Raw genomic sequence first — 70,616 nt, forward strand, 5'->3', positions numbered from 1 at the left:
TAAAGAGGGCACGTACTGAATGGAGCACTGGGTGTTATACACAAACAATGAATCATGGAACACTACATCAAAACTAATGATGTAATGTATGGTGATTAACATAACAATAAAAAATTTTTTTGAAAAGGTATCATACCTAAATGCAATGAATTGTAACACTTTAAATGGTAAATTGTATGGTATGTGAATTATATCTCAATAAAGCTGTTTAAAAAAAGTGATGAGCACTGGGTGTTATATGCAACTGATGAATCATTGATCACTACATCAGAAACTAATGATGTACTAAATGTTGGCTAATTGCATTTAAATTAAAAAAAAAAAAAAAAAACGGGGCGCCTGGGTGGCTCAGTCGTTAAGCGTCTGCCTTCGGCTTAGGTCATGATCCCAGGGTCTTGGGATCAAGCCCCGCATCGGGCTCCCTGCTCTGCGAGAAGCCTGCTTCTCCCTCTCCCACCCACCCCTGCTTGTGTTCCCTCTCTCGCTGTGTCTCTCTCTGTCAAATAAATAAATAAAATCTTTAAAAAACAAAAAACAAAAAAAAACCTTGAGTGCTTTGCAGTGAAGAAAATCAACCAAGTGAAGGAGGAGTTCATGTGGATTTCATGTAATTTCTGAAATGATATGATAAAAGGGACACTTCACCTCTGGTGTATTTTTTCCAAAAATCCATAACCCCAATCTAATCATGGGGAAGATATCAGACAAACTCAGATTGGTTGACATCTCATAGGCTGCCCAACTCGTCATCCTCAAGACTGTCAAGGTCATGAAAAACAAGGAAAGACTGAGAAACTATCACAAACTAAAGCAGAATGGAGAGACATGACAATTAAATACCATGTGGTACCCTACATCGGAGCTTGGAACAGAGAAAGGACAATATTGGAAAAACTGGTCAAACTAAATAAAGTCTTGAGTCTCGTTTTTGTTTTTTTTTTTTAAGATTTTATTTATTTGACAGAGAGAGACACAGCGAGAGAGGGAACACAAGCAGGGGGAGTGGGAGAGGGAGAAGCAGGCTTCCAGCGGAGCAGGGAGCCTGATGTGGGGCTCGATCCCAGGACCCTGGGATCATGACCTGAGCTGAAGGCAGACGCTTAACAACTGAGCCACCCAGGCGCCCCTTGAGTCTCGTTTTTAAAAAATAAATAAATGGGGTGTTTTCATCCCCAATTCCATAACACCATGCTAACGATAAGAAAAACATCAAATAAGGGACAAACCTAAAATAAGGGACATCTAACCAAATATCTGACCAATGATGCTCTTTAAAACTGTCAAGGTCATGGAAGACATGACAAGACAAAGAAATTGTCATATATCGGAGGAGACCAAGCAAACAAGATCATAAACGCAATGTGGTATCCTGCTTTGGATCCTGGAACAGAAAAAGGACATGTGTGGGTAAACTGGTGAACTCTAAATAAAGTCAGTAGTACTGTGTCAACGCTAGTTTTAACAAATGCATCTGGGTTACATAACATGTTAACATTAAAGGAACAGAACATAAATTCTCTGTATTATTTTTGTAACTTTTCTATAAATCTAAAAGTATCCCAAAACAAAGAGTTTAATGAAAACAAACAAAAATTATAACTGGAGTAGTTTTTGTTTCCCTGACTTAACCCTGATTGCTAAAGAATGTAATCATCACTGAATATAAAATAGGGAAAGTAGACCAACAGTTTCTAATCTATGTAAATGATTTCATCAGTTTTAATCTGTTGCTATTAGCATACAATGTAATTTCCAAGGCATAATAAAAGATTGGCAAATCATAAAATTCTGTGCACTGCTTGCTATTTGTTCAAAGACAATTTTTTCAGCATTTTAACATTTCATTTAAATGTTTTATTGAGATAATATTAACATCCAGCACTACATAAGTTTAAGGTATACAGCCTAATTTCTTGACTTATATATATTGTGAAATAATGACCATAGTAAGTTTAGTCATTTCATATAGATACCAAGAGAAGAAGAAGAAAGAAAGAAAGAAAGAAAGAAAGAAAGAAAGAAAGAAAGAAAGAAAGAAAGGAAGAAAGAAAGAAAGAAAGAAGGCGAGAGAGAGGGAGGGAGGGAGGGAGGAAGGAAGGAAGGAAGAAAGGAAGGAAGGAAGGGAGGGAGGGAGGGAGGATGGAAGGAAAAAAGGAAGGAAGGAAGGTAGGAAGGAAGGGAGGAAGGGAGGGAGGGAGGGAAAGGAAGGAAAGGAATGGAAAAAAAAGAAAAAGAGAAAAAAAATTTTCCTTGTGATGTGAACTCTTAGGATCCACTCTTAACAACTTTCAAATACACCATGCAACAGTGTTAACTGCGGTCCTCACGGTGTATATTACATCCCTAGTACTTATTTATCTTATAACTGGAAATTTGTACCTTTTAACCCCTTTCCTCCAGTTCCCCCTCCCCACATGCCCCACCTTTAGTAACTACAAATCTGATCTCCTTTTCTGAGTTTGGTTTTTGGGTTTTTTGTTTAGTTGGTTGGTTTTTGGTTTTGGTTTTGGTTTCCGTTTTTGTTCTGTCATGTTGAATTTTGACATTGTGCTTAACTGGAGAAGGATTTAAATTTTTGCTCCTAGTGCTTGGGGTTAGAACACTATTGTGTCAAGATGAATTAACATTTGGCCACTCTACACCATCCCGGGTGGGTTTAACTCTTTAATAAAGGCAACATATCTACTCCTTTAGACAGATTTTCTGTGAGGCAAGAAAACTAGGGAACAGATACTGAGCATTTCCTGACTACACCCAACATTTTCCCACTGATTATTCTACAGAATAGGGTGAAGCCAGAGTTGGTGGGAAGACTGAAAGAATAATCCTCCCATCCAAACCACATAATTGAAGAATGTTTGCACACACAGAAGACGCACCCCTGTAGTTTACATCAATTATGCATATATCCAAATGGGGTTCCTATATTCCAGTTTCCCAAACTTTGATCTTTTGCATGCTACCTTCATCCCATATCTACATATCCCTGCATTCATTATTTCATCGATTTTTCTAAAGGATTCATTTATTTTATTTATTTTTAAAGATTTTTTTCAATTTTATTTTATTATCTTATGTTAATCACCATATATTACATCATTAGTTTTTGATGTCGTGTTCCATGATTCATTGTTTGTGTATAACACCCAGTACTCCAGTACGTGCCCACTTTAATACCCATCACCAGGCTAACCCATCCTCCCACCCCTCTCCTCTCTAGAACCCTCAGTTTGTTTCTCAGAGTCAATACTCTCTCATGGTTCATCTCACCCTCCAATTTCCCCCCCTTCATTTTTCCCTTCCTGCTATCTTCTTTTTTTTTTCTTTAACATATAATGTATTATGTGTTTCAGAGGTACAGGTCTGTGATTCAACAGTCTTACACAATTCACAGTGCTCACCATAGCACATACCCTCCCCAATGTCTATCACCCAGCCACCCCATTTCTCCCACCCCCCACCAATCCAACAACCCTCAGTTTGTTTCCTGAGATTAAGAATTCCTCATATCAGTGAGATCATGTGATACATGTCTTTCTCTGATTGACATATTTCACTCAGCATAATACCCTTCAGTTCCATCCACATCGTTGCAAATGGCAAGATTTCATTCCTTTTGATGGCTGCATAATATTCCATTGTATATATATACCACCTCTTCTTTATCCATTCATCTGTAGATGAAAATCTTGGCTCCTTCCATAGTTTGGCTATTGTGGACATTGCTGCTATAAACATTGGGGTGCATGTACCCCTTTGGATCCCTACATTTGTATCTTTTGGGTAAATACCCAGTAGTGCAATTGCTTGGTTGTATGGTAGCTCTATTTTCAACTTTTTGAGGAACCTCCATACTGTTTTCCAGAGTGACTGCACCAGCTTGCATTCCCACCAAAAGTGTAGGAGGGTTCCCCTTTCTCTGCCTCCCCGCCAACATCTGTCATTTCCTGACTTGTTCATTTTAGCCATTCTGTCTGGTGTGAGGTGGTATCTCATTGAGGTTTTGATTTGTATTTCCCTGATGCTGAGTGATGTTGAGCACTTTTTCATGTATCTGTTGGCCATTTGGATGTCTTTTTTGCAGAAATGTCTGTTCATGTCTTCTGCCCATTTCTTGATTGGATCATTTGTTCTTTGGGTGTTGAGTTTGATAAGTTCTTTATAAATTTTGGATACTAGCCCTTTATCTGATATGTCATTTGCAAGTATCTTCTCCCATTCTGTCGGTTGTCTTTTGATTTTTAAAGATTTTATTTATTTATTTGAGAGAGAGAGCACGAGAGTGGGGAGAACCAGAGGGAGAAGCAGACTCCCTGCTGAGCAGGGAGCCTGATGCCAGACTCCATCCTGGGACTCCAGGATCATGACCTGAGCCAGACAGTCGCTTAACCAACTGAGCCACCCAGGCGCCCTCATTTTTTTATTTAAAGGCAACAGCTATCCACACAATACAATATTATTTGTCATTAAAAGGGACAAAGGACTGATTTGGGCTACAGCACGAATGACCTTTGAAATGTTATGCTAAGTGGGAAAAGCCCTTATTGTATGATTCAATTATATGAAATGTCCAGAATAGGCAAATCATAGAGACAGAAAACAGATTAGTGGTTCCCAGGGGCTGGAGAGGAAGAAATGGGAATGACAGCTTAATGGGTATGTGTTTTCATTTTGGGCTGATGAACAAGTTCTGGAATTTGAATACACCAAAGACCGCTGAATCCTAACTTTCAAAGGGTGAGTTTATGGTGTGTGAAATATATATGAGTACAGTTGTTACTTAGGAAACTATTATGATAAGTGGAAAGTCAGTATCCCTGGCCATAAATAAGAGATAAGCATTAAAATATTATTCAGCCATAAGAAAGGAAATCCTGCCATTGTGACAACACAGATGGACCTTGAGGGCATTAGGCTAAGTGAGATAAGTCAAGCAAAGAAAGACAAATAGTATATGATATCACTTATATGTAGAATCTAAAAAAGCTGAACTCAGAGAGAGTAGAACGGTGGTTACCAGTGGGAGTGGGGAATTGGGGAGATCTTTTAAAGAATACAAACCTGCAACTAGTAGATAAATAAGTTTTGGAGATTTAATGCACCACATAGTGATTATAGTCAACAATACTATACTATATACTTGAAAGTTGCTAATGATGTATTATATATTGGCTAATTGAATTTAAATTAAAAAAAAATTTAAATTTTAAAAAAAGTTGCTACAAGGCTAGATCTTAAATGTTCTCACCACAAAAAAAGAAATTATAATTACACAATGTGGTAAAAGTGTTAGCTAATACTACGGTGGTAATCATATTGCAATACATAAATGTATCAAATCAACACTTTGGATATCTTACAAAATGTTCTATGTCAATTACATCTCAATAAAAAATACATACATACAATAAAATTTTAAATGTTCAAGCATGAACCACCAGAAGTCATCTCAATGTACCACCAATATAAGTTCCATAAAATCTTTCGATACCATGACCAGTATCCTGGTCTATGCCTCTTTGTACACATGAACAAACATTTCTCTAGGGGCAGAATTGCTAAGTTAAAGGTATGAGCACTTTTATCTTCCATATGTTTACTCATTCACTGCATGAAAATAATTTATCAAGCCCCTATCAGATGTCAAAGACTGTTCTAGGTACTGGAAATAGCGTGGTTGACCAAGCCCCTGATGTTATGGAACTTACATTCTGGTGGGGAGACTGTCGATAAACAGATGACATTACAATATGATTTTGGGTAGTGCTGTGTGCAATGGAGGGGGAAAAGGCATTGTAAGGGGTTAAAGAATGATGCAGGAAAGATGCTTTTTTATTGTGGTAAAATACACATAACATAAAATGTACCACTTTAACCATTTTAAAGTGTACCATTCACTAGCATCAAGTACATTCACAATGTTGTGCAACCATCACCTATATCTAGTTCCAGAACATTTTCATTTCCCCAAAAGGAAACCCCATGCCCAGATGGGTGTGGTCAGGGGGGTGATATGTGAGCAGAGATCTATCTAAAGGAAGAGCATGTGAGAATCATGTGAATCATGTGAAGAATCATGTGATGGAATATTATTTGGCAGTTTAAAAAAAGAATAAAGAACCTTGAAAACATTATGTTCTTAAAGGGGAGACCGCCCTGTGGTTTGGGACCCACAGAGAAGCAAGGACCCACAGGCAGAAATGTTGAGGAAAGAGATTTTAGCTTAACCTCAAGAAGAATCTTATCACACTACAAACTACCCAATTGAAATCATTCAGCTCTGAGTTTCAAGATCTTCCTCCTCACCGACTCTGAAGCTATTTAAGCAGAGCTCACCCACAGCAATCCACAAAAGAGGCTGTATAAATCACAGGCAAGCACATAAGGAATTCTTCTGCATTAGCTGTCAAAGCAATGCAAACTCCACCAGCCCTGCAGGGACCTGTTAAAACTCTAACAAATTGGCACAAAGTTTTATGAACTAGTAGTATAACTCCTGGTGGTAGAATGATGGGATAAACTGCTACAACCTTTGGAAAGCACTAGATTTGTCAAAAGCTATAAAAATATTCTCTAATTTTGATCCAGTAATTCCACTTTGGGAAAGTTATCATAAAGAAATAATTCAAAAAAAAAAGAAGACAATTTTAAGTCGTTATTTCAGCCTTATCTATAATTTTAAAAAGCAATAAAAAGGTTGAGTAAATCATCATTTAAGCACTCCATGGAATATTAAGCAGCCATTAACGTGGTAATCATAAAGAGTATGTAACAGTGAGAGAAGAAGAAGAGTGAGCACAGAATGTAGGGTAAGAGTAAGCTCAGAGGAAAATAATCTGCTCCACGCATTTCCAACCAAGCTCAAAAAAATATGCATATGGGCCAAGAGTAGAAGGAAACCAATTGTGCAAAATTCTCCAAATACAGCATGATTTTTTGCACAAGCTGTTTCCTCTGCCTGGAATGTTCTTACACACACAGACACAGACACACAGATGCACACATTCATATACACACATATAGATTCATATATACACATATGCCCACACAATACACACACACATACACTTCACACACATACACACAAGTACACATACATACATAAGTATATACATGCATAAGCATACATATACAAACACTTAAGTATATATGTTCATATGCATACACAGACATGCCCACCCAACACACATACACATACATACATACACATACAAGTACACGTCCACATACACACTTATGCACTCAGGTGCACAGTACTAGGGGCTGAATTGTATCCTTCCAAAATTTGTATGTTGAAGTCTTAACCCCCAGTACCTCAGAATGTTACTGTATTTGGAGATAAAGTATTAAAAGAGCTAATTAAGGTAAACTGAAGTCATATGAATGGACCAATATGTGAATAATCCAATATGGCTAGTGTCCTTATAATAAGCGATTAAGACCAGGACAGTTACAGAGGGAAAACCATGTGAGGACACAGGGAGAATATGGCCAGCCACAAATGCAGGAGAGAGGCCTCAAGAAAAACCAGCTCTGCTGACTCCCTGATCTCACATTTACAGCCTCCAGAACTGTGAGAAAATAAAATTGTTGTTTAAGCCATCCAGTCTGCAGTGCTTTGTAATGGCAGCCCTAGGAAGCTAATACACACTCACATACACCCACAAATACAAATACACACATATGTGCACATTCACATACACACGTGTACTCATATATACACATATGCCTACACAACACACATACACATGTGTGTACATATTCACATGCACACATATGTGCTCATATATGGGCATACACATATGCCCACGCAATACACATACACAAACAGTCCCTTCTTCTTCAAGACCTGATTCACATCACCACGTTTGTGAAGCATTCCCTGACCCTTTCAAGTATATGAGTTGCTTCTTCCTCCAGTATCTAACACTTCAGAGACCTCCATTCATTCATTCTTTCATCCCACAAATATCAGTTAAGCACTGACATTCTTCCAGGAGCTGAGAATAAAGCAGTAACCAGATGCAATCTCTTCTCCCTGGCACTTGCACTCAATTATAATGCTTATCTCATTGTATTGGAGTTCTTTGTTTGTATGCCTGTCCTCTTCCTCAGGCTATGAGCTCACAAAATATCTACCAAATGATATCTGTATCAGAAGAGTAGGGGACTTGATGGATTTCTGTTGACCTCATTAGTTGGATGAATACATTTGCCAAAATGTGTGTATGTGAATGTGTACTTATGTGTTTGTGTATGTATACTCAGGTTGGTGGAGATCTAGATTCTGTGGTTTGTTAACTTGGATTCTTCCAAAAGCAGACACTAAGACAAGATCTTGGGTGCTTATCTCTGTCAGGATATGGCAGCGGGGGGAGCAAAGTGGAGACATTTAATCCATCTTTCCTACTGTAACTTTGGTTAACATAGAGAACAACAGAGTAGGTTGTCAAAAGAGGTCATCATTAGAAATGATCTAGCAGAGTTTGGTGCACTGACCAAGGAAGATGGAAGATTCTGGACTGAAACAGCATTCAGGGCTAGGCAGTTCTGAGTGGGATGCACTGAGAGTGTGCTGAAAACACACTCAGGACAAAGGATCGAGACTTGGGAGGTAGGAGGATGCACAGAAACAGTCCTGAGAGACAAACAGCAATAATTATCAATTCTTTTTCACAGATAAAGAAATTGAGACTCAAGAGATGACACCACTTGCTTACATTTTTGCAACAAGTAAGGAATAGGAGTGATATTCTAACTGTGGCCCGCTTGCAAAGCCAGAGCTCTTCCTGTTCAGCCCACTGTTGTCAATGGAAAAACCTAGAAGTGCCTGATTACAGCAAGAAATCCTTAAAGGTCTGTGTCCATAGTGCTGAAATGGCCCAATCCCCCACACACATCGCGCCGAGGGCATCAGCCTCTAGAAGCCCAGAGGTACAAAGGTACAAAGTCAGAGGTACATGGCAATTGGCCAGCTTTGCACAGTAAGGTGCCTGCCACCTGCAGGAGAGCCAGGAGACAGCCTCGCTCAGTGCTCTTCTTTACAACCATGACTTCTACCTATGAGCACCATATTGACCAACAGCAACACCCAAAATTAAGGAGAAGCACAGTCTGAAACTTTCTACTTTGCCTCAAGTGAACCAATTCCTCATTGACTATATACCTGGCTATAATCAATCAAACTGATGAGAATAGCCATTCTCTTTCCCTTTCCACCCAGCTAGACATTACTCCTTCTTGGCTAGATCTGACTAAGGGCTATGACTTTGAGAATGCAACACTGTCAGTTGAGATCTGGGGCAACATGTCCTGTGCTGGAAACACAAGCAAGCCTGCTGAGCTCTAGAAACCACCAAGGAACTACGTGCAATGACCACAGGCACTTTTATTGAGTGCCAACTGTATGCAATAGCTGCCCTATGCACTTTACATACATTGTGCCATACAAACCTCACAACCTGCCTACGAGGTGAGTAATAGTATTATCCTCATATCTTAAGTGAGGAAAGGAAGACTCAGTTGTATTCAGTTACATCTCAGGGATCTCACATCCACCAAGTGGCAGAGCTAAGGCTTGTCTGAGTTTGACCACTGTACTTTTCTGCCTCCCAGCATTCCCAGAGACCAGCAGGCATATACAGGAGAAGGCAGCATGGAAATAGACCAAACAGACTGAGCTCTACCATCCTCCAACTGAGTGACTGAACCAAGCTCTCACAGAGAATGTTTATTGAGCACTTACGATGTAGATTCTCGGGCCTTTGGAATATTTTATCTATGATGCTCACTCAAACACTGGGTATCAATTTTAGGGATCCTTTCCAAGAAAAAGAAACTCAATTCAAAATATCTTACCCAAGTTGTACTGCAGAGCAGTGAGAAGAGGTAAACTACTGTTATACACAGCAACTGTAATGACTCTCACAAATACAATGTTAAGTAAAAGACAACAGGAAAAAAATTATACATGACTGTGTTTAATGTTCAAGAAAAGGCACACTAATCTAAGGTGTTAGAAATCCAGAAAGTGGTTATCTTTGAAGAGAAGAGATGAATAAGAATGTGGAGTCATAGGGGCACCTGGGTGGCTCAGTTGGTTAAGCGACTGTCTTTGGCTCAGGTCATGATCCTGGAGTCCCAGGATCGAGTCCCACATCGGGTTCCCTGCTCAGCGGGGAGTCTGCTTCTCCCTCTGACTCTCTCCCCTCTATCTCTCATTCTCTCTCTCGCAAATAAATAAAGAAAATCTAAAAAAAAAAATGTGGAGTCATAAAGGGGCTTTGGGGTACTGGATAGATGATTGATATAGATAGATGATAGATGGATGGATAGATGATGATGATGATAGATAGATAGATAGATAGATAGATGACAGATAAAATATATACAGTTTTATATCTAGCTTCTTACAAATATGTGTACATAAAATATATATAGTAGTACATATATAGTTTCTTAAAAGCTTAAACATACACTGACACAACCCAGCACTCATATTCTCAGAGATATGAAAACGTATATCCACACAAAAACCTGCACATGAATGTTCATAACAGCTTTATTTGTAATAGCCAAATTGGAAACAACCTTTTGTGAATGACTGGAAAATACATTACAGTTCATCTATACCATGGATACTACTTAGTCATAAAAAGGAAGGAACTATTGATACGTGCAACCACTTAGTTTAATCTCAAGAATATTATGCTAAGTGTAAAAAGCCAAGCTCTATCAAAAGCCTACACACTGTGTGATTCCATTAATATATCCTGTTGGACATGACAAAGTGTGAAATAATATGTGTACAAAGTATTCTTTTTAGCAAAGACTGGAAACATTCATCAAAAGAAAATTGATGAAAAAAAAAGAAAATTGCACCCCTGGGTATTTACCCCAAAGACACAGATGTAGTGAAAAGAAGGGCCATATGCACCCCAATGTTCAGAGCAGCAATGTCCACAGTGGCCAAACTGTGGAAAAAGCCGAGCTGCCCTTCAACAGATGAATGGATAAAGAAGATGTGGTCCATATATACAATGGCATATTACTCAGCCGTCAGAAAGGATGAATACCCAACTTTTACATCAACGTGGATGGGACTGGAGGAGATTGTGCTAAGTGAAATAAGTCAAGCAGAGAAAGTCAATTATCATATGGTTTCACTTATTTGTGGAACATAAGGAATAGCATGGAGGACATTAGGAGAAGGAAGGGAAAAATGAAGGGAGGGAAATCAGAGGGGGAGACGAACCATGAGAGACTATGGACTCTGAGAAAAAAACAGGGTTTTAGGGGGGAGGGGGGTGGGGGGGTGGGTTAACCCGGTGATGGGTATTAAGGAGGGCACATATTGCGTGGAGCACTGGGTGTTATATGAAAACAATGAATCGTGGATCACTACATCAAAAACTAATGATGTATTGTGTGATGACTAACATAACATAATAAAATTAAAAAAAAAAGAAAATTGATATAGATTGTGGCACCATCTACTCATGTGAAATAAAGAGCTGTAAAAAAAAATTAAGGCTATGAAAATACCACCAAAATAAATTAAGTAAAGGGCAGACTCTGGAAAACAGTATGGAGGTTCCTCAAAAAGTTGAAAATAGAGCTACCATATGATCCAGCAATTGCACTACTGGGTATTTACCCCAAAGATACAAATGTAGGGATCCAAAGGGGTACGTGCACCCCAATGTTTATAGCAGCAATGTCCACAATAGCCAAACTGTGGAAAGAGCCAAGATGTCCATCAACAGATGAATGGATAAAGAAGATGTGGTATATATATACAATGGAATATCATGCAGCCATCAAAAGGAATGAAATCTTGCCATTTGCAACAACGTGGATGAAACTGGAGGGTGTTATACTGAGTGAAATAAGTCAATCAGAGAAAGACATATATCATATGACCTCACTGATATGAGGAATTCTTAATCTCAGGAAACAAACCAAGGGTTGCTGGAGTGGTGGGGGGTGGGAGGGATGGGGTGGCTGGGTGATAGACATTGGGGAGGGTATGTGCACTGTGAATTGTGCAAGACTGTTGAATCACAGATCTGTACCTCTGAAACAAATAATACAATATATGTTAAAAAAGAAGATAGCAGTAGGGAAAGAATGAAGGGGGGGAATCGAAGGGGGAGACAAACCATGAGAGACGATGGACTCTGAAAAACAAACTGAGGGTTCTAGAGAGGAGAGGGGTGGGAGGATGGGTTAGCCTGGTGATGGGTATTAAAGAGGGCACGTTCTGCATGGAGCACTGGGTGTTATACGCAAACAATGAATCATGGAACACTACATCAAAAACTAATGTAATGTATGGTGATTAACATAACATAATAATAATTTAAAAAGTAAAGGGCAGGAGATAAGATGAGTACTGGGTGTTCTATGCACTGATGAATCACTAAATTCTACCTCTGAAATTAATTTAAAAAACACTAGAAAATAAATTAAGTAAGAAATGCAAGATGTAGAACAGTATTATAGTATGCTACTTTTATGTACAAAAAGAGGGGAAAATGTGTGTGTGTGTGTGTAAAGAGACTCTGGAAGGTTATATAAAAAATCATTAATAGGGACAATCCATTGAGGGGGCTTGTTCAGAACTGGAGGGATGGAGACCTAGACTGTACACATTTTAAAAGAAATTTTTTTAAAGACAACAGAAAGCCAATGGAAGAGAAGGTAAAAAGAAAAGGATTCCAGGAAATAAGGGAACAGAAATTAGGGTCATGATGTGAGCAACCCAACAAAGGCTCACCAACATTGTTGGTGGCAAGAGTAGAACAGAGATTCCCTGATCCCCACACAAAGTGCACTTGGTAGGGTTAATGAAGACTGAGCCCTTCATGTGGCTGACAGGAGGGCATTTTTTTTATTATTATGTTATGTTAATCACCATACATTACATCATTAGTTTTTGATGTAGTGTTCCATGATTCATTGTTTGTGCATAACACCCAGTGCTCCATGAAGAACATGCCCTCTTTAATACCCATCACCAGGCTAACCCATCCTCCCACTCCCCTCCCCTCTAGAACCCTCAGTTTGTTTTTCAGAGCCCATCGTCTCTCATGGTTCGTCTCCCTCTCTGAATTCCCCCCCTTCATTCTTCCCCCAGGAGGGCATTTTTAACAAGGATGTGGTTTGAAGTCAAGCACAGCATCTGACCTATGGCAGGTGACAAGAATTGTTTGATAAATTCATTCATTTGCCCTTATTGACTTTTCTGACTTTCTAGGAGCTTTCCTTGGCAAACCAGACTGCATAAATTCTCTTCCTTGTTGAATTCCCATCATGACAGAATGAATGAAATGACATTGATTCAGGCATCTGAGTGCCCTGTGGAGGGTTTGGACCGCCAGACCTCCCTGCCTAGGAACTGCTATGAGGCTCAGTCTGGGCTAGGAGAGGATTTGGCTGGGGGCGGGGTGGGGGGAGTGTTCAGTGAGAGTGAATCCCTGGTGACTTTTCCATCTCCTCACCCCTCCGTCATCTGAGAGTGCACATACCCCAGGGAATAAGCCACATGTGGCAAGAATAGAAACAAAACAATTAGCATTTTCTTTCTTAACAAGGAGCCATGGGGATAGAGTCCCCAAAAGCCCCCAAACTGTAAATATCCTACTGCGTCCCTGGCCCCCTGCTCACCTGCCCCAGGCGGGGCCAACACATCATTGCCCCCACCCAGACATCAGACTTGTCCCAGCCACCACAACTTGAGTGGTCTCCCTCTGCCCTTCCTGAGGGCTTAGCACTGACCTCAGGACCTTCTGGAAGTCAGTGGAGAAGGAGGTTTGCCAAGACCATCCTCTTGGTGATACCATCCTCATAAGTGAGTGAGGGATGGGGAAGGAGAGTGAGCTGGACGGGACTGGGAAAGAGGAAATCCTTCCGTTTCTGGATACCCAGACAGAGAAGTGTCTGAGACCAATTCTACACCCTCTGAGTGGATAGAGGGCATAGAGGGCACACCCTCTGTAGCAGGTCATGAGAAGAAAGAACAGTTAGAGTCTGCAGTTGAGGGACACCCACACAAATGAGAGATTGATAAACAGTTCTCTCCACTGTGGGTGGTGGTTCTCCAGATGTGGTCCCCTGACTAGCAGCATCAGCATCCCTGGGAACTTCCTAGAAGTGCTGATTCTCAAGCCCACCCCAGACACTCCAGGGCATGGCTCCAGCCCTCTGGGAGACATTGATACAGCTCACGGTTGAGAACCACTACTCTAGTGCACCCAAGGACTTCATATCAATACCAAGGACAGCTGCACATGTGTTGCCAAGAAGGGACTCTCAATAATGTATGCAGCCCAGAGGAACCTAAGCATCACCTTCAAAGCCTCAAACAGAACTCTGAAAAATCACAATAAGTAGTAAAATATTTGGCTAGCGATCTCTTGAGGTTACCAAAGAGGAGATTATGCTGCTTCCCTTCCTGAAAGCCCCCTTTCAACACCTCTTCCACCTCCAGGGGTCCTGCTCCTCATGGCAGATATTTGCATCCCTCCCCTTGTTCTCACAACACCTCAGAGTCACATATAACCTCTCCTATACACACCTATCTACCTACTGTGTTCTCCCATATACATCCTGATCCCCCTTCAGCTAACCTTAAATCTTTCTGGAGACCAGCGTTCCTTGGAAGGCAGAGTGATAATAATTTTAGATGCTTGTGATTGAATGGTTTTCCTAGCAAGTATTGACAGTAGAGTTTAGCTTTGAAATGCCTCTTCTCATGACGCGCACTCAGAGAAGCAATGGCATGTGAGAGAGTAAAAATAAATCTGTCCAGATGGGACATGGTGCAGGTGCAAGCTGAGGGCCCCCTAGCATCGCTCTCAGCCTGGCTCCTCATTGTCAGGTGTGGTCAACACCATCTCCCTCTCCTGGATGTTGAGAGACCTGCACATAAAGAACCTGTGACTCCTAAGATGGCTCAACACTCTGCGTACCTGGGTGGTGCAGTCAGGTAAGCGCCTGGCTCTTGGTTTTGGCTTAGGTCATGATCTCATGGGTCTTGAGATCAAGACCCACGTCAGGCTCTGTGCTCAACACAGAATCTGCTTGAGTTTCTCTCTCCCTCTCCCTCTGCTCCACCCTCCAGCTCGCTCTCTCTCTGAAATAAATAAATAAATCTTAAAAAAAAAAAAGAAGAAGAAGAAGAAGAAAAAGAAGGCTCAACACTACAGATATGGTCACTAAACGCCTCTGTTGTGTTCTTGTCCTCAATTGCCTTTAAGACATGGGGACCTAACCAGGTAAGCAATGAGTTAAAGAAGATCCTCTCTTTGCTGAAAAGAGTCAATATTGAGGTTTTACAAAAACGTGGTGAGTCATGCCATGCTGGGCTTTTTCTATATCATCCATGTATTGTAAGAGAAATATGTGGCACCTAACACACTCTCTATAAATGTTCACGAGTGAAAGGAAGAATCACTGTGCACACCAGGGGATGGAGACCTGGAAAGGCAAATGCAACCAGGCTTTGGCAGTCTCGTGTGGATGGGATAAACATATGCTTTCTTTGGGCTTTTGACATGAAGCTGCTCCTAAGTCCCAAATTGCTGAAGCCAAAGCAGAGAGGAGTTCAAAAGTTACCTCTGACTCTGCGGATTAAAATGGCCAAGGATGAACTCCCAATTCCCTTCTAAGTACATGGGGAAGTAAAACCAGGGTCATCCCCATTAGCAGTGTTAAATGGGTGAACGAGAATATTATCACAACATGCCTACATGTGGGCATTTCTTTAAATGTTGGTCTCATATTGGTCACTATTTTCATATCCATTCATAGCAGAGTGTTCTTTTATAAACTCACTTTTTTTGTCATCATATTTCTTACAGGAATAAGCACATGGCACAGTTTGCTTTCCATCAAACAGGCATTTGGGCACATTTTTGTCATTTTTATGAAACCAGCTTACCTTTGAACCATCCAGGCTGTGTCTGGGAGTTTTATTTTGAATAAACTTCTTAAACAGCTGTTTGACATACTATAACAATGTATATTTTCCTGAGGGTAAAAAACTCTTTCAATTTCTAGTGACAGCCTCTCTAGAACATAAGAGAATATAAAAAATTTTGTCCTGCAAACCTACTACTAATGGCAAAATATACTTCCAAAATACCATTAGCTTTAAATCTCCAGATACTCTTTTTTTACCATGAAAGTTTTCTTTAAAATCTCCATTTAACCAGCTTTCTGGGTTCATCCACGGTCTCTACGTCCTCCTGAGCATGTATTGGGTGCGTCTCACAAAGGATGAGAGAGGGTCTAGTGTAGTGATGACGTGGTAGAAGATCATAAAGTGCCCCAAATAAATTTGGCCGTCATTGGAAGCAGAGGAAAAGTGTGAACTGTCTTTGTATCCTTGGTCATTAACCTGAAATGGATGCGAAAATTGTTTCATGTGAAGGAAGGATGAAACGGAGGGAGGGGAGAAAAGAGAGAAAGATGAAGGGAAAGGAAGACAAGGAAGAAAAGAGCCTGATCAGATTCCCTTTCCCTGTGCTGGGTTTCAGTTTAGGCTTGATTCAGCTTAATTTTGTTTTCTGCGAAGCGTTGCTCCACTGAAAACACAAAGGTGTTTATGGGCAATGTCTAAGTTCTCTCTAAACAACTGAGTTAGGTTTTTGAGATGCAAACTATCTCTGGCACGGATGGGTTTGTTGGGGAGAAACAGAAACCCACAGATTTTCACAGAACTCTGCAATCTTAGCGGGGTGGGGGGGCAGGACTGGAACTCCATCTCTGACTCCCAGCTTTGTGTTGCTTTCCTCTCCCCTTTTTTCCTTTGCAGTAGACACAGGCTGTCCATGGAACCAAAAAAAACAGAGTCTCAGAATTCCTCCTTCTGGGACTCACAGAAAAGCCAGAGCTTCATTCTCTCCTCTTTGGGCTGTTCCTCTCTGTGTACCTGGTCACCATCTTTGGGAACCTGCTCATCGTCCTGGCCATCATCACAGACTCCCGCCTCCACACACCCATAAACTTCTTCCTCTCCAAACTGTCCCTCGTCGATACCTTCTTCTCTTCCACCACCGTCCCCAAGATGTTGGTGAACCTTTGGACCCAGAACCAGGTCATCTCCTTTGTGGGCTGCCTTGCTCAGATATACACCTTCCACCTGTTAGGAACCATGGACAGCTCCCTCCTGCCTGTGATGGCCATTGATCGGTTTGTGGCCATTGTCTACCTTCTATGCTACTCAGTCATCATAAGCCCTTGTGTCTGTGGGTTGCTGGGGGGGGGTGGGCATGGCTGATCACCAATCTCCGGTCACTCGTGCACACCTGCCTCATGGCTTAACTGACCTTCTGTGCTGGCTCCGAAATCCCCCACTTCTTCTGTGATCTCACGCCCCTGTTGAAACTCTCCTGCTCTGACATGCACCCCAGCGAACTGGTGATTTTTGCTTTTGGCATCATCATGGGCATCAGCCCCCTCTTGTGCATCCTCCTCTCTTACACTTGCATTTTCTGGGCAGTCTTCAAGATCCCTTCTGCTCAGGGCAAATGGAAAACCTTCTCCACTTGTGGCTCACACCTCACTGTGGTATCACTGTTCTATGGCACCATCTTTGCTGTGTACTTGCAGCCCACATCTCCTGCCTCCTCCCAGAAGGACAAGACAGCTGCCCTGATGTGTGGGGTGGCCATCCCCATGCTGAACCCCTTTATATACAGCATAAGGAACAAGGACATGAAGGCAGCCCTGAAGAAGCTCATCAGCAAAGCAGTCTCCTCTCAGTCCTAGAATAGAACAGTTGTTGGGTACTTAGCATGTTCCAGAACCACTGTTGGGTGGTGGGAACACAGAGATATGTCCCATCCCTGCCCTCAAGGCGTTCAGAATTGAGTGGGGGATAGAGATATGTAAATAAATCATTATGGCACACCGTGGTAAGTGAGTCATAAAGATGAATGAAAAACTGTGGGAAACCAAAGGGAGAGGTGTGCATTTTCCCCATGATTTATCTTCCCCATGAAGATCAGAAGGCTTCAAAGAAGTCTTAAATTGGTCCTCTCTGGGGTATTGGGCTTATGGGATCGCTACGTGGGTAATATAGTTGAACAAAAGATTGGCTACACCATTTTTTTTTTTTTGCTACACCATTTTAATATTGGTAAAGACAACACATAGTAGCCAGTTACAACACCATGCTTCCTAAGTGACCTGAAGAAGGACAATGAAAGCATCTGTTGAGATTAGCTCACTTATTATTCGCTTCAGCAGCCACCAGCCTTGGTTTCACAGGGACCTTGTGACCACCTCTTGTGCCCATGACTTTGGGGATCTTTGTCATCATCAGGCCTCCCGTGTGCACCTCCCCCACCCCACCCCCCATGTATTGGATCATAAGAGACAATGACATTTGGCTCCCAGGTATTGTGATTCAACAGGTTGGCACTGAACCCTGGAATCTGCCTTTTTAAAAAGCTCTCCAGGTGGCCCTGAAGCAGGGAGTACGCAGACCTCTGTCTGAGGACACAGGCCCTTGGACTAGCTGCAGAGTCCATGTGTTTCTTGTGATGTCCATCACCTGACTTCAAACCCAATCTGATTCTACAGGCGCGATCAGAAACAAGCAGATAGGATGGACTGGAATGCATGGAAAGTTAGTGTTGGGAGGTGAATTGTGTCTCCAAAGAAAATGTGTCAAAGTCTAAACCCCTAGGACCTCAGAATGTGATCTTACCTGAAAATAGGGTCTTTACAGAGATAATCAAGTTAAAATGAGGTCATTAGGATGTGTCCTGATCCAGTATGACTGCCAATCTTACCTAAAGGGAGAATTTGGACACAGACACAGACACGGGGAGAAGGTCATGTGGAGATGCAGGCAGAGATGAAGGTGATGGTTCTACAAGCCAAGGAGCACCAGAGATTGCCAGCAAACCACCAGAAGCCAGGACAGAAGCGTGGAACAGATCCTCCCTCACAGTCCCCAGAAGGAACCAACCCAGATGATACCTGATCTCAGACTTCTGGCCCCCAGAACAGTGAGACAATAAGTTTCTCCTCTGGTTTGTGGTGCTTTGTTATGGCAGTCCTAGCAAATGAGTACGGTGAGTTTAGGAAGGGCTGGCATCATGCAAAGACCACATCTCCTCAAGTTCATGACTCACTACATGTCTGGTTAAGAGTCTGGGTTACAGCTGGAGGAAAAGATGAAGGATTTAAGTTGTATGGATTCATTTTCTGGGTCTCAGTGTGTTGACAATAATGGCCTTTATTGCATGCTGGGCACGTGCTAAGCCCTTTGTATGCATTATCTCATTATATTTTAAACAACAACCCTAAAAGGTAGGTGATATAAGTTCCTATTTTACAGATAAGGAAGCTGAGGCTTGCAAAATGAAGCTGCCAAAGTTCAAACAGAGGACCCATCCCAAAGTCCCAGATCTTAACATCACATGATATTGTCTAGAAGTTGGAGCCTAGAGCAAGGATGTGCAAATTATCCCAACCCACAGCCTGTTTTTGTATGGCCTGCAAGCTAAGAATGGTTTTTATATTTTTAAATAGTTGGGGGAAAAAATAAAAGAAGACTATTCTATGACAGATTAAAATTATATAAAATTCTAATTTTAGTGCTCACAAAGTTTTATGGGAACACACCCATTAATTTATGTATCATCTACGACTGCTTTCAAATTACAGAGCAGAGTTGAATAATCTTGACAGAGACTCTATGGTGCACAAAGCCTAAAATATTTACTGTCTGGCCAGCCACAGAAGGAGTTTGCTGACCCCTTTTCTATAGAAGAAGAAGCAACTGATACTCAAGTAGATCCGTGAACCAGAACATAGGCATCATGGGGATTTTGCTAGAAATGAAGACTCAGACACCATCCCAAACCACTGAATCATAACTTTAACAGCAACCCACAGGGCTTATATGAGCCTTAAAGTTTGGGGATCACAGGGATAAGTGGGGGAGGGAAAGGAGGGCTGTAGAGATGTGGGACCCAAATAGGCCTTCAGTTCAGAGATAGCCGGACCTGGGGCATTTTTCCATAGACATTTTCCGTTTTTCCCTACCATAGACATGGTCCTGGAGAGGAAGGTCCCAAAACCACCCCAAAAGCTTTGAAAGAATTACAGCTACAGCTTGAGGACATGGCCACCAGGTGGCGATAGTGTTGTTTCACAAAATGGATTTAAAGCTTCTCTATTTCAGAAACATTTATGCCGGCTGTAAACTGGCCCAGTTCCCCTACCTCAGGTGTAATCGTCCCCGGGGAGGGAAAGCATATGCAAAGTTCCCGTGGTGGGACAGAGCCTGGGTTGTACAGAGAAATCACGGGGAGGTGTGTCCCCAGCCTACAGCAAGGGGAGTGGGATGTGTGGGAGGTTATGGGGGACAGCAGGGGTCACCACGGGGATTGGTCCACAGGGCAGAGGGGACCATGACATGAAGCAGGGATGTAGGGCAGGGCCCAGAATTAATCCACCCATGAGTCATCCCATGGATTGGGGGTCAGAAAACCTTCTATAAATGGCCAGATAGTAATTATCAGCTTTACAGATCATATAGCCTGTCATAATGACTCATCTCTGTTGTTCCAGCATGAAAGCCACCATAAACAATACATCAAAGAGTAGAAATTGAAACTTGAATTTCATATCATTTTACATGTCATGAAATATAGTCTTTTTTTTTACTCTTGCAAAAAAAAAGATGTGTTGACATCATCAAAATGATTCAGAAAGATTCTCAACGTATATCTACCTTCCGTGTGCTTCTCTCCCGCCAGATTGTAGTGGTAAAATAGAGTATGTATAAAATATATTGTAGAAGTGGATCTGACTGTTTGGGTTTTAGTGACTGGCGTATGTTCACTCCTTTTCTCCCCTCACCCCAGAAACCCTCCCACATACTTGCCTTAGGTTCTAATTTGACTACCTGGCAACATGGGTTCCCAAATAACTCAACTACCAAAATATTTCAATTGTCACCCATAAAAAGGAAATCAGGAGGAAGTTTTCACCTTCTGTATCAACTGGCTGGGCTCCGGGATCTCAGGAAAAAACCTAATTAATTTGCAAGACAGAAAATCCTGTCTCAAATCTGCCATCCAGTGTGAGCTTTCTAACATTACATATAACTGGGCACATTAATCCTACGGTTACCACTAAGGCTCCCTTCATAGACACTAGGTTTAAAGTTTTAATTATCAAACAAAATTATCAAAAGTAGCTCATGAAATGTTTTCTTTTGATTTGTTTCCAACCATTTTAAATTTTTAAAAATAGTTCATAGTTCAAGAGCCAGATTTGGCCCACAGGCTCTAGTTTGCAAATCCTGGTACACATGGATGGGAGTGACAAGAAGCAGAGAGACCAACAGGGACCAAAGAGTGAGAGGTGAAATAGGCTGAATCCCAGGACCAGAAAATGAAGGGGTAGATGGTGCCACAGGAACTTTGCATAGCTAATGCCTCCTCAGCTTTGAGATTTCAAGGCAAACCCCACTTCCTCAGAGAAGCCTCTCACCCCCTCCCTATCCCAGCTATATCAGTTGCCCAAAGACATTCACTAGTCCTCATTCTCCTCATCACATTAGTGACTTTATATTCATTTGTATGATTCTCTGATGAATGTCTATTTCACCCACTTAACTGTGAGCTGAGAGCTGAGAGACCGTGTTTTCATGCTTATCTTGCCCAAATCCATACAGCAGCCACTGAAAATATATTTGTTGACTGAGTGAATGAATGAGTGAACAAATGAATGGATGAACAAATGAACAAATGGGAAGGCAGTACAATGGCAAGACTCTAGGAGGTAGGCTGGGTTGGAACAGAGACATCCAACAGTCAAGATTAAGTTGCTGTGATATGCAATGTAAACTCTCCTTCCACTCCCCTAGCCTCAGTAAAACCTGTCACACACCCAGGAACCTTGGTGAAACCAAGGAGAGAGGCCAGTGCACCTCATCCTGGAAACCAGGAAGAGCGAGCTCACTGTGAAGCTATTTAATTCAGCAGTAACAGGAGACCATGAGAAAATAATCATCTGGTAATTCTCCAAAATTTCAGCAAGGGTGTCAGAAGGGGCTTGAGCCCATTTATTGGGGTCTGAAGGAACAGAGTGACCCTGGCCAGTATTAGAGCACAATAACACTTCTTTCTCTATACATGGGATTTTGTTGGGTGATTCAAAGCAATTTGGGAGACTCAAACACTGAGACTCAGAGAAGGAAAGTGACTGTTCCAAGGCCATATGCTAGATCAGGGCCGAGGGAGTATTCCAATCCAGTGTAGTGTGACCTGAAAACCTGACCCCTCCCTCCACCATGCTGGATGGCCTCCCAGGTGAGTGACTTACAGCCCCATGTGGGGCTCTGGATGGCAATAGGTGGATCAGCTGGTGGAAAAGAAAGCCACTTTCAGCAAGGGATGAGAAAGGGTGCAGCAAGGCTTCAGCCTGAGGTCCTGGAGGAGAAGCTCCTACTCCCAAAAGTACATTTGCTAGGGATTTGGGGAGTCACTCCTATCTCTGTGAACCTGTGTAGTGGGAAGTCCCCAAGACCACCCTCAGGTTCAATGATTCACTAGAAGGCATCAACAGAACTCAGCAAAATTGTTATATACAGTTTATTACAGGGAAAGGATAGAGATTAAAATCAGCAAAGGTAAAAGGCACATGGGGCAGGGTCCAGAAGGGACCAGCCACCAGGGGACCAGGTGTCCCCTCCCTGTGGATTCATGTGGACAGCACTTAATTCTCCCAGCGATGATGTTCGACCACACACATTGTATACTGCCAACCAGGGAAGCTCCTGAGTCTTCTTGTCCCGAGAGTTCATCAGTACTAGTTTCCTATTTCTGCCATAATAAAACACCACAGATGCGGTGGCTTAAACAAGAGAAATTTATTTTCTCAGTTCTGGAGGCCACAAGTCCGAGATCAAAGCATCGGCAGACTTGATTCTTTCTGGGGCCTGACTCTCCGTGGCTGGTAGATGGCCATCTTCTGTGCCTTCATATGATCTCCTGTGCCCTCATATGATCTTCCCTCTGTGCGCACATCCTGTGTCCAAATGTCCTCTTCTCATGAGGATAGTCATATTGGATTAGGGCCCACTCTAAAGACTTCACTTGATTTAATCACAGTTTAAAGTCCCTATCTCCAAATACAGTCACATCCTGAGGAACTGGGGAGGATGGGGGCTTCAACATATCAATTTGGTATAGACACAATTCAGCCCATAACAGCCACAGAGACATGGCTGATGGCCCATGTGGCTGACCTTGGTTTCTCAGTCTCTGGCCCCTCCAGGTTAAACTGACACAGTGTGGCCCAAGGCCCCCACTATAAATCACATTGTTAGCATGGCTTCCAGATATACAAAGAGATTCTTATCAAGTAGGATACTCCTAGGGCTTAGGGGCTACCTCCCAGGAGCCAGTCAAGGGCCAGATGTTTTTGTGGAAGTGCAGTTGAGCCCAGAGACCTGGGAGAGAGGAGGGAGGAGCTAAGGAATGACATGGGGTCTCCGCCTGGCCCTTCCCACCCCTGGCCACTTGCCCCAGCTGACGAGTTGGTCACCCCTCTCCAGGCTGCCTCCCCTTTCTCTGGGACAACCAGAGGTCCTGCAATCTGGACACGACGACAGCTCTTGGCATGGCTGCTGGTGGCCAGTTGCTGAAGTCCTGGGGTGTGTACAGGGGCCTGTCCAGCAGGAGAGCCCAGCAGACCTGCAGCTGATGGAAGGAGGGCACTGCAAAGGGGGCTGGAGGCTCTGTTGCACCTCAGCTTCAGCTCCACAGCTGGCCTGCTGGGCTTCGCCAAGGGCCACTGGGAAGCCCTGGCCAAGATATCCTGCCCCACTAACTGCCTGCCAGGTGACGCCATATCCCACCTCAGGAAGCTGCCTCCTGGTGACATGGTGACTGGCCACCCTCTCTCCCTCTAGCTGCTTGATGCTGCCCTGGTGGACATCTCTGGGCGACCACCTCTTCCTTGGCTCCTGTAAGGATGGACTCTCAGTCAGGCAAGGGCCTCTTCACCCTGGAAGGTGACTGACACAGGCACAGGGACAACTGGGAATGACAAAAGTGGGTAGGGAGAGCTGGGAGCCTGCTCCCCATGATCTTCTCCAACTTCCATTCCCAGGAACTAAGGATCCCAGGGAGATGGCAGACAGGAGGCTCAGCCCACAGACACATGCCCCGCTTCCATTATCCCCACCCCTACACCTTGGTAACAGGGGGAGTTATCCTTCCTTCTGGATGGACAAAGAAACTGAGGCCTAGAAAGAATGTCTGCATTTGGGGTCCTCTAGGAGCTGACCCTGAGATAAGGATTCAAGTGCAGGGAGTTTGTTTGGGAAGTGATCCAGGAAATGCTGGAAGGGGGTGGAGAAATGAGAAAGAGAAGGGAAGGAAGTCAGTAAAGAGTATACTGATAATCAAGTTTCCAGTGGCAGCTGGAGCTTGGTCCCATGGGGATCTGGGGGGGTCGATGTGGAAGATACACCTTCAGTCATCCCACATGAGGGGTGAGGGAGCTGGGGTTCATATCCACCAACCCCCACTGTCTGCCACAGAGGTGCAGAGCTCTGCTCAAACCTCACCAGCCCCCTCCACCTGCATTTCTTCTTTCAACATTTTGCTGGGGGCTAGATTTATCCATCGGGCACCATAAGTACAGCGCATCGTGTCTGCAGCCAGTGAGAACATTTGGGGGAAAGAGAATACACACACACAGGCTCCTAAATCCAAACAGCAGCTACCAAAATCCAGACTTCACAAAATGTGAAACTCAGTATTCATAACCATTTTATTAACACTTACCAAGAATTTCTGGTTGCTGAGAAAGAATCATAGCCAACAGTGAATTAAATGAGCTAAATAAATTAGCCAAATAAATGCAACAGGAAAAGAAGAGAAACACTGTTAAAAGAATATTCTGTTACCAAGAATGAATAAATAAATAAATAAATAATAGATAGATAGATAGATAGATAGATAGATAGATAGATAGATGATATAGATACGCTATGTGAGTGGTTTTTAATCATTTGGTGTGACATGGGTGGGGCCAAGGGCTGCTTTCATTCCCATATCAGCCTCCAGCTTCTCTGAGGTGCTGGGATACCCTGATGGACCCCCCTTTTGTCCCCCTTGCCTGGGACTTGTGAACAGGTGTTGTCTTGACCCTGACCTCTTCCCCACTGTCAGCAGCTACCTCAAAGACTCCTGGGGCGTATCCCACCACTCTCCAGCCTGACTCCTCCCAAACACACATCTAAGAAAAATGAACAGAACCTGAGAGACCCATGGGACACTGACAAGCATACTAACATATGCATAGTGGGAGTCCCAAAAGGAGAGAAGAGAAAGGGATAGAAAAAATAGTTGAAGAAATAATGGCCAAAAAAAACCTCCCAGAGTGGATGAAAGATATGAATCTGCACATCCAAGAAGCTCAACAAACTCCAAGTAGGATAAACACAGAGATCCGCTTTGAGATACATGATAAGCAAACACAATCTCCTCTATGCAAGCCTCTTGGCCACCCCTTCTATCCAGGCCTCTGGCACCTGGCACCTGATCTCTTATGTGAACACTCAGCAGTGAACTAGACAGATGTGCATCAGGTGGAGTCCCAGTTTTGACAAGGACACAGATACACTAGAACAAACACTGAAGCTATTAAGTTCAAGCCATGAGAGTGTTCAAAGAAATGAAACACAATGAGGTAATAATGAGTGGACAGTGGTGGATACTCAAGGAGGGCCTCCCAAGGGGGTGCTTTTGAAACTAAAGGATGAGAAAGAGGCAAATTCAGGAAAACCAGAGCTTCCCAGACAGAGGGGACTACATGTGCAAAGGGCCTGGGACAGATACAGTTGATGTAAAAGAGGACCAGAGAGGAGGTCATGGTAAGCAATGGGGACAACAAAGGAAATGAGGCTAGAAGTCTTACTGGGAATCTTTATTCTAGGTGGGGTGAGCAGTCATGGAAAGACTGTACAGCAGGGCTGTGCCATAATCCGGCTTCAGTTTTTAAGTCCACTCTGGAGAATGGAATGTAGGAGTGAAGCAGGTTAAATTTTCCAAGACGGCCACAATATCTCCCATTCCACATCCTCTTCACAAGGTCACCTTGACATAAGGCCCACTGAGAGGGGTGGGGTCTATGTCCCTTCCTCTTGAATCTACAGATTCGAGTGCCAGAAGTGACACATGACACCCAAGGCTGGGTTAGGAAAGGTAATGCAGCTTCGGTCTTGTTGACTTTCGTCCTGGGTGGCCATCGTATGAAACCTGACCACCCTGACTACTGACCTGCTGGTAGGAAGCCCAGGCCCGAGGGAGAGGCCCATGTAGCTGCCCTAGTCCGCAGCCTGTGAAGAGGTCCCAGCCCTCAGCTGTGATCAGTTGCAAGCCCTGGAAGTGAACATGCCTGCAGATGATTCCAGTCCCCTATTTGTGGAGTCACCCCTAAACCTCAAAGCCTTTCCAACCAAGGAGCAGAAACAATCAAAATCAGCTCTGCCCTGCCCAAATTCCTTATCTACAGCATCTGTGGGGATCATAAAATGGCTTTTACACCACTAGTTTGGAGATGGTCTGTTAAACATCTGGAGTAACTGGAATTTAGGGGATGGGAAAATTGGGAGAGACCCAAGTGGCATCCAAGAGACTAAAGAAGAGAAGGTGTTGTGGAATGAATGGAGTGAGGCCAGGGCTTGCACCAGGCTGGAGCGGTAGATGGGGGAAAGGGGAGGAAATAAGCGCAGGATGCGTTTTGAAGGTAAACCCGAGAGAACTTGCTGTGTTCGATCACCAAAGGAGCGGGTGGGTAAGAGAGAAGACTAGGGCTCAGGACTGTGCCAAGATATTCACAGTTGGAGCGAGGAAGGTAGCATAGAGCCCCCATCTCTTCCCCACCAGGCCCGGGCGACTACATATCCCAGCATCGCTCGCTCAGGCCGCGGGAAGGTGAAAAAAAAAAAAAAGTTTGGGCCAAGCATTCCCGGAATGCGCTTCCTGCTGGCGCGGAGCGGGGGGCGGGCGGGGCTGGGGAGGGCGGGGGGCGGCGCGGCCGGAGCCCGGGGCGCGCACTCGGCCCGGCCCGGGCCCCAGCATGGCCGAGCCGCTGCTCAGGAAAACCTTCTCCCGCCTGCGGGGCCGGGAGAAACTTCCCCGGAAAAAGTCGGACGCGAAGGAGCGCGGTGAGCCGGGGAGGCGGCCGAGGAGGGGGCGCCGAACCCCGCCCCGCCCGGGAGATGGTCCCAGAGCTCCAAGGCGGGACGGCTGGGGGGCGAGGGGGAGCCCCGCGGAGTCCCCTGCGGCCCCGGGTGGGGGACAGAGAGCGGGCAGGGGTCCTGGCAGGAAGGGGCTGGGTGGGGGGGAGAGGGGGCGCGGACCGTTATGTGCGCCTGGCTTGCGATGCCGGCGCTGCGGGCTCCTTGCGAGGCCCGGGAGGGGGCCTCGTCCCTGACAGGAAATGGGGCCGAGACCGAGCGCCTGGAGGGTGGAGGGGAGGAGGAGTTGGGAAGCTGGCAAACGGGCCCAGTCAGGCCAGGCTGGGACACCCTGCGCCCTGGAGACCCGGGACGGGAGATGGGTAGCGAACTCCTGCAGAGGAGGGAGAGAGGCGGTGCATCAGCCACAGTGGCCACCCTCCAGCCCCCTCCCACCTATTAACCAGTGACTGCAGCTGCGCCCACCTTAAGCAGCCCTAGGAAACTCTCCCTTTTAGACGGGCGGGGAAACTGAGGCACGGAGCAGTTGGGTCATTTGCCCAGAGCCAATGAAGTGACTTAAACAGCTCTTTGGACAAGCTACTAATAGAGACCCCCGAGACAGGATCCAGGGCGTTGGAAATCAGAGTTGACCAGAGGAGGGAGTCCACCAGCAAACTGGAGCTGGGAGCTGCGTGGGACGGAAAGTCCGGGAAGGAAGGAGTTAAAGGAGGGAGGCCTGACGACTCTGCGATCTGACCTCCCCCCCCCCCCCCCGCCCCCAATCCTTTCCCAAAGATTCCCAAGGTTCCTAGAGCAGAGAGAAGGGACAGGGGTGCCCACGCACAAACACAGACAGGAAACAGCCCAGGATGTCAGAGAAGGGAGAATGGAGCAAAGGGGAGGCCCCAAGGCGTTGACCGTGGGGATCTGGACTGGGCTGAGAGACAGGGCCCACTCCAGGATGGGAGCAGAGTCTAGAAGACAGGCAAGGGGTGGTGGGTGGGGAGTGCTGTAGAAAGGGGGACCCCAGTACTAGTTGTCGCGCCTGCTCCTGTCTTCCGAAAGGAGCAAGCCAGCCTTCACTGTGGGCTGCGTGCTTGACCATAACCCGGATGCCTAGGAAGCAGTCCCCACGAGTTCTCTGATGCCTCCCTGGAGGGGGGCATTGAATTTCCCCATTTCACAGGAGGGCACTGAGGCTCAAAGATGGAAAGCAACTTGCCCAAAGCCACCCAGTAAGAAAGGACAGGGGCAGAGCTCCATGCCAGGGGTGGGAGGTAGAGCTGAGAATGCAGGGCCCAGGTCTGGAGATACCCCACTGGACACCTGAGGTTGAAGGGCGGAGGGACACCGTTTGGGACCCCAGGACCTAAGAGCAGGTGGGCCCTAAGCTGGCAACCAGTGAGATTGCTGACCTTTGCCCGCCCATTCCAAACAAACATGGAGTGAGTGCCAGCACTGTGTGCACCCCAGCCCTGGCCCCTGCTGGGGAAAGAGCCAGCGGCCTGGGGCTGCACTGGGGGCAGCAGAGGGGTAGCTGGGTCTCACTCCCCTTGCTCTCTGCCAGGCCGCCCAGCCCAGCGCGCGGAGCCCAGTCCTCCAGAGCCAGAGCCCCAGGCTCCCGAAGGGTCCCAGGCTGGAGCAGAGGGGCCCCCAAGCCCTGAGGCATCTCGGAGCCCAGCTCGGGGGGCCTACCTGCAGAGCCTGGAGCCCAGCAGCCGCCGATGGGTGCTGGGTGGGGCCAAGCCACCGGAAGAGGCTGCTTTGGGTCCCAGGGCACCTGGCAGTGGGGAGCCCGCTGGTGAAATCTGGTACAACCCTATCCCTGAGGAAGACTCCAGACCCCTGGCACCTGAGCCCGGGGGACCACAACCAGGCTCAGCTGAACTAGAGGGCCCGGCCTCACAAGGTGAGCATAAGCCTCATAACCTCCAGCCCCCCAAGATGACCACAAGCTTCACCCCCGTCCCAAGCCCAGGCTTCTGAACCCTGAGATCTGCTGTTCCCCAGGCACAGCCCCTGCCAGCCCCCCAACCAAAGCCTCCCGCACGAAGTCCCCTGGCCCAGCCAGGCGCCTCTCCATGAAGATGAAGAAGCTGCCTGACCTGCGGCGCCGACTGAGCCTGCGGGGCACCCGGGCTGGCCGAGAGCGTGAGAGGGCCGCCCCCGAGGGCTCCGTCATCAGCCGTTACCACCTGGATAGCAGTGTGGGGACGCCGGGACGGGCAGCAGGGGCTGGGGCCACACGGGGCCCTCGGGCCGGTTACCTCAGTGATGGTGACTCACCGGAGCGCCCAGCAGGGCCCCCATCGCCCACTGCCTTCCGGCCCTACGAGGTGGGCCCATCAGCCCGAGCACCCCCCGCCGCACTCTGGGGCCGCCTCAGCCTACACTTGTATGGGCTGGGGGGACTGCGGCCGGCACCTGGGGCCACCCCAAGAGACCTCTGCTGCCTACTGCAGGTGGATGGGGTGGCCCGGGCCCGAACGGGGCCACTGAGGGGGGGGCCGGATTTCCTGCGGCTGGACCACACCTTCCACCTGGAACTCGAGGCTGCCCGGCTGCTGCGGGCCCTGGTGCTGGCGTGGGACCCCGGTGTCCGGCGGCACCGACCCTGCGCCCAGGGCACTGTGCTGCTACCCACAGTCTTCCGAGGTAGGATACCTGGCTGCAAGGGAGGAGCGGTGGGCACAGGATGCACATCTCCCTTTCCCCCAGGGTGTCCAGGGTGGGGGTGTGGCTTGGAGCAGGGGGCCAGGGCATAGAGCCTGTGGGGCCAGACCCCACAGATCCCCTTGTGTCTTCAGGCTGCCAGGCCCAGCAGCTGGCAGTGCGCCTGGAGCCCCAGGGGCTGTTGTATGCCAAGCTGACCCTGTCAGAGCAGCAGGAAGCACCAGGCACAGCTGAACCCCGAGTCTTTGGGCTGCCCCTGCCGCTGCTGGTGGAGCGGGAAAAGCCCCCGGGCCAGGTGCCCCTCATCATCCAGAAGTGTGTTGGGCAGATCGAGCGCCGAGGGCTGCGGGTGAGCCCCCTGCCCCATTCCAGCTGGCCCTCAGACCTACACCCCAGGACACCCAGCAAACAGAGGCCAGGCCTTCCCCACACATCCGCCCTGCCTGAGACACAGCTAGCTCCAATCCCAGCTTAGACAAGGGCGGGAGGCTCCCCTAGACCATAGCACCCAGCCCAGAACCCATAGGTCATCCATCCGTTTAGTAATACATGGTCCCAGACCTTCTGGAGCTCAGAGTCCAATGGGAGAAAAGACATGATTCCAGTAACTCACAGGTGTAAAACTGGGGCTGGCACAAGAGTGAAGGAGCTGGGAGAGCTTAAAGCAGGGTCTGATGCTGGTTGGAGTAGTCAGGAAAGGCTTCCCAGAGGAGGTGACAAGTGAGCTGAGAAGGAGGGTGGTGCCGGGACGAATGATCCAAGCAGAGGGTTTCCAGGGCCAGGTTGTTCAGGCAGCCAGGTGGGGACCCCATGACAGGTGTCAGAGGAGCAGGAAGGCAGCTGGGGAAGCCACAGCCAGCCCCCAAGCCCTCAGCCCACTGCCACCCTGACCCAGACCTCCAGCCCCCACCCCCCCACCCCCCGGCCCTGATCCGTTTGTAGCACAGGCAAGAAGATCGCTCTCTGTCCCCACCCCTAGGTGGTGGGGCTGTACCGTCTGTGTGGCTCGGCAGCCGTGAAGAAAGAGCTTCGGGATGCCTTTGAGCGGGACAGTGCAGCCGTCTGCCTCTCTGAGGACCTGTATCCTGATATCAATGTCATCACTGGTCAGCATGCCCTTTCTGTCCCCTGCCTGCTCCCTATTCAAACTTCACCTCAAGGGAGTCCCTGTGACCCCTCTGCTCTGGGACCTCACCCTTTCTGCCTGGCTTTGTTTTCACTTTCCTGTGCCTGTCCTCCTCTTCCCCCTCCCAGCCCCAGCTGACCCCTCCAGCCTCAGAAGCCAGGGGTGCCCTGACCAGAGTGCGCCCTGTGTCCACAGGCATCCTCAAGGATTATCTTCGGGAACTGCCCACCCCGCTCATCACCCAGCCCCTCTATCAGGTGGTGCTGGAGGCCATGGCCCAAGGACCCCCAAGCAGGGCACCCTCCAGCACTGAGGGCACCCGTGGGCTCCTCAACTGCCTGCCAGATGTGGAGAGGGTAAGTTGGACCTGGTGGGAGCAGGCAGGACTGACTGGGCTGACACCAGTAGAGTGTTTCACCCACACCTGAGCCCATGATGTGCATGAACTTGTGGCATTGTCACAACCCTAGAAAGTAGGTGCTATTAGTATCCCCACTTCATAGCTATGGAAACCTAGGCCCAGAGCAGTTAAGTGAGTTGCCCAAGGTTGCACAGCCAGGATATCACAAAAATGCAGGCTCTGAATACAGGTCTGTCAACCTACCCACAAGGGAGGTTCCCGGCTGTGGGATCCTGGAGAAGTCCTGACCCTCTGTGCCTCAATACCCTCATGGGGTATAAACCCTAACATAGGATTAATGCTAGCCCTGCTTAATACGGAGAGGAGTGGGACAGGCACAGGAAAGTGAAAACAAAGCCAGCTAAGTTGCCTTCGTCCTCCGTCTCCCCTCCAGCATAATACTTATATCAAAGCCTTAGCTCAGCCATCAACCAGCTATGAGATCTCGAGTTTCCCCACTCTGGGCCGCCTTAGTCTCCCCTCAGGTTTGACAGGGGGCCAGCTTCACCCGCCTCGTGATTCCCAACCGTCTTCTCTCAGGCCACGTTGACTCTTCTCCTGGACCACCTGCGCCTCGTCTCCTCCTTCCACGCCCACAACCGCATGACCCCGCAGAACCTGGCCGTGTGCTTCGGTCCCGTGCTGCTGCCGGCGCGCCAGGCCCCCGCCAGGCCCCGCATCCGCAGCTCTGGGCCGGGCCTCACCAACGCAGTGGACTTCAAGCGCCACATCGAGGTGCTGCACTACCTGCTGCAGGCCTGGCCAGGTGAGCCCGCCCCTGGCCCGCGCCGCCGATCCCGGCCAGGCCGCCGCAGCGATGCTTTCTCGGGCGACCAATCAGAGTCTCGGGCTTGAGGCGTGCCACGCCCCCCCCCCCCCCCCCCCCCCCCCCCCCCCCCCCCGGCGCGGACCCTTGCGTAAACCGGTACCTGGTAGCCTCAGCAACCCGTTCAGATTGAGCCAATCCAGCTTGACGCGGTCAGAGGCCCTGCCTCCGGACCTGCCCATCAGAGGGCCGGTTGCCTAAGCAACCAGTTCTCCCTCGGCCGGTGAAATCCCGATGCCGTCGCGGGTCGGGTCTCCCGTCGGGCCAATCAGGGGCCTGGTTAGCTAGGCAGCCAGTCACGAGCCCCGCTCTTCCCCGCAGATCCCCGCAGGCCCCCGGAGCCTCAGGACCTCGCCCCGTACCTGCGGCCCAAACGGCAGCCGCCGCTGCACTTGCCGCTCGCCGGCCCCGAAGTGGTGGCTCGGCCCCGCGGCCGGGGCGGCCCCGAGAGCCCCCCGAGCAATCGCTACGCGGGCGACTGGAGCGTCTGCGGGCGGGACTTTCTGTCCGGGCCGGACTACGACCACGTGACGGGCAGCTGCAGCGAGGACGAGGACGAGGAGGCGGGCGAGCCGGCGGGCGCCGCGGACTTCGAAGACGACTTCGAGGCGCCCTTCAACCCGCACCTGAACCTCAAAGACTTCGACGCCCTCATCCTGGACCTGGAGCGAGAACTCTCCAAGCAGATCAACGTGTGCCTCTGAGCCGGGCGGGGCGGGACCCCGGTGACGAAGGGCCGGGCTCCTGGCTGCTGAGGCGGTGCCCCGGCGACCGAGGGGACCGGAGGGGACCAGACCGGTCGCCTGGGCCGCCGTTGGTTGCTGGGGAGTTGCCTAGTGACCAGCCAGCCCGTTGCTGAGAATCATTCCTCGTTTCCAGTGCTCAGTGGTGGGGCGTTGGTTGCAAAGCCTGGGGACTGGGGACTTTCGGGACCAGCTGTTGGGGACATCTTTTCTAAGTACCAAGGGCTTCTCCCCTTGCTGCCAAAAGGCACTTCTCCCGCTTGCTGGGCTGGCCTCTCTTGCCCCTCCCCCTTGGCCCGGGAATCACCAGTTACTGTGAGCATCACCCCGAGATGGTGAGACACTGCCCCCCCTTCTTCTACACCCCCAACCCCCACCCCCACCCTGTCAGTCTTCTTGCTGCTGCCAACCAAATCAGTATTAGCTTTAAGCACCGCACTCTGCTTCTCCCTGCCCTGGAAGGTCCAAGGACTATCATGAGGTGCTGTTTGGGGCAGGGTGGGGGAAAGCCCCTATCCTGGGCTCTGGCTGGATTAAGGGCAGCCCAGGGCCTTTAGAAAAATAGCTGGTTTCCCCACCCTCTCTTCCAAGGAAAACCCCGTGATTGCCTCAAACCAGGAAATGGAGATAGCAGAGTCTGGCCCTTCCCCTCCCGTTCTTCCTCCACATCCCTGAAGAAACTGAGCACTTACAAGACCTCCCTTTCGGAGGGGCCCCACCTGAAATGTCAGGCTGGGGGCACTTTGGTACGGAACATATTTATTGCCTCCGTGCGTGTGTGTCTGTGTGTGAGGACTAGTGTGCATGGACACGTCTGGGACAGGTGTATGGGGCTCTTTCAGGGACCTCTGAGGGGGAAAGAATTTGCAGTGGCCAGGCACCCTGAAATCCCCAGTAATGGAGCCTCAGTGGGCCCCAGAGTTCCAGTGGGAGAGTAGGTTCCCTCCTGTCTCCCCCTTTTCCCTCACTTCCATCTTTGTGGACAATAAATCAGTATGCACAAGTTCTGGAATGAGTGCTGGGGCCCACATGGGTGGTTTATTCAGTGTGCCCAAGAGGAAGGGCAGTTGTGCCCAGAGGAAAAGGCCCAGGAGCTCTCCAGTGCTGCCAGGGAACCTCTCTGAGCTCTGACCCACCCCCCCCAGCCCCACCCTGTCTTCAGGGAGGGTTGTAGAGTCACCGGACCTGATCAGCCAGGTCCAAGGCAGGCAAGGATGAGACTAAACCAGCCAGGCACAGCCTAGGGGTGGGAAGGCCAAGGGTACTGACCCATGAGGCCCTACACAGCAATGGAGCCATCTCGGAAGTCCGTCCTCCCAATGAGGATGTTGACCACAACCGGGTGGCCACCTCGGCACTGCTGCTGAGCATCACGAAGCACCTCGACCACCTGATCTTCTTTCTCCCGTGAGAGCAGCAAGCCCTGGGCCCCAAGTCCCATGGCTGCCCGGTGATAATCTAAAAGGGGAAGTCAAGTCAGATGGTGGCAGGGACCTAGGCCACCATGCAGTCAGCCCAGGAGAGGAACACATGAAACAGGTTCCCCCTCTCTCCACCCTACCCCAGCTTCTCACCAGTGTAAGCCAGGCCACAGGCCACATTGCTGCCCAGAGAGGGCACCTGCTCCCGAGAAATCTGGGTCCAGCCAGCATCATTCCCTATCAAAGCAATCACTGGGATCTGCAAAGAAAGGATGAGGCCAGGCCACAGCCTTCAGTTTTAAGGCTTGGCCAGCCAGAGGAAAAGACAGGGACAGGACCTTTGCCAGACAGAAGCAGCTCCCTCCCTAGCCCTGCCCACCCCTGATGACCTCTCCCAGAACCCCAAGCTCTGAGCTTCCCTCTGGGCAGCTCGGTCACCTTGTGCCTGACGAAGGTGTCAAATTCAATGAGGCTATAGCCAAAAGCTCCATCTCCAAACAGGCACCACACCTGAGCAGGGAACAAGGCTGGTTGAGTGGCTCACTGCCCAGAAAACCCACTCACTGCCCCCCGCCTCCAGCACCCTCACTCACCTCGGCATCCGGCCGGCACAGTTTGGCCCCGAGTGCAAATCCTGCACCAACGCCCAGAGTCCCAAAGGCCCCTAGGAAGACCAAGAGCAGGTGGGTGTAAAGGGGCCTGGACAATGCTAGCTGTCCCAGGCACAGGCCCCTCCTTACCAGGATCGAGCCAGCACAGGGGGCCACGGGGCTGCACCAGGTGGGCGGCAGTACCCACAAAGTCCCCACCGTCGACCACCAGAATCGAGTTGTCAGGCAGAGTTTCCTCCACCAGCTGCAGTACCCGCACTGGGTTCAGGTGCTGGGCTACAGGCACCAACCCCTTCTCCCTGCCACGGAACAGCACACGTCAGCAGGGCCGGCAACAGAGCCTTCCAGGAACCCACAACCACACCCCCAGCCCATGCATGCGTCCACTCCACCCGGTCCCCACCGAAAGGCCTGCTCCTTCTGCCGGTCAGCTTGCCGAAGCTCCTCTGTCCAGTCTGAGGCCCACGTCTGGCCCTTAAGGCCCTCCGCCAGCCTCACCACAAAGGAGCCCACGTCTCCTAGGGAAGGAAGAGGACACAGCTGCAGGGAAGTGGCCTCCTGCCCTTCCAGCACCAGAGGCCCAGTGACAGCAGGAATCCAATGGCAACATTCCAGCAGGAGACAAGGAGGCAGGCTGGGGATGTTCCTAGGGCAAAACAGGTAAAACACACGCCAGAATCTGCCAGAACTAGGTTAGGGCAGCCAAGGTGAGGCGGAGAGCAAGGCCAGAGAAATGAACGTTTAGGAAGCACAAAGTGGGTAAGAATCCCAAGCAGCCTTGTTGCCTGCCTCCTCCTCACCCCCCAGATCAGGCGGTGCTGTCAGTCCCGCCTCTAAAACACGTCCCTCCAAACACCTTCATCAGCCAAGCATGTCTCTCCGACCCAGATATGCAGAGTGCTTGTGAAGTGACCGAGAAATGGGCCAGTGATGTACTTTTCATCTCGGTCTTAGAAATGATCCCATGGAGGCTCAGAAGCGGAGTTTGTCATCCCTGTCTGTGCCCGCTCCAGGCCTCGTCCTTTCTGTCCTGGCCCAGGTTAACGGGCCCCTGGCCTCCACCTGCCCTCTCTGACTCACTGCCTACCAGCTACTACAGTGGACCTGCCCAAACACGAATGCAGCAATGCCACTTCTCTGCTTGAATCAAGAGTTCCATGTAGCAATAATGCAATATATGTTAAGAAAAAAAAAAAAGAAGAAGATAGCAGGAGGGGAAGAATGAAGGGGGGGAAATCAGAGGGGGAGACGAACCATGAGAGATGATGGACTCTGAAAAACAAACTGAGGGTTCTAGAGGGGAGGGGAGTGGGAGGATGGGTTAGCCTGGTGAGGGGTATTAAAGAGGGCACGTTGTGCATGGAGCACTGGGTGTTATGCACAAACAATGAATCATGGAACACTACATCAAAAACTAATGATGTAATGTGTGGTGATTAACATAACAATAAAAAATTAAAAAAAAAAAAGTTCCATGTAGCACCGTCAATATGCTTGGAACAATGGGCAGAGCCGAGCACATAAAGGCTGTGGGAGCAGACTGAACAGGGATGGCACGAAAGGACAACAGAGGCCTCAGGGGCCCAGGAGGAAGATCTCTGTCCTCCAGGCAGCTGGCAGCATGGGAGGGTTTGCAACCAGGGGCACGATCACATGCACATTCCCAGGCCCTCCCTCTTATGCACGCCCCACCATTTGTTCATCCAGAAGCACCCATGAGTCTGAGAGCCAAATGCGTGTCCCTGGCTGACTGGGTGCCCACCGGGGCAGGGTCTGGGCTTTGCTCACTAGCACCTGGCTCAAACCAGCTACAGCAGAGGTCAGAAGGAAGACAGGGAAGCACATATATGTGTTGGGGGGGGGGGTCCCAGGAGCTCACCCTGCACGGCTTCCTGGGGCTTCCAGAACATGTCTGAATTAAGCAACATCTCTTTCCGGTTACGGTTGACAATGATGATCTTGCTGCTGCGGCTGAGGACACGGCCATAAGACAGACGGAAGTCACACACGGCTCCTGGAGTGGGGAACCAGGTCTCAGTGGCTGGACAGCCAGTGTCCCACCACCTTACTTAATCCAGCACAGCAAGCTAAGCACAGAAGGGTCCCCATCCTTCCTTCCTCCCTGTACCAGTACCGCGTGCAGTGACTTCACAGCTCCCCACCCCTCAAATCTGGGCTGGCCTCGGGGACGTGCTCTGACCAATAGAGTGTGGCAGGTGAAGGCAGGCGTTCCCAAGATCAAGCTTCAAGAATTGTGGCTTCTACTGTCTCTCTCTTAAAAAACCTTGCTCTCCCATCCCTGCATGTTTCTCATCCTCCACCAAGTGAGCAAGCCCAGGCTAGCCTGCTGGATGATAAGAAAGCTGGAGGAAGAGGTAGGGAAGAGTGAAAGAACTCAGTTATCCCTGCGAAGGCCATGTCAGCCCAACCTGTAGTCAGCCAAGGCCAAGTACATGCGCCAGCCCAGCCCAGATCAGCCCAGATGCCTTCCTGCCTCTCCACCTACAGACTCATGAATGAGCCCCATCAAAACCAGAAAAACTACCACCTAACCTCTAGGTGGACCTTAAGAAATGGTAAGTTCAAGTCACTGAATTTAGGGATGGTTATTACACAACAGAGAACTGATACAACTATTACGTGTTGGCAGGACTCCAAATACTTCACATGAAAATGTACACGCCATACGTGTCTGTGCTATAGAAATCCTGTATGAAGCATACAAATGCAAATGCGGAACATAAATACCGCAGGTGCCCACTATCCGTGCATCCTCCTCTGTGCGAAGCTGAGTCCTACAACACAGCGGCAACCTTGCGAAAGTCTGCCTAGACTTCAAAGTACACGGTTGGCCAAACCCCTGAAAGGGGAAGGGGTGGGGCCCAAGATAAGACGGTGGGTGATTATGAGGGTAGGGTGCCAGTAAGTACCTGACTAGGAGGGTCAGGGTCACAAAGGCGGGGCGGGGGGGGGGGGGGGGCCTGGAGGGAGGAAAAAGGAAGAGGGAAGAGGGCAGAGGAGGCCGAGGCCCACCTGCCAGAAGGACAACGTCTGCTTTCTTCAGGGCAGCGCTACGGTTCTGCTGGATGTGGAGGGGGTGGTTGCGGCCCAGCAGTCCTCGTGCCATCCCTCCCAGGAAGCAGGGGATGCCGAGGGTCTCCACAGCAGCCCTGAGGATCCGGGCAGAACAGAGGTGAGTACAGTGTCAAGGGCGGGCCCCCAGCCCACAAGGCAACAGGAGACCAGGGACCAGGTATCTGACAGGAAGGGCAGGGCTGAGACTTCTCACCGAAGTTTGTCAGCAGGTGTTGGGGGCAGCAGAGCCTGGCTCCCCAGCACAATCAGCGGCTTTTTGGCTCGGCTCAAGACTTCCATACAGCGCTGAACCTGGGATGAGAGATGGGGCTCAAAGAGCCCACCGTGTGAGTCACCATCAGCCCCCAAGATCAACGCCCCAATACTGACTCAAAGAGAGACCATCCTGCCAGGTGGGGGTCCTCAGCCAGGGAAGAGAGGCGATTCACCTGCTGGGAGGATGCCTGGGGAATGTCCAGAGGCAGAGGGCCCTCAGGCTGAGGCTCCCAGGCTCCTGCAAAGAGGTTGGCCAGGTAATTCTCTAAGTACCTGCAAAGGTGAGAGGAAGAGGCGGTTACCAGGATCAGTGACAGGGGCTCCAGGAGCTGGAGGCGGCCAGGGTCTAGGAGGGAAGTGAGACAGGCACAGGAGTGGACCAGCAACACCCCAGGAGAGGCACACGCCAATGGCCGAGTCTCCAGCAGCTGGTTTCCCTCAGAAGCTTCTGGCGACTACCCAACCGCACACAGACCCTCAGAAACAAGTGACACAGGCGTGGAGTACCACGATCAGGGCCACAGACGGCTGCGAGGGCAGCCACATGCAGCTCCTCCACTTTCTAGCTGTGTGACCCGGCAACTGACTTAACCTTTCTGAGGTTAAGGTAATGTAAAAGGGAATCTCCCTTCCAAGGTTCACTACCTATCCATCCAGGAGATGAAGCACTTTGCAAAACACTGTATCAGGGAGGCTACTAATATCCCCAGCACTCAAGCCGCTTTCTCTCGCTTCTGACACCTCCTTCTGTCTCCTTACTCACTGGGTCCTAGGGCCCCGACCATCTGTGTGGGCCTGTGCAGGGCCTGGAGACAGAGAGATACCTCCTGCCCAGCTCTGACCTCCCTGAGGAACACCCAGCCCAACCAAAAACAAGACACGTGGGCGTTGGCAGAAAGCAGCCAGAGCCTGAAGCTTGTTTCTCTTTTAAGGAGGAACCGAGATTGTAGAGAATGAGAAGAGACCAAGGAAGAAACCAACATAAAAAGAAAAGGCAAAAAAAGGGCTAGGGGCTGAGTAGGGGGAGCCCAAGAGAGAGGAGGAGAATGGAGGAGCGCCTGGGTGGCTCAGTCAGTTGAGCATCCACCTTCAGCTCTGGTCATGATCCCAGGGTGCTGGGATCGAGTCCCACATCGGGCTCCCTGCTCAGCGGGGAATCTGCTTCTCCCTCTCCCTCTGCTGCTCCCCCTGCTTGTGTTCCCTCTCTCGCTGTGTCTGTCAAATAAATAAATAAAATCTTTAAAAAGAAATTTTAAAAAATTAAAAAAATAACAAAGAAGAGGTGAATGGGGGATGGGGGGAGCGGGGCAGGGAACAAAGAGACTGCTGTCACCCCCACAGAATAAAACTGTTTGAAACTTGAGCCTACCTGACAGGTCACCAGACACTTCCTACGTGTTCAGGACTTCTGAATCCCCCTCTGTATTTGTGGATCCCTAACCATGTTGGAGAAAAGATGGGAGATACCCTGCCTCACGTGTGATAGGGACACTGGACTCCAACCGTATCCTTATTTAAGAAAATAACAGTTAATTATTCACTCCCGCATTTTACACTATCAAAATGACCTCGTTTTACTCTTCACAGAATCTTAGTCTAGAGAGAAAAACAGGCAACGCTCCTCCATTTTACAGATAAGGAAGGTGAAGTCAAGAAAGGTTAAATGATTACGCTGTCCACCTTAAACTTCGCCCTATGTTAACTTATCTCAATTAAACTGGTGGAAAAAAAGAAAGGCTTCACCATTTGCTCAAGCTTAACACAGCTAGTTAGCCGCAGTCCTGGGATTTGGACCCATCTCTCTGGGCTTTCACTTCATTCATTATAGACAGCACATAGCTCTGTGGACAAAGCACTGAGGGGTCCTCCAGGCTGAATCCTCATGTGCCAGTAACAAGCTGGGTGACTTCATGCCAGTGATTTGGCCCCCTTGGGGCCAGTTACCCAATCTATGAAACAACTATCATAGTACCTTGCCATCTTGACTCAGCGTTGTTATAAAAGACACATGAATAAACTGCTACTCCCTGAGCCGGCCCTCAAGGTGTTCTCTCTCAAGGGGGCAACAGCCTGCCTGTCCTGGTACCTGCTAAGTATGGCACTCACTAAGTATGTGGTGAAAGGAGAACGGAAGGTGGAAGGGCAAACATAGGCAAAGGGAAGGGATAGAGGGGAAAGGAGAACTGACTCTCCTTCCTGTGCTGTCAGCCAGGCCCATCTCAGTGGTGACCAAAAACAGACCTCTTTCACATATCTCTGCCTGGGCTAGAACCCCTTTCTAGCCTCTCAACTGAAAGAAGCCCCCCTCAAGTCTGTTCTAGGAAAACCTTCGAGCTTGTCCCTTATCCTGGCCAGATGGAGGTCCAAGCACTCACATGAGATCCACCCGTGTCTCTGCATCTCACGGCCACCACCCGGATCCAGGCCACCACTGCCTCTCATCCCAAGGCCCACCACACCTCCTCCCTGGCTTCCCAGCTTCCACCCAACCCCACAGTCCATTCTCCAAGAGCAATCAGAGGGAACATAATAAAAACCTGAATCAGGGTATCCCACGCCTCTGCTAAAGGCCCTGTAATGCTTCTCAATGGAACTCAAATTAAAAAAAAAAAAAAATCCAGGTCCTCCCAATGGCTCCTGCTGGGTGCTCTGAGCTCAGCCCCTGTCCCTTTGCTCACCTGCTGCTGCCACATAGGCTACCTTGCTTTCCCAACCCACCAAGTTTGCTCCTGCCTCAGGACCTTTGCATATGTAGTCCCTCTACCTAGAATGCTCTTCCCCTGGCTGCCCTCCCCCCACTCAATTGATATGCAAGCTGATGAATGAGTCAAAGGAGGGACAGATGCTGGCAGGAAGTTACAAAAGAGGGCAGGGGGCTGGAGAGGGCATGGTGGGAGTGGGGCTACTCACCAGGAGACCAGTCGACCCATGAGGCCCTTGGGCGGATTGGCTGGCACCACCTCCTTCTGGACCATGAAGTAGGGGTACAGCACATCAATGGGCAGCTCCACAAACACTGGGCCTGCAGAGGGGCAGGGAGGATACTGAGCCTGCCATGCCTCCCTAGACCCAGGCCTTAGGGCCTGACCACTGCCCAGCACGTGCCCCCCACCTACCTGGGGTGCCCGACTGGGCAGCAGCCAGCGCAGCCCTCAGAGTGGGCACGATGTCTCGCACCCTCCGCACAGAAGCACAAAACTTGCACAGTGGCCTAAACAGGGACATCTGATCAATGGCCTGGAGTGCACCCCGGTTCTGGTGGAAACAGAGGCGTCCAGAGAGTCAACACATGAGCCTTCTGAGGCTCCCTGGGGCCCCCACCACCCACCAAGGACAAGGCACCTGTAGGAGCATGCTGGCAGCCCCACCCAGAAGCAGGACTGGGGACTGAGCTATCTGGGTGTTCTTCACTGCAGTCACCGTGTTGGTGAGGCCAGGGCCTGCTGTCACTGCGGCCACACCCACCGTCCCTGAAACACAGAATCCATCACAGCCATCTGTGCCCACTCTCCTGGCCACCTCTGAAAAAACTCCGCCCCTCGAAGACCTCCCATCCCATTCTCCCCAGCCCTCAGCCCTCTCTGCTCTGCCCTCACCGGTTAGGCGGGCCACGGCATCGGCGGCAAAGACAGCTGTGACTTCGTGGCGTGTGTCCACCACACGGATGCCCAGCTTCTCGCAGGCCACCAGCAGCGGGGAAATGTGCCCACCGACCAGCGTGAAGAGGAGCCGCACGCCATGGGCCCTCAGCACAGCTGCCACGTTCTCCCCGCCATGTTGAATGCTTGCCTTGTCCACCTGGGCCCACGGAGGGGGAGGAGCAAGATTATCAAGGACCAGAGCAAGGGCACCAGGGCAGGTAGGGAGAAGGCAATCTCACTCCCCCAAGGAGGGGGGCATGACAGAGTCAGAGAAAAGTCTGATGTTGGTTAGGCACCTAACATACTATGTGCCAGGTCCAGAGCAACAGGACATGTCATCCTATCAGATCATCTCGTAATTATATCCTTTTGCAGCCAGGGAGACCAAAACTTGTCCTGGCAATAGTCAAAGTCCCATATAACCAATGCTTTTGAGTGCCCTCCTTCTGTTACACTGCCTGTCTTGAAGGCAGTGGGGCAATCAGGGTGAAGGAGAGGGAAAATGGATCCCGAGAACCCGAAACAGTTTGGCCAGGGGCTACCTGCCGAGATTCCAGAACTGCCTGCCCTCCAGGGCCTGGTAGCCTGACTGCTGATTCCAGCCTGCTAGACTTCCTCCCACTCACTAGGAGGCAAGCCCAGTGGGCAGGCCCAGCCGACTTGCTACAGCCACCAAGCACCTGGCACACCGGCAGCCTGCTGGCACAGATCATGCTGAGGCTTCCCAGACCCTGCTTCCTCAGTGCCCTGCACAACACAGGCCTCTGCCTTAAACCTCCACAGATCCTCAAGGCTACTAGCCTTGCTCCCGTTGCTCCTGGTGAAGAAAGGAAGGACTGGGGAAGGAGTCCGGGGAAGGGGTAGATTCCTGAGGGAGGAGCCAAGTAGTTCAGAGTGAGGTCTGTGGGGTCGATTCTTCCCAAAAAGATCACCTATGGCAAGTTACCACACAAGCTGTCTTGAGCCTGTTTCCTCTTGGGGAAAATGAGGGCAGAAACAAAAGCAACTGCTCAGGGACGTGTTGAGAGGTACATGACAACTGTTACAGCCCCCCCTCAGGTGCCCGCCTTTGGCCCACTCTGACCACACCGGATTTAGGGAGCAGCGCTCTGTGAAAAGGGCCCGTGGCCACCGGGGAACGAGTGGGCCGGGCGCTGAGTCAACGTGCAGATACTCCAGATTCTCTCTTCCTAGAAGCAAAGTCCAGGGCCTTGTCTGCAACCTGGCAATGGGGACAGGGAAGTGGATAGAATTTCCTGACCGAGCCCCCCAGATTAGTCGGGCCTCACTTTCTCCGCCTGCAAAATCCGTGAGCTACAGGGAGTGCCAGGAGCTCGTTCCTTCTTTGGCTGCCCCCAGCCCGCCGCTGATCTGTGCCCCCGCACCTTGTGCATCAACTGATAGAAGAGCCCCAGGCGGTGCGCGGCGCCCAGCAGAGCGGCTACCAGCGTCCCGCAGACCAAGAACAGGAATGAGGGGAAGAAGTTCCCAGCAGGGGCGGCGGCCGCGAAGGTCTCCATGACGCGGCACCTGAAAGAAAGGACAGGGCCAGCAGCTGCGCGCAGAGATCTTTTCCAGAGGGTACGCCACCTCCCGCACGGATGCCGGGCCACGCCTCTTCCCCCCCCCGGTTCTGCGCGGCCACGCCCCTTACACCGCCTGTCTCGGGACGAGGCCACGCCTCTCGAGAACCAGGCCACGCCTCCTAAGACGCCAGCCCCCCCCTCCTTACGTCACCACCATCGCTGACACTAGGCCACCACAGGTCAATGGGGCCAGAACGGCCTCAACATGCCTTTTAACACTTACCTGCTTCTCAACGAATTGGCGGGGAGTCCCGCCTCTCTTTTACACCTGGATCCGAATCTCAGCCCAAAAGTTGACCCGCACACCCCGCATCTACGTCACCTAGGACGAGGCCACGCCCCCAAGCTAGTGTGCGGCCCTCTCCTAAAGCCAGACCTCTGCCCACTGCGAGCGCCGGAACTCGGCCGTACACCCCAGGCCGCGGGTCGAGGTCAGACGGCTTCTCCCACCCCAGGGGCACTCTGGCCTTCACCTGCGGGAAATGGCGCTGACTCCAGAGGAATTCGGCGCCCTTCGTGTCACGTGACCCAGGCCCGAGGCCTGGGGCGGGGGGACTGGGCCGGAGCTGTGGCCGTGACCCTTTCTCTCACTAAGATCAGCAATGCCCTGTAGGCCGGCCCGACGCGCGTGCGCAGAGCCGTAACCACGCTCTGGAACACAAGCACCTCCTATAAGGACCCTGTCCCTACTGGCCGCTCGCGCACAGGCCCCGCCTTCCCCGCCTCTCATTGGCTCGCACTTCAGGTCTAACACTTTTCTTTACGAGAGGCCACGCCCCTCGGCGGCTTGTAGGAGCCGAGACCCCCTGGAGCCGGCTTTCCGCGGCCTTCCATTGGCCCCACGTTTCAGCCTGTAGTCTTCGGGCTTTCCGATCCCGCCTGCTTTCACACCAGCCGTGCCGAAAGCCCCTTCAGATTAGCCGGACGTGATCGTCACAGGCCGCTCCCCAGAAGCCACCACCCGGGACCACGTCCCAGACAAGCCCCGCCCCCTCGCTCGTAGGCCCGCCTCTGCTGTTACCCCGCTTTCTTTCCCGACCCTTGGGGTTTCTCAGTTCAGAGTGCGGGGTGGTGGACATTCCGAAGCCGGACGGGCCTGGTTCCAGCCGTCTGGCCTCCGGAAAATGATCTCCCCATCAGCGAAGGGGAAGTAATTCTAGTGCTAAGCACCCTGCTACCTTCCAAAACGAATCTTGCCATTTTAACAGTGGCTCCCATCCTTGTCAACTTCGGGAGTTTCCCTCTAAGGATTCCACCCCGTTGTTAATTTTATCTTCTGTTGAATCATTCCTACTTTTCATTTCACCCATTTAAAAAAAGAAAATAATACTCTATTTGCCTCACATTTTCCACTTATGACTGTCCCTTTGCACCTCTTTTTAGCAAAATTCCTCCAACGACTTATCTATACTTGCTGTCTCATGAGCCCTCCTTCTATTCCCTCTTGAACCCACTCCAAACAGTCTCTCCCTGCCACTCTATGAGAGCTGTTAGGAGTATTCCAACAGTCTCCAAGCCGGTCCCTCTCCCTTCTATCTCTCATCTACCAGTTCAACCCCACTCTCCCTGCCTATAATTAACAGGATAAAATGCAAACTTCCTAGAAAGGCCTTCTAGGTCCAATTAAATTCCCAAAGCCAATAATGAAATAGTGATCATTACTTTTCATTAAGCACTTATTACATACGAGGGGCTGTTCCATACACTCTTCACATCAACTCATTTAATCCTCACAACAGCCCCGTAAGGTAGTTTATATTATTACTATCCCCATTTACGGATGAGGAAACGGAAGAGGAGGTTAAGGAACTTGCTCAAGTTCACACAGCTTGTAAGTGAAAGAGGCACAATGTGAGCTCAAGCAATGCTTCTGGCAGACTGGGAGCACCTCAGGAACAGGTACTGCGCTTCAACCACTTGGCTTCCCCATGCCTGTCACAGGGTGTAACATTTGGGACCCACCCAGACACCCTTGCACTTAACACTGGATTTTATTCTAAATGAGTTGGAAAGCGGAGAAGATTCTGAACAGCCTAAGTCACACAAAACCTGCACACTGTTATTCATAGGGGCTTTATTTGTAATAGCCAAAAACTGGAAAAACCAAATGTCCCTTGTGAAAAATCAATAAAAGGAAACCTCATTTAAAAGGAGTTGGGAGGCTAGAACGGGAGCTCACACGCCCTACCACTCATCATCAACTGCAGACCTAGCAGGAAGAGACTTACCTTGTAAGTCTTGAGAATAGATACTATTGTACTACTCCAGCAGGAGAAAGAAAGGTTTTCCTCCGCCCCCAGCAACAACCCAGCTAATGAGGGAGGGTGACAGCTCAGCCAATGAAAAGTCACTATTCTTGGAACTCCCAGTTTACTCCAATGAGCTTTTGGGTTATAACAGCTCCTCCCAAACCTCCCTTTTCTTCTATAAAAAACATACCTTGCCTGTGTTCTCCAGATTTGCGTATAATTTTGCTGAGCTTGTGTGTCCTGAATTGTAATTTTCTGCTATCCCTCAATAAGCCCAAATAACTGATGGTTTTATCTTTAAAATTAATGCCCTCAATAGGTGAATGGTTCAACAAGCTGTGGTCCGTCCCTATCATGGAACACTACTCAGCAATAGAAAGACGAACTATTGAAACACAAAACAACTCGGATGAATCTCAAAATAATTATGCTCAGAGAAGAGATTGTGGTTCCCAGAAGGCAGGGTGGGAGGAAGGAATAGGAGGGAAACTGGTCAAAAGGTACAAACATCCAGTTAAAAGATAAATAAGTCCTGGGGATGTAATTTACAGCTTGGAAACCACACTTAACAATATTGTATTGTAGGGGCGCCTGGCTGGCTCAGATGGTTAAGCGTCTGCCTTCCGCTCAGGTCATGATCCCGGGGTCCTGGAATCGAGCCCCACATCGGGCTCCCTGCTCAGCAGGGAGTCTGCTTCTCCCTTTTCCTCTGCTGTTCCCCCTGCTTGTGCTCTCTCTCTCTCTCTCTGTCAAAAATAAATAAAATCTTAAAAAAAAAAACAATATTGTATTGTAGATCTGAAAGTTGCTAAGAGAGTAGGTCTTAAAAGTTCTCATCACAAGAAAAAAATTGCAATGGTGTGAGGTGATGGATGTTAGCTTATTGTAGTCATTGGTTGTATACCTTAAAGCACAATGTTATATGTCAATCATACTTCAATAAAAACGGAGGGTGGGGGGGCAAGAAAAACCAGAACCACAAACATCAGTCATAATTTATGTTTAATTCTGGCAAAGGTCTGTGGGATTGTATGTTGCATATGTTATTATTCCTAGACAGACTCTTGAGTTTCTATTTGAATGTTCTGGCCTTTTACCTTTTGATGAAATCAATGATATTTTTGGTGAAATAGTTTTAAAGAATGAAGATGTTATAAATTATACATCAGATTAATATATCAGATATCAGCATTCCTTATGCTGGTGTCATATAATCCTGACTATTTAAAATTATTTTAATCTCCAAAACCATTTAATTTTCTGTGTTGAATGGAATACCATTTCTGTAATAGAGAAATAAGATATTATTAAAAAGGTTTACTTTAAATATCACTTATTCTTTAATTTTAGAAAGGCTATTAACTCTGTGTTCTCAGATTATCATTACAAATCAAATTATGGGGGCACCTGGTGGCTCAGTTAGGGTTAAGTTAAGCATCTGCCTTTGGCTCGGGTCATGATCCCAGGGTCCTGGAATCGAGCCCCGCATCGGGCTTCCTGCTCAGCGAGAAGCCTGCTTTTCCCTCTCCCATTCTCCCTGCTTATGTTCCCTCTCTCGCTGTGTCTCTCTCTGTCAAATAAATAAATAAAATCTTTTAAAAAAAATCAAATTATGCTGAACATTAAAGAATGTGACAGAAAAAGATTATCCTAAGCAAAGAAATTGTATGTTTCAGGCATTTCAAAAATTTAAATTTTAGCCTGGACAAATTATTTTTTTAATCTTTTTTTTTTTAAGATTTTGTTTATTCATTTGAGACACAGAGATACAGAGAGAGAGAGAGCATGAGCAGGGAGAGAGGCAGAGGGAGAAGGAGAAGCAGGCTCCCCGCTGAGCCAGGAGCCTGATGTGGGGCTCAATCCCAGGACCCTGGGATCATGACCTGAGCCAAAGGCAGATGCTTAACCGACTGAGCCACCCAGGCACCCCCTGGGCAAATTATTTTTAATTGTTGAAATATGTAAGCAAAAAGAAGAGCTTGCCTACTTTTAGAAAAAAATTAAGTCAACAAATAGACCAAGTAAGTATATTTGATAAGTTTAAAGTTACCATTTTTTTCTTTTTAGAGTAATTCACTAAGCAGTGTAATTAAAACAGAATGAGAGTTTGTGAAAATTTTTATTTTCACTTAGAGATGAAAATATTGGTGATAGTGCCAAACTAAATCTAAGTCATAGCCAAACAAAAAGAAACAAAACCCAACACACAGACACAGCATGTTAAGATTTTAGAGACTACTCTTAATCTTAGGAAATAAACTGAGGATTACTGGAGGGGAGGGGAGTGGGTGGATGGGGTAATGGGGTGGTGGACATTGGCGAGGGTATGTGTTGTAATGAGCACTGGGTGTTGTATAAGACTGATGAATCACAGACCTGTACTCCTGAAACAAATAGTACATTATATGTTAATTTAAGAAAAAACTATATACTGGAGAAAAAAAAGAACAGGAAAAAATATCCACAAGCTATACATGTGTACACATACACACACACACACACACACACACACACACTTATGCTGAGTGAAAGAAGCCCATCTCCAAAGGTTACGTGCTATATGATTCCATTAATATGATATTCTCCAAGTACAAAACCACAGTGAGAGAGGACAGATCAGTGGTTGCTGAGGGAAAGGGAAGGATGTGACTATAAAGGGTGCAGGATGAGGGAGCTTTCTGAGGTGATGTTCTGTATCCAGATTACAGTGGTAGTGGCATGTTTTAAGATTCATTGAATTAAAAAAATCTATTTTAATGTATGATACTTTAAAATTTGGGGCCCCTGGGTAGCTCAGTCAGTTGAGCATCCAGCTCTTGGTTTCGGCTCAGGTCATGATCTCAGGGTCGCAGGATCCAGCCCCGCACTGGGCTCCGCACTCAGCACGGAGTCTGCTGGAGATTCCCTCTCTCCCTCTCCCTCTGCCCCTCCCCCCTCTCTATCTCTGTTTCTCTAAAAATAAATAAATAAATCTTCTTTTATATAAATAAATAAATTGTACATATAATTTCATACATATGTGTGTATAGAGATAAATATTATACATACACAATGTAAATAAATAGTTTTTAAAGATGCACTAGCAGAAATAAGTCAGACTGAGAAAGACAAATACCATCTGACTTCACTTATTTGTGGAATCTAAAAAACAAACAAACAAAAAAAGAATAAACAAACAAAAAGCAGAATCAGACCTATAAATAAACCAATAGTTGCTAGAGAGAAGGGGGATAGGAGGATGGGCAAAATGGGTGAAGGGGAGTGGGAGGCACAGGCTTCCAGTTATGCAATGAATAAACCATGAGACTGAAGGGTACAATATAGGGAATACAGTCAATGATACTGTAGTGTTGTTGTCCGGGGACAGACGGCAGCTACACGTGCGGTGAGGACAGCAGAGGGTTCAGAGATGTGGAATCGCTATGTGGTACGCCTGAAACTAATGTAACATTGTGTGTCATCAAAGTTTTAAAAATGTAGCAAACAAAAGATCCACTAGCATCAAACTGAATTATTTTTCCTCGAAGTAATCAGTAGCCCTGAGAGAGAATTAGAAAAAGGAATGCATTTTTGCCTGGGTAATGCAAAGTTTTCTTTTTTTTTTTTTTTTTTTTTTTTTTAGGCAAAGTTTTCTTTAACGCCATCTTCAGGAAATGTTACTGTTATGTGCTTCACATTTTGGGGAAACAGTGACCTTGCCAGACCTTCATATCCTCATCAAGCCTCATATCTATGAGCTCCAGAGACAGCATAGGGCCTGAAAATGTCCAAGAGAGAAGAGATCATCGGTGTCGATTCCTCCATTTAATGACCTCTGAGTCACAGAGAAGGGGAGGGATCTTCCCATGCCCCCACGAGTGGTTCAGGGGTAAACTAGCACCCAGATCTCCAGATTCTGGTTGAGTGGACAGTGTTTCTAAGTGCTCACACAGCCTTTGAGAGGGAGCGCAAGGTGCCCAGAGCTCCTTCTAAATTGACGGGAGCCCCCAAGCCTTGTTTCCATCTGCTTGAGCCGGAGGCGGCACCACTGGGGCCTCCAATCATCCTCAGGAGGGGCAAATCCTACCTGGCCCCCACACCTGCACTAAATGCCTAATGAGGAGGAGCGAACCCACACTTCCATCCTCCAAAGCAGAGGAATGAAAGCCAGTCAGTCCTCAAACGGAATCAATCAATCAATCAATCAATCAATCCACAGAAACCACAAAAACAGGCACGCCCCAGAGATATCGCAGATTCAGGTCCAGACCAGCACAATAAAGCAAGTGAAATGCATTTTCTGGTTTCCCAGCGCATGTAAAAGTGATGTTTACATGGCACTGTAGTCTAGTATGTGTGCAACAGCATTGTGTCTGAAACAGCAATGTACATACCTTAGTTAAAAAATATTTTATTGCTAAAAAAATGCCAACCATCATCTGGATTTTCAGTGAGTCATGACCTTGTTGCTGGTGGAGAGTCTTGTCTCCACGTGCTGGCTGCTGACCGGTCAGGGTGGTGGCCGCTGATGGCTGGGGGGGCTGTGGCAGTTTCTTAAAATAAGTCAACATGAAGTTTGCTGCATCGATTGGCTGTTCCTTTCATGAACAATTTCTCTGTAGCACACGATGCAGTTTGATAGCATTTTACCCCCAGTAGGACTTCTCTCAAAATTGGAGTCAGTCCTCTCAAACCCTGCTGCTGCTTTATCCACTCAGTTTATGTGATATTCTAAATCCTTTGTGGTCACTTCAACAATCTTCACAGCATCTTCACCAGGAGTAGATTCCAGTTCAAGAAACCACATTCTTTGCTCATCCATTAGAAGCAACTCCTCAGGGGCGCCTGGGTGGCTCAGTCAGTTAAGCGTCTGCCTTCGGCTCAGGTCATGAGTCCCGGGATCAAGCCCCACGTCAGGGTCCCTGCTCAGCGGGGAGTCTGCTTCTCCCTCTCCCTCTGCCCCTCCTCCTGCTTGTGCTCTCTCTCTCTCTCAAATGAATAAGTAAAATATATTTTTTAAAAAGAAGCAGCTCCTCATCCGTTCAAGTTTTAGCATGAGATTGGAGCAAGTCAGTCCCATCCTCAGGCTCCGCTTCTGATTCCAGCTCTCTTGCTGTTTCCATCACACCTGTGGTTACTTCCTCCACAGAAGTCTTGAACCCTCAAAGTCATCCATGAGGGTTGGAATCCACTTCTTCCAAAATCCTGTTCATGTTGATATTTTGACCTCTTCCCATGAGTCACAGATGTTCTTAATGGCGTCTAGAATGGTAAACCCTTTCCAGAAGGTTTTCAATTTACTTTGCCCAGATGCATCAGAGGAATCACTGTCTATGGCAGCTGTAGCCTTACAAAATGTACTTCTGAAAGAATAAGCTTAAAAGTCAAAATTACTGGGGCACCTGGGTGGCTCAGTCGGTTAAGTGTCCAATTGTTGGTTTCGGCTCAGGTTGTGATCTCAGGGTGGTGAGATCAAGCCCCGCATCGGGCTCTGCGCTCAGCGTGGAGTCTGCTTATTCCCCTCCTCTGCTCCTCTGCTCGCTTGTGTTCTTTCTCTCTCTCTCTCAAATAAATAAATAAACTTTTTTAAAAAGTCAGAATTTCTCCTCCGTCTATGGGCTGCAGAATGGATGTTGTGTCAGCAGGCATGAAAACAACATTAATCTTGTTGTACATCTCCATCAGTGCTCTTGGGTGAGTGCGTTGTCAACAAGCAGTAATATTTTTTTTAAGATTTTATTTATTTATTTGTCAGAGAGAGAGAGAGACAGAGAGAGCACAAGCAGGGGGAGTGGGAGAGGGAGAGGGAGAAGCAGGCTTCCCACTGAGCAGGAAGCCCACTGTAGGACTTGATTCCAGGACCCTGGGATCATGACCTGAGCCAAAGGCAGCCGCTTAACCGACTGAGCCACCCAGGCATCCCGAGCAGTAATATTTTGAAAGGAATCTTTCTCTTCTTTCTTTCTCTCTCTCTCTCTCTCTTTTTGAGCAGTAGGTCTCAAACAGTGGACTTAAAATGTTTAGTAAACCATGCTATAAACAGATGTGCTATCTTCTAGGCTTTGTTGTTCCATTTCTAGAGCACAGACAGAGTAGATTTAGCATAATTCTTAAGGGTCCTAGGGCTTTTTTTTTTTAAGATTTTATTTATTTATTTGACAGAGAGAGACACAGCGAGAGAGGGAACACAAGCAGGGGGAGTGGGAGAGGGAGAAGCAGGCATCCCTCTGAGCAGGGAGCCTGATGCGGGGCTCAATCCCAGGACCCTGGGACCATGACCTGAGCTGAAGGCAGACGCTTAACCATCTGAGCCACCCAGGCGCCCCATGGATCCTAGGGCTTTTGGAATGTTAAATAAGCAATGGCTTCAACTTCAGGTCACCAGCTGCATTAGCCGCCAATAAGAGTCAGCCAGTCCTTTGAAGCTTTGAAGCCAGGCATTGACTTCTCTCTATGAAAGTCCTGGATGGCATCTTCTTCCAATAGAAGGCTGTTTGGTCTACACTGAAAATCTGTTGTGTAGCCATCTTCATGAATTATCTCAGCTACATCTGGATCCCTTGTTGCAGCTTCTACGTCTGCACCTGCTGCTTCACCTTGCACTTTTAGGTTATGAAATTGGCTTCTTTCCTTAAACCTCATGAGCCAACATCCACTGGTTTCAGATTTTCCTTCTGCAGCTTCCCCACCTCTCTGAGCCTTCACAGAATTGAAGAGAGTTGGGGCCTTGCTCTGGACTAGGCTTTGGCTTAAAGGAATGTTGTTGTGGTTTGATCTCCGATCCAGACCACTCATACTTAGTCCACATCAGCAATAAGGCGGTTTCGCTTTCTTATTACCCGTGTTTGTTCACTGGGCTAGCACTTTAATTTCCTTTGCATTCCAAGTTGTTTGGCACAAGAGGCCTCACCTCCAGCCTCTCTCTACCTGCAGCCTGCCTTCCTCACTAGGCTTGATCGTCCTGGCTTTTGCTTTTAGGTGAGTGATGTGTGACTCTTCCTTTCCCTTGAACACTTAGAGATTACTGTAGGGTTGTTAATTGGCCTACTTTCAATATTGTTGTGGCTCGGGGAACAGGGAGGCCCAAGGAGAGGAGAGAGATGGGGGACCAGCTGAGCAGTGGAGGCGTGAGAACAAGCCCATTTGTTGTTTAAGTTTACCTACTTGTGTGGGCACAGCTCGTGGCACCCCAAAACAATTACAGCGGTGGCACCAAAGATAACTGAGCACAGCTCACAGTGATAGTGAGAAGGTTGGAAATACTGCCAGCACTAGCAGAAACGGACCCAGAGATGTGAAGTGAGCAAAAGCTGTTGGAAAACTGGCGTCAGGAGCCTCTCTCCACACAGGATTGCCACACACCCTCAATCTGTAAAAAAGCACGATGTCTGCAAAGCGTGGGGAAGGGAAGCACAGTAAAGCTATGTGCAATCAGACGAGGTATGCCTGTGCTAGGTTTTTGGTAGTTTTTAGTAATTTGTGAATCATCTGATTCCCAAATCTAGAAGAAAAATGGAAGCATCATACAAAAAATCTAATGTGCTTAACATGACCTTTAAGATACAAATTGAAAAAAAAAGAAAAGAAGAGAAAAGAGAAATTGGAATCAAACATTCTAGGGTCAGCTTTATTTGTAATGGTCAAAAACTCAAAAAACAAAACAAAACGTCCCTCACTAGGTAAATGGCCAGACTGTGCTACAACCACACTGTGGAATACTCTCACAATAACGTCTGTTACACATGTATATTATATTATATTGTATCTTATGTTATGTACTATGAAATTGAAGGCAATTATTATTGGCAGAGAGGAGAGGTGTAGTCTTGAAAATGCACCCCAACCAAATTGTGTCCCTTCTTTAGTCATGCCCAGAGGCTGAAGGGATTAAAAGAACTTTCCATTCCCAGAAGGAATATTGTAGGAGTAGATAATCATGAACACACAGTATCTAGCAATTTGTCCAAATTTTATTATTCTCTTGAGTCCCCCCTCAAATCACCTGAGATGGAAATCTGAGAATTTCTTTGTTCTACCCTCCCTTCCACTTCTCATCCCACATTTCTTTTGGGTCGTGTGTGATCTCTCGGTTCCACAGGGTCCTGGCCCCCAGTGAACTGGTGAAGGTTGCTAAGAGAACACACCACGTGGGACTGAATCCCAGCTTGGGTCTTCAGTAGCTGTGTAACAGAGGGCAAGTTTTTTAAACTCTCAGTGTTTCTCATCAATAAAATGGAAATAATAATCTTGATTCTTGGGAGGATACAAGTAATGGGTTGCTACTTGTCTGCCAAAAATTATTCTCACCTTCCTCATTTAAAAATAGAACTCCCAGGAGGTGCCGGGCTGGCTCAGTCAGTAGAGCATCCGACTCTTGGTCTTGGGCCTGTGAGTTCAAGTCCCGTGTTGGGTGTAGAGCTTACTTTAAAAAAAAAATTAAAAAAACAGGACTCCCAAGATGTGGCCCGGCACATGGCAATCCACCTCAAAAGCATATGTTCAGAAACCCTTGCTGTCTGCTGCAGGGTCATAGTTCCAGCCAATGGGACAGGAACAGATGTGATGACACTGTGCCCGTAAGAGGGAAGGGCATGTGATCCTTCGAGCCTTACACCCTTTCCTGTAGCCTGGGATGTAGATACAATGGTTGGAGGTAAAGAACTTACTTTGGACCCAGGGATTGAAGACATGGTTTATAAGGAAAGCAGAACCACTTTACCAGCCCCAAACCAATCACCATCTCTAGACTGCGGCATCCAGTTTCGGCTACTGTGTTTTGGAGTCTCTTTGTTATAGCAGCTCACGCTGTATAATAACTAATATAAGAGTTAATGCCAGGCGCACCTGGATGGAGAAGTCAGTTAAGTACTCAATTCTTGCTTTCAGCTCAGGTCATGATCTAAGGGTCGTGAGATCAAGCCCCACCTCGGGCTCTGCACGCAGCACAGAGTCTGCTTGAGCTTCTTGCTCCCTCTCCCTTTGCCCCTCCCCCTCTCAAATAAATAAATAAAATCTTTCTTAAAAGATTTTAAAATAAATAAATAAATCTTTTTTTAAAAAGATTTTATTTATTTATTTGAGAGAGAACAAGCGGTGGGGAGGAGCAGAGGAAGAGGGAGAAGCAGACTCCCAGATGAGCAGGGAGCCCCAACGGAGCCCCAGGGCCCTGGGATCACAACCCAAGCCGGAGGCAGACACTTAACCGACTGAGCCACTCAGGCTCCCCTAATTAAATAAATCTTTTAAAAAAAGAATTAATGCCAGAAATGGGGTTCTGCTATAATAAAAACCCAAAGTATGAGGCATTACCTTAACAATCAGGTAGTAGGTCATGGGGACGCAGATTCAAGGTGGACAGTTGGTGACCCACGTTATGTTACAGCAAACCGTCAGGTAAAACTGTGGAAGCCCGCATGGCAGCCTGTGTGTCTGCTGAGTCCGTAGCCCTCCAGGATGGTTGGAGAAGCCAGGCTACTTGTGCTTGTTTCCTACTTCTTGCCACTGTTAAGAAAAAGAGGTACTGAGGCAAGCCAAGATGGAAGGGACTATGATAATATTAGGGTAGTCTCTCTCCACACAGGTTATAATTTAAATTGACTGAGTCTGCTAGTTTGGGGCCTCACAGGGAAGAAGTGATACAAGGTCGCCCGGTAGAAGCAGTGATAGCAAGAGACTGGCCCTTTCTCAGCAGCCGCAAGAAAATGCCAAGGTCCAAGGCAAGGAAATAAATGAGGGCAGCATTCAGGTTTAAGACCTTGTCAGATGGGGGTACCTGGGTGGCTCAGTAGGTTCAGCGTCCAACTCTTGGTTTCCACTGGGGCCATGGTCTCCGCGTCCTGGGATGGAGCCCCTCCTCGGGCTCCGCACTCAGCAGGGAGTCTGCTTGAGGATTCTCTCTCTCCCTTTCGCTCTGCCCCTCCTGCCCAATCACATGTGCGCTCGTGCTCTCTCTCGCTCTCTGTCTCTTTCTCAAATAAATAAATAAATCTATCTCAGACGGATGAACCTTAAGGACATGATGCTAAGTGAAATAAGGCCGTCACAAAAAGACAAATACGGTATGATTCCATTCACATGCGGTCCTTAGAGTCGTCAAATTCATAAAGACAGGAAATAGAACCATGGTTGTCAGGGCTGGTAGGGAGGGAGGAACGGAATTAGTGTTTAATGGGGACAGAGTTTTGATTTTACAAGATGAAGAGTTCTGGACATGGATGGCAGGGATGATTGCATAACATTCTGAATGTATTTAATGCCACTGAACCATACAGGTAAAAAATGGCTAAGACAGGGGCGCCTGGGTGGCTCAGTCGTTAGGTGTCTGCCTTCGGCTCAGGTCATGGTCCCGGGGTCCTGGGATCGAGCCCCACAACGGGGTCCTTGCTCAGCGGGAAGCCTGCTTCTCCCTCTCCCACTGACCCTGCTTGTGTTCCCTCTCTCGCTATGTCTCTCTCTGTCAAATAAATAAAATCTTTTAAAAAAAAATGGCTAAGACAGTCGATTTTATGTTACGTGTATTTTACCACAATGAAAGAAAAGGAAACAAAAAAGAACTGTGTGAGAGGAAATCTTCGGCTGTGCTTGCTTGCACTTGGAGCTGCCTGCAGACACAAGGATGGAGCACCAGGTAAATTTTTTAGAGAAACTGAGAGCCTGTACAAGACTGTTGAGGGGGCACCTGGGTGGCTCAGTCGGTTAAGCATCTGCCTTCAGCTCATTTCATGATCCCAGGGTCCTGGGATCGAGGCCCACATCGGGCTCCCTGCTCAGCGGGAAGTCTGGTTCTTCCTCTGCCTTTGCCTCCCCCTCCCCCTGCTCATGCTCTATCTCTCTGTCAAATAAATAAAATCTTTAAAAAAGTTTTAAAAAGACTGTTGACTAGTTGGTTCATAAAAACATACCCCAGGGTTGCACCATGAGGTCCCCAAAACCACAGCAGCAGGAAATGCACTGAGAAAGCTTCAGAAGCGGTGATGAAAGGCACGGGACAGTGAGGAGCCTCATGGAGGACAGAGCCCAGGACCACAGAAGACAGTGAACAAAGAACTGGCTTACAGCGAGGGGAGGAGCCTAACAAAAATGTTAAGTTGCTAAGTTCAGGGACTTCCGTGTGCTTCCCATGCTTCTGCTGAGGTTTGTTGTTTTTTGTTGTTGTAGTTCACTGTGGTTTTAACATCTATTTCACGCAGAGATTGGATTTTTCTAAAGTTCGTGGGCTGCCAGAATTCAAGAAGCCACTGCAGGGCTTGAAGAACAGGGCTCCTATTACGAACACTATGCAGTAAACAGATGACTCATTAGGCTACATCCCCTAGTAGTGTGCTGGCAAGTGTGCTGGATACAAGAGAAGGAACGGTGTATGCATATTATATGACACTGAAATCAGTGGCACCGGTCCTTCTGGTTCTGCTAGTCTAGGGAGGTGCTTTCGGATCCGTCAGCACTAAGATATCTGCAAGGCCAACAAATCCTTCTCTCGCTAGTATCGACTGACTCTCAGCATAACTGCTTCAATGCCACTTTTCAATTTTAGTTATGGTAAAATACACATAACATAAAATTTACCATCTTAACACGTAACCTGCTTACACTGGGAAGTGTACAGCTCGGGGGTGTTAAGCACATTCACGGGGTTGTGCAGCCATTCCCACTCTGCAACTCCAGAACTCTTCCTCTTGCAAAACCAAAACTCTGTCCCCATGAAACAACAACTCCCCTTTCCTCCACGTCCCTCAACCCCTGGCTCCCACTGTTCTACTTTCAGTCTCTATGAATTTGACAATACGAGCAGAATCCCCTAATCTTTGTCCTTTTGTGTCTGACTTATTTCATTTAGCATAATGTCCTCAAGGCTCATCCATGCATCCATGTTGCAGCCTGGGTCAGACCTTCCTTCTTTTTTAAGGCTGAATAATATTCCATCATATGGATAGACCACATTTTGTTTATCCATTTATCCATCAGTGAACAACTGCTTCCACCTTCTGGCTATTGTGGATAATGCTGCTATGAACATGGGCATGCGAACGACTCTTCGAGACCCTGCTTTGATTCTCTTAGAAATACACCCAGAAGTGGAATCACTAGGTAATTCTACATTTAATTTTTTGAGGAACTACCAAAATGTTTTCCACAGCAGCTACACCATTTCACCACTCCCACCAATAGGGCACAAGGGTTCCAGTTTCTCCACATCCTTGCCAACACTTGTTATCTTCGGGCGGGGGGTGGGGGGTGGTTGTACTAACCATCCCCATGGATGTGCTTGCATAACTTTTAATTCATCATTTTGTCCAGACTCATTCTTTCTTGGATTTTGCCAATGCTTTCCTCAGAAAAGAGAGAAGAGGAAAGCCCTATACTGCCACAAACACACATAATAAACTTCCATTTTCCCTGGGAAGGGGGATTAAGGCAGTGCAGTAACACTAAAGGAACACTACAGTCTATGATTCCCAACATGATGCTCATGTACTATTTGTAACTAATCAGTTTCTAGAACAATCCCCAGGCCCCGAAAATTGTACTAGCAGGAAATGAGCTGAGAAAGCTTCAGGAGTGGCTATGGGAGACAGAAGACAGTGAGGAGACTCTCATAAGACAAAACTAGATTTGGAAAGAAAATGGGCCAGCTTTGCTCTCTATAACTTTTCAAATCCTGCCCCTCAGTCCTTGGCCCCTGGGTAGTGTGGCAGCAAAACAAAACATTGCTTCAAACGTCTGTTTCAGTTTGAGGGCTGGGCTCTGGGCTACAAATATCAGAAAACCAAATGCAAGTGGGTTTAAATGATATGGACAATTTATTCTTTCACAAGTCAAGAAATGTCATTAAGGACACAGAGTTTTTTCCTCTTTTCTACTCTGCCATTCTCAGGTGTTATGTCACAATAGAGATGCAGAAGCTCCAGACATCACCATCTCACACAGACTCAGACAGAGGCAAGAAAAGAAAATGTTCTTCTCACAACATTTTTAGATGCAAGGAAATTTCAGAATCCCCCTGTGCTGACTTCCCTCCCACTCTTATTGGCCAGAGCTGAGTCTTGTGCCCACTTCTACATCACTCTCTAGCAAGAGAATGGAGTTCTTATAATTGGCTTATAATAATCAAAATTCTCAACTCTGGAGCTAGCAGGGACCCAGCTTCCAAGATTTCCCTGAAACCAAATTAAAACAAGCTTTTGTTAGCAAGAAGTAAGAAGAAAAATAGGGGGCGCCTGGGTGGCTCAGTCCATTGGGCTGGGGGGACTCTTGGTTTCTCTTGGTTTCAGCTCAGGTCATGGTCTCAGGGTCATGAGATCAAGCCCTGTGTTGGGCTCCATGCTCAGTGGAGAGTCTGTTTAGGATGCTCTCCCTCTCCCTCTGTCTCCCCATCTTCTCTCAAAATAAATAAATAAATAAATAAATAAATAAATAAATAAATAAATAATTTTTTTAAAGGAAGAAAAATAGATGTTGGATGGACCACCATGCATGGCAGGCTCTTCCAAGAGCTCATTCCAAGGAGAAGAAAAGAAGGTCCACTATTTTAACCCCAACAAATATACCCTTATTAGTTATCTACTAATTATTTGTTATCTATTCCTGCGTAACATATTACCCCAAACTTAATGACTTAAAACCACACATATTTATTATCTCAATATTTCTGTAGATCAGGAATCTGAGAAAGGCTTAAAGGGGACCTCTGTGACACAGCCTCTCACAGGCTGTGATCAGAATGTTGGCTAGGACTGAGGTCTCATCTGAAGACTCAACTGGGGAAGGATCCTTTTCCTAGCTCACTTATTTGGTTTCAGACTGGATTGTGTTCCTCAAGAACCATTGAACTCAGGGCCTCAGGGCCTCACTGTTGGCTGAGGGCTACTCTCATGGGCTTCTCCAACTCTTGTGTGCAATTTGCTCCATCCAAACCAGTAAGGGAAAGAGTCTGGTAGCAAGATAGAAGTCAAAGTCTTTGTAACCTGACCATGGAAATGACATCCCCTCAATATTTTCATATTTTGTTGGTTAGAAGCAAGTTACTCAAGGGGAGGGAATTACATGAGGTCATGAGCACCAGGAGGTAGGATCATCTTCAAGGCTCCCTGCCATACTGTGCCTTCTTCTGGATTTCAGGACTCTGGTGCTTGACCATTTGTTTTCCCAACTTCTACCTGAACCCTCTCTCCTTCTCTTCTCCTGCTACTGGAAAGGCACTCTCCACCCCACCCCCACCCCCACTGACACCTTCCTGAAGTAGGCATCACCCTTTTTTTTCTGCAGGACCACAATGGCAGAATCATTCCGGGGGAATGCAGAGGATTTCAATAAACACATCTGTTTGGCATTTTTAAAATCTTATCCCTGAAAGAATCACATAATCATGTACAAGTTTATTTTTTAAAAGATTTTATTTATTTATTTGACAGAGAGAGTGAGAGAGCACTAGCACGGGGAGAGGGAGAAGGAGAGAGAGAAGCAGGCTCCCCGCTGAGCAGGGAGCCCGATGCGGGGCTCCATCCAGGACCCTGGGATCATGACCTGAGCCGAAGGCAGATGCTTAACGACTGAGCCACCCAGGCGCCTCTCATGTACAAGTTTAAATACACAGAATGAGTAGCAGAGTTAGAAAACAGAGAAGAAGGAGAGGCAGCTCTGAGGCAAGGCACAGGGGTCTGCGTGAGAAGTCAGTGTTGTCAGAGACAGTGTCTTGGTTTCCCCAGAGCAATCAGAGGTACATAGATAGGGAAAGTTTTCTGAGGTGTTTTCTCCTTCTTTTTTAAGGGATTCCACTTGTAAGTGTATCAACAGGATCCAACAGGAAATGGGTGACTCACTCCTGCTGGGTAATGCAGGGGCAGTTTTTAAAAGGGGCTGTTTGTAAAGGTGTGAGCAGAGTTAGGGGCTGGACAGCACCCCAGAGCTAGCAGCACTAGAGAGCTCTTAACACCCACATGCCTGAAGAAACAAAGGAAACAGTGGTTATAGCCAGAAACATTGGTTGTGTGGAATGCACTGTGGCCTCTGACTAAGAGTGGCCACCCATTGGCACATGTAGAAAGAGACTGGGGAGAGTAATACCCTGGCCTTTCTCTCCTCCTACCCTCCATCTCCTGACAGTGCCTCCCATTGGCCAAACCCAACCGGAAGCCAGAAGGCAGAGCCCATCAATGTGATCCATGCAGGTTGATCTCCTGAGACAGAGATGAGCACAAAAGAGTGGTCTTGCTCTGATAAATGGAAGATACAGCATATTACACACAGACCATATTCTTCTGGAGAATCTCAAAGTGGAAACCCCACCCTCAGTGTTTAGCTTGCTCTTTTGTTTCTAGTTCCTTGAGGTGTACAGTTAGGTTGTTGATTATGCATCTTTCTTCCTTTTTAATGGAAGCACTTATAGCTATGAATTTCCCTCTGAGCACTGCTTTTGCTGTATCCCGAAGTTTTGGTATGTTGTGTTTTCATGTTCATCCATCTCAAACTATTTTCCAATTTAACTTGTAATTTCTCCTTTGATCCCATTGTTTAAGAGGGTATTGTTTAATTGCTCCATATTTGGAAAGTGTCCAGTTTTCCTTCTGTCACTGATTTCTTATTTCATCCCACAGTGGTCAGACAAGATACTTGGGATGATTTCAATCCATCATCAGTGTTCAATTAGACAAAAGTGAATTACTAAGCCATTTCACATATACTAGGATGGCTATAATTTTTAAAAATGGAAAATAAATTTTGGCAAGAATGAGGAGAAACTGGAACCCTTGTTCTCTACAGGTGGGAATGTCAAATGGTGCAGACTCAATGGAAAACAATTTGTTAATTCCTCAAAAAATTAACGTAGAATTACCTTATGATCCAGCAATTCCAGTCCTAGATGCTTACCCAAAGGGATTAAAAACAAGGACTCGGATACTTATACAAGAATGTTCATAGCAGCACTGTTCACAATAGCTGAAAGATGGAAATAAACCAAATATCCATTAACAAGTGAGTAGATGAACAGAGGGTGATCCATCCATACAATAGAATATTATTCAGCCATGGAAAGGAATGAAGTTCTGGCATATGCTACATTTTGGACAAACCTTCAAAACATTATGCTAGGGGTGCCTGGATGGCTCAGTAGGTTAAGCATCTGCCTTTGGCACAAGTCATGATCCCAGGGTCCTGGGATCGAGCCCCACCTTGGGCTCCCTGCTCAGTGGGAAGTCTGCTTCTACCTCTCTCTCTGTCCCTCCCCCACCCACTAATGCTCTCTCTCTCTCCCTCAAATAAATGAAAAAAAACTTTTAAAAATTATGCTAAATGAGGAGCGCCTGGGTGGCTCAGTCAGTTAACTGACTTTCTTGATTTCAGCTGGGGTCATGATCTCGGAGTTGTGGGGTGGAGGCCCACATCAGGCTCTGGGCTCAGCCAGGAGCCTACTTGGGGTTTTCTCTCTTCCTCTTCCTCTGCCTCTCCCCTCACTTGCTCTCTCTCTTTCTAAAATAAAATTTAAAAATCTTTAAAAACATTATGCTAAATGAATAAGCCAGACATAAAAGTATAAATATTATATGATTCCACTTATGTGAAATATCTAGAATAGGCAAATTTATAGAGACAGAAAGTAGGTTTGAGGTTACCAGAGGCTGGGAGCAGGGAGGAATGAAGAGTCATTGCTTCTGTGGTGAGAGTTGCAAAAAATTGCGAACATAATTAATGCCACTGAATTGTACTCTTTAATATGGTTAAATGGTGGAAATCATCTCACACAGTTGTAAATGACTATTATTCTTAATTCTGAAGATTAAAATGGTGATAATTTGAAATTGAGTCAAAAAAAGATGAAGAGGGGCACCTGGGTGGCTCAGTTAGTTAAGTGTCTGACTTCAACTCAGGTCATGATCTCAGGGTCCCGGGGTCGAGCCCTGCATCCAGCTTCCTGTTCAGTGAGGAGTCTGCTTCTTCCTCTCCCTCTGCCCTTCCCCACTGCTAGTGCTCCTCTCTTGCTCTAACTCTCTCTCTCAAATAAATAAAATCTTAAAAAAAAAAAAAAAAAAAAAAAGACGGGAGAATTTAAAGCAGCTTAATACCATTTTCACTAAGAATAAAACAAACTAAAAATGTTATGAGTTGTTATTCATTCATTCACTCAACAAATATTTGTCAGGTGTATCCAAAACACCAGGCACCAGACTATGCACTGGAAATACAGCAGAGAAGAAAACAGAAAGGTTTTTGTGGATCTTACACTGTAGTGGGAGGAGACAAACAATAAACAATAAGATCATCTTAGCGATAAATATTTGGAAAAAATAGAGTGTCAAGAGAATGGGGGGCGCCTGGGTGGCTCAGTTGGTTAAGCGACTGCCTTCGGCTCAGGTCATGATCCTGGAGTCCCTGGATCGAGTCCCGCATCCGGCTCCCTGCTCGGCAGGGAGTCTGCTTCTCCCTCTGACCCTCCCCCCTCTCATGTACTCATTCTCTCTCTCTCAAATAAATAAATAAAATCTTTAAAAAAAAAAAAAAAAGAGAATGGGAAGACAAGCCACAGACTGGGAGAAAATATTTACAAAAGACATATCTGATACAATGGAAGTGGCCCAAGTGTCCATCGATTGGTGAATGGATAAAGAAGAGGTGGTATATATAAACAATGGAATATGATTCAGCCATAAAAAAGGATGAAATCTTACCATTTGCAACGATGTGGTTGGAGCTAAAGAGTATAATGCTAAGTAAAATCAGAGAAAGATGAATGGCCATATGATTTCACTCATGTGGAATTTAAGAAGCAAAACAAAACAAACAAAGGGAGAAAAATAAGAGAAAGAGAAATCAAGAAACAGACTCTTAATTATAAAGAACAAATTAGGGATGCCTGGATGGGTCAGTTGGTTGAGTGTCTCCCTTTGGCTCAGGGCCCTGGGATGCAGCCCCGCATTGGGCTCTTCACTCAGGGGGGAGCCTGCTTCTGCCTCTGCCTGCCACTCCCCCTGCTTGCGCTCTCTTTCTTTCTCGCTTGCTCGCTCTCTCTGATAAATAAATAAATAAAATATCTTTTAAAAATTAAAATAAATAAAAATTTTAAAAAGAACAAACTGGTAGTTGCCAGAGGGGAGGTGAGTGGCGGGATAGGTTAAGGAGGTGATGGGGATGAATGAGTGCACCTGTCATGATGAGCACCAGGTGATGCGTGGAAGTGTTAAATCACTACATTGCACACCTGAAACTAATATAACACTGTATGTTAAATAACTGGAATTAAATAAAAACTTTTAAAAACATATCTGATAAAGGACTGTCATCCAAAATAGACAAAGAATGCATAAAACTCAATAATAAAAACGTTAATGGTTAAAATGACAAAATTTATGTTATATAAGTTTTACCACAATGATTTATTAAATCCCCCTACTTTCCTAGAAAATCATCAAGAAATCAACTCTAATCATCATGACACTCTATTTTTTCCAAATACTTATCACTAAGAAGATCTTGTTTATTGTTTGTCTCCTCCCACTACATTTAAGGATGTGATTCTGACAAGAAGAACAAAGACAGTCTGGGGCTGCTGGTTCAAGGCCATCGAGAACCCGGAGCAGAAAACCAGGGCTCCCGGTCAGAGGTGAACTATGGGTCTCGCCAGTACCGCCGGGGATGGCAGAAGGCTACGCGGCCCTAACCCAGCAGGGTAAGGAGGAAGCAGCCCTCCCTGCTCGCGGCCAACACTACCCTGCTCCGCCCGCCGAAGCTTGGCAGGGTTCGTGGCGCCACCTGCAGGTGACCATCTGCACTGCAGAGGGCGGTGCATCCCCGCAAAGTCAAAGACGCAAAGACCAAAGGAAGAGGCAGCCTTTCTGGGCTTTATGGTGGGTCTCAGCCACTGTCAACTGCCTCATCGAAGAGGCTATTTGATTCAAGGGTGTGCGAGCGGCCCCTATTTTCCAAGGGGGGGAAACTGAGCGTCAGGCGGAACATGCGTTCATGAAAAAGCTAGAAGGGGAATGTGGATCAAGTGTCTATTTAAAAATCCCGCGGCTCCGCGCCAGGGTCCTCCTCAGAGCCACCCTCACCTCCTTGTTGCGCAGGGTGTACACCACGGGGTTCAGCAGCGGCGTCACCACCGTGTAGAACACAGCCACCAGGCGGTCCTGGTCAGGCCTTCCCCCGGACTCGGGCCGCAGGTAGATGACGGAGGCGCAGCCGAAATGCACAATGACCACGGTGAGGTGGGCCGCGCAGGTGGAGAAAGCCTTGCGCCGGCCGGCTGCAGAGGGGATCCTCACGACGGCGGCCACGATGAAGGCGTAGGAGAGGAGGATGAGGAGGAAGGAGACCAGCACCACGAGGACGCTCAGGAAGAAGATGACCAGAGCTTTGCCGGCACTCTCGGAGCAGCTGAGCTTCAGGACCGGGGCGATGTCACAGAAAAAGTGCTCCACGCGGTCGCTGCTGCAGAAAGGCGAGGAGAAGATCATGCTGGTCTCGATCGAGGCCACCGAGAAGCCGGAGCAGAAAACCAGGGCTCCCAGGCAGAGGCAAACTGTGGGTCTCATCATCACCGAGTACCGCAGGGGGTGGCAGATGGCCACACAGCGGTCATAACCCATCAGGGTAAGGAGGAAGCAGTGGCTGCATCCCAGGCCCAGGAAGAAGAACATCTGAGCCCGACAGCTGGGGATGGAGATGGCCTGGCTCTCCATGAGCAGATGAGCCAGCATGTTGGGGATGGTGACCAGCGTGTAGGAGGTCTCGGAGAGGGACAGCAATGCCAGGAAGCCGTACATAGGAGTGTGGAGGGTCCGATCCACCTGGATGATGGTGATGATGGTGATGTTGCCACTGAGGGTGACCAGGTATGTGAGAAAGAACAGCCCGAAGAGAGTAGTTCTCAGATCTGGGAGGTTGGAGAAACCCACCAGCACAAACTCAGTCACCAGCCAGGTGACATTTTCCTGCTGCTTCTCAGGAGCCTGAGAGGAGAGGACAGAGTAAATGGAATGGGACAATTTCATAACGAATCTGCCATGCATCTGGTACCGGTAGGGTAGGAAATCATCCCTGTTTTACAAAAAAGGAAAGAGACTCAGAAATTATGTCACTTGTTTTCCTAAATATCACCCAGCTAGCCAGTGTCTCTTCAATAGACAAGAAAATCACAGATATGGAAACAACCTGTGTCAGTCAATGGATGAACAAATAAAGATGTGGTATAGGGGCACCTGGCTGGTTCACTGGTACAGCATGCGACTCTTGGGGTGGCAAGTTCAAGCCCATGTTTGGTGTAGAGATTACTTAAAAAGAACAAGGAGGAGGAGAGGAAGGAGAAGGAGGAGAAGGGCTATATACACACAATGGAATATTAATCAGCCTTGGGAAAGAAGCAAATCCTGCCATGGGCAACTAACGTGGCTGGATCTTGAGGACATGATGCTAAGTGAGATTAGTCAGATAAGGAAAGACAAATACAGTATGATATCCCTCATAGGTGGAATCTAAAAGAGCCAGACTCTTAAAAAAACAGAGAGTAAAATGGTCATTGCTTAAGAGTCTCTACCAGGAGGGGCATGCCTGGCTGGCTCAGTCAGTAGGGCATGCAACCTTTGATCTCAGGGTCATGAGTTCAAGCCCCATGTTGGGCATGGAGCCTACTTAAAATAAATTTTTTTTTAAATTTTTAAAAGAGTTTCTACCAGGAGGCATGAATTTCCCAGTAATTCCCACTTGACATGTACAGGGAATTCAAAGTCCCCATCTGATGAGAAAAAAACATATAAGGGTCAAGTGGATGTGGGAGAGGAATTTACAAGGTCTGCTGCAGTCCATGTGAAAAGAACACCCCAGAAAGACAAAGCCTGTAACAGTGATATCTGCAATGAACAAAGTAACACCTTTAGGAATCTGAATACTAGGGCTATATCATGACTTCTATGGGCCCTAGGCACTTCTGCCTTCCCCATAAAATTTTTTTTATTTTTATTTAAATTGTATTTAAATAAAATTTATTGAATCAAATAAAATCTAAATTTTATTTAAAATAATTTAAATATTATAACATTTTAAATGTGTATGTTATAGGACTGTGTTGGTATAAAGATGAATATATTCTTCAACCCTCAAAGCTTATTTATTTCTTCTGATCTGAGAAATTAACACAATTTCATGGCCCCCCACCCCCACCCAATAGTATTGTGGACCCTAGGCATTGTGCTAATGGCTACATGTGTTAATTAAATGGGAAATGACTCTGAAATTATTGACCATTTTAATTCAAATGATGAGGCTTCAGTAGAAATCCTGGACTGGTGATAGCTTAATTGTTTTATGATGGATTAACCTACTAGCTAACAGAAAAAAAAATACCTATATTGAAATTTTCCTCAGAGTATTTTGCACTCACTTGGAACATGGGACTTTTTTTAAGGAAAATGCCCCCCAATGCCATCTTTCCCTGCTGATCAAGAGTTCATTGGCTTAGATAAGCAAAACTCAGTCTTGAGTTCCTCAAACACCAACTCAGACAAGGCAGGTGGGAAGAGAGTGGAGAGGACAGTACTGATTTAGGAGCCACCTAGTGGCATTTTGGGTAACCTGCAAGCCAGTGACTTCTAAGAGGAGAAAAAAATGAATGGCTGTACACCTGACAATTCTCATCCACAACAACGGGGCCATAGAAATTGAGAATAATCATTTAAATGTTTTGGAAGTTTGCTGAAATTTTAATTTAAGAAACATAAATTTTAGATTTTAGTTCTGAAGATATAATAGAGAAAAACAACAAAAATGTTCTTGATCGATATTCTGGTTATGAAGAAAAGATGAGTCAGGACCATCGACGAATTTAACAGGAGGGAAAAGATGGTGAGGGAAGGAAGAAACAGGCAGCCATGTCAATCGAGCACAGGGGTGAAAAAGTTTTCTGTAAAGGACCAGATAGTGAATATTTTAGACTTCGTGGGCTGCACGATCTCTGCCATAACTGCTCAACTCTGCCATTCTAGTGTGAAAGCAGCCATAGACAATGTACAAACAAGTGTGCATGGCTGTTTCAATAAAACTTTATTTACAAAAACAGGCAGCGGGCCAGATCTGGTCCTCAGACTGTAGACAAGTAAAACTAAAACAATATTCAACTTAGGGAAACTCCAAAGAGATCCTCTGAGGAATTTGTGCTATGATAAAAGCAAAGCCTACTATGAAATCTGCAGAAACTAAAGCAAAATGAAACTCAAAAACCAAGAATCTTGGACTCCACTTAAGAAATCTAGATCTGAGAAAATGCACACTGGGCAGAGACGCATGTGTCTAAAAGAAGCCCCTTTACTGCAAATTAAATAGTATCAGAGAGAACATCAGAGCCTTTAGAGAGTGAGAATAATAGAAACTCAATGACCTGGAAGACTTCATGAAGTAAATGGATATGACCATCAAAAAAATGTAATTTCCAAATATCACAAAGCATTGTTAAATTGAAACAAATGTATAGGCAAATCACAAACTAGAAAAGGTTGTGACCCTAAAATATGTTCAGCTCTTACAAATCATTAAGAAGAAAATGAAAACTTCCAGTTATAAGATAAGTAAGTCATGGGATATAAAGTCCAGCATGGTGAACATAGTTGATAATTCTGTATTGGGTATTTGAAAGTTGCTGGAGAATACATCTTAAAAGTTCTCATCACAAGAAAAAGAATTTGTAACTATGTATGATAGTGATCATGTTGCCATATATAATAACACTGAATTATTATGTCGTACAACTGAAACTTCTCTCTCCCTCTGCTCCCCCCCACTCACATGCAGGCACTCGCAGTCACGCTCTCTCTCTAAAAAAAAAAGAAGAAGAAGAAGAATCAATAACTTGGGGCACCTGGCTGGCTCAATCCATGGAGCTCTTGACTCTTGATCTCAGGGTCATGAGTTTGAGCCCCACGTTCCATGTAGAGGTGACTTAAAAATAAAATCTTTTAATGCGGTGCCTGGGTGGTTCAGTCGGTTAAGCGTCTGCCTTCGGCTCAGGTCATGATCCCAGGGCCTTGGAATCCAGTCCCACACAGGGCCCTCTGCTCAGCAGGGAGCCTGCTTCTCCCTCTCCCTCTGCCTGCCGCTCCCCCTGCTTGTGCACTCTCTCTGTCTCTCTCTGTCAAATAAATAAATAAAATCTTTAAAAATAAAATAAAAATTTTTAAAAATTTTTTAAAGAATAATTGATAACAGGATGCCTGGGTGGCTCAGTTGGTTAAGCGTCATGATTCCAGGTCCTGCCCACATTGGGCTCCTCACTCAGTGGGGAGCCTGCTTCCCCCTCTGCCTGCCACTCCCCCTGCTTGTGCTCTCTCTCTGACAAATAAATAGACAAAATCTTTTTGAAAAAAAGAGTAATTGGGGCGCCTGGGTGGCTTAGTCATTAAGCGTCTGCCTTTGGCTCAGGTCATGATCCCGGGGTCCTGGGATGGAGCCCCACATCGGGCTCCCTGCTCAATGGGAAGCCTGCTTCTCCCTCTCCCCCTGCTTGTGTTCCCTCTCTCGTTGTGTCTCTCTCTGTCAAATAAATAAATAAAATCTTTAAAAATAAATAAATAAAAATTAAAAAAGAGTAATTGAAGGGCATCTGAGTGGCTCAGTTGGTTAAGCGACTGCCTTTGGCTCAGGTCATGATCCCAGGGTCCTGGGATCGAGCCCCATGTGGGGCTCCCTGCTCAGCAGGGAGTCTGCTTCTCCCCCACCCTCTGCTCATGTTCTCCCCTTGCTCACTCTCTCTTTCAAATAAATAAATAAAATCTAAAAAAAAAAAAGAGTAATTGATAAAATGAGAATTCTTATTTATGTGTTTTGCAAAAAATGGAAAACAAGACAGTAAGATTCTGACTACATATGAACGTGTTCTTTTTTTTTTTTCTTGTATGTCCCAGATTTTCTACCTCAAGTAGGAATTTTTATAAGTAAAAGAAACAAAAATTTCTTAGAGGGATTTTTCTTTTCTTGGTAAATTTTTGTATTATTCTTCAAGAAGTTTAATCAATCTGATTTTGACAGGGGAAGCTAAGGGTAGAGATAAAGAGGTTCCTTTCTGAATGTAAAATATGCTAACACCATTTCTGATTAACATTTTTCAACATGTGACCTGAACAGCAAAGGTCTAGTAAAAACTACACATTGGTAGGTGACAAGGCTTCTTGATAAGCCATGAGGCGGACTTTTTAGGAAGATCATAGGAAGCTGAGTATGAGGACATAAGGGAGTTAGAGGAACCTTCCAAAGTGAGCTGATGCTTTTTAGAGGGAGAAGTCAAAACCAGGCTGATGGACTCCCAACTGTTAGTTGCCATATAGGGAAGGGGCCCTTCATGGTATTAAAACAAGCTTCCTCCAACAGTAAGCCAGCCCATCTTGGGCATCTTAAAGAAGGGGATTGAAAAGGAAACCACCCCCCTCAATATATGCTCAGTGTAGGAGTCTCCTCTACTGCAATTATACAGCCTCTACTTGCATGCCTCCAGTGATGGGGAGGTCACTATCTGACAAAAAAAATCCCCATTACGTAGGGCAGAAGTCCTGTGCTCAAGGCAGTCCTTCAGTGACCTGCAGGAACAACAGGGATGAGCCCCAGAATCAGACAAGCCTGAACTTGAATGTTGGTGCCTTCACTCACTCGAGGCAGTGTGACCGAGGGCCGCTGGTTTTACGCCTCCACGCCTCATCTGTGGGAGCTGAGATTGATCCTGTGAGCTCAGGATAATAGTCAGTTAAGATTCCCGGAACAGTGCTATGACCCTTTTGGTCTCGGACTGCTTGCGAGGCTTTGCACCTCTGGG

At 47.3% G+C, this 70,616-nt stretch overlaps 4 protein-coding genes across 4 annotated transcripts; 2 read left to right on the forward strand and 2 right to left on the reverse strand.

Moving 5' to 3' along the window:
- The first annotated feature begins 16,256 nt into the window (after nucleotides 1-16,256).
- LOC116636916 (olfactory receptor 1I1) lies at nucleotides 16,257-17,775 on the forward strand. The gene is given in 3 exon segments (XM_032412113.1): nucleotides 16,257-16,265; nucleotides 16,823-17,272; nucleotides 17,275-17,775. Coding segments are annotated over 3 exon segments (960 nt in total).
- A 9,326-nt stretch (nucleotides 17,776-27,101) lies between these two features.
- Nucleotides 27,102-33,999, forward strand: SYDE1 (synapse defective Rho GTPase homolog 1). Its single transcript, XM_032412286.1, has 8 exons — nucleotides 27,102-27,211; nucleotides 28,794-29,135; nucleotides 29,237-29,881; nucleotides 30,034-30,248; nucleotides 30,879-31,005; nucleotides 31,221-31,381; nucleotides 31,966-32,191; nucleotides 32,573-33,999. Exons 1-8 carry the CDS (start codon nucleotides 27,124-27,126, stop codon nucleotides 32,953-32,955), a joined length of 2,187 nt encoding a protein of 728 aa, XP_032268177.1. The 5' UTR covers nucleotides 27,102-27,123; the 3' UTR covers nucleotides 32,956-33,999.
- ILVBL (ilvB acetolactate synthase like) lies at nucleotides 33,995-44,243 on the reverse strand. The gene is made up of 16 exons (XM_032412287.1): nucleotides 43,828-44,243; nucleotides 43,404-43,548; nucleotides 41,974-42,175; nucleotides 41,720-41,847; nucleotides 41,494-41,632; nucleotides 41,288-41,399; nucleotides 38,551-38,650; nucleotides 38,316-38,413; nucleotides 38,060-38,196; nucleotides 36,906-37,040; nucleotides 35,430-35,544; nucleotides 35,156-35,325; nucleotides 35,009-35,079; nucleotides 34,854-34,925; nucleotides 34,569-34,674; nucleotides 33,995-34,452 (listed from the first exon to the last, which is right to left on the reverse strand). Exons 2-16 carry the CDS (start codon nucleotides 43,536-43,538, stop codon nucleotides 34,274-34,276), a joined length of 1,899 nt encoding a protein of 632 aa, XP_032268178.1. The 5' UTR covers nucleotides 43,539-43,548; nucleotides 43,828-44,243; the 3' UTR covers nucleotides 33,995-34,273.
- Nucleotides 44,244-64,821: 20,578 nt separating this feature from the next.
- Nucleotides 64,822-66,079, reverse strand: LOC116636918 (olfactory receptor 10T2-like). The gene is made up of 2 exons (XM_032412114.1): nucleotides 66,044-66,079; nucleotides 64,822-65,775 (listed from the first exon to the last, which is right to left on the reverse strand). The coding sequence occupies exons 1-2, from the start codon at nucleotides 66,077-66,079 to the stop codon at nucleotides 64,822-64,824; spliced, it is 990 nt and encodes a 329-aa protein (XP_032268005.1).
- Between the last annotated feature and the right edge of the window lie 4,537 nt (nucleotides 66,080-70,616).

The sequence above is a fragment of the Phoca vitulina genome, unplaced genomic scaffold (genome assembly GCF_004348235.1).
Source record: "Phoca vitulina isolate PV1807 unplaced genomic scaffold, GSC_HSeal_1.0 scaffold13, whole genome shotgun sequence".
NCBI lineage: Eukaryota > Metazoa > Chordata > Mammalia > Carnivora > Phocidae > Phoca > Phoca vitulina.

Coding starts and splice junctions, on each gene's coding strand:
- SYDE1 (XM_032412286.1), top strand. CDS start 27,124: ATGGCCGAGCCGCTGCTCAGGAAAACCTTCTCCCGCCTGCGGGGCCGG. Junction 29,136..29,236: donor AGAGGGCCCGGCCTCACAAG/GTGAGCATAAGC, acceptor GCTGTTCCCCAG/GCACAGCCCCTGCCAGCCCC. Junction 29,882..30,033: donor GCTACCCACAGTCTTCCGAG/GTAGGATACCTG, acceptor TTGTGTCTTCAG/GCTGCCAGGCCCAGCAGCTG.
- ILVBL (XM_032412287.1), bottom strand. CDS start 43,538: ATGGAGACCTTCGCGGCCGCCGCCCCTGCTGGGAACTTCTTCCCCTCA. Junction 38,651..41,287: donor ATGGGTCGACTGGTCTCCTG/GTGAGTAGCCCC, acceptor TCACCTTTGCAG/GTACTTAGAGAATTACCTGG. Junction 34,926..35,008: donor TGTGCCGGCCGGATGCCGAG/GTGAGTGAGGGT, acceptor TTCCCTGCTCAG/GTGTGGTGCCTGTTTGGAGA.
- LOC116636918 (XM_032412114.1), bottom strand. CDS start 66,079: ATGGGCTTGAACTTGCCACCCCAAGAGTCGCATGCT. Junction 65,776..66,043: donor CACCCCAAGAGTCGCATGCT/GTACCAGTGAAC, acceptor CTCTCCTCTCAG/GCTCCTGAGAAGCAGCAGGA.